This window comes from Triticum urartu, chromosome 2A (assembly GCF_056163025.1).
Source record: "Triticum urartu cultivar PI428250 chromosome 2A, HENAU_Tu73, whole genome shotgun sequence".
Taxonomy (NCBI): domain Eukaryota; kingdom Viridiplantae; phylum Streptophyta; class Magnoliopsida; order Poales; family Poaceae; genus Triticum; species Triticum urartu.
In genome coordinates this window covers 301,394,758-301,466,846 of record NC_141874.1, presented here as the reverse complement: position 1 = coordinate 301,466,846, position 72,089 = coordinate 301,394,758, and the positions used below count along the sequence as shown (strand labels likewise).

Genomic DNA, 72,089 nt, shown 5'->3' with positions numbered 1-72,089 from the left:
TGCTAGTGGGAAGACAAGAAGACTAGGTAGGTGCCAGACGCGGCCATTTGCTTTCATCCACTTTTCTGTAACTTGATTCGCCGCTCTTTTTGATTGAACTTGAGGTCCTTTTTATTGACGAATGTGGGGGGGGGGGGCTTCTCTTGTTCGTGTTGATTTCTTACGTTTTGGTTGCATGCTTTATTTTGAGGCTCACGCCTGCTTCCCCTCCCCTTGCGAGCGCCTCGTGATCGAGGGGTGGGTGTGGTATGCGTGCGACAACCGCGCTCAGGCAAGCCTGGGTGCCGACAACCCCACAGGGTCGAGAGTACCATCGCCGCAGGATCATGGCGCGCACACCCTGCCGCTGCTGGCATCCGTTCCTTGCGAGGCTCTCTCGGCCGGATCAGCAGGCTCCTAGGAAGATGTGAAACCTCGCGAGCCCCTCAGGGGGTCCCCTCAGGAGAAGGACGCATCAGCAACCTCAAAGCCCGCTCAAGGTCTACAGTGATCGAGGAAAGTCACAACGATGACCCTGCTGAGGGACTCGCAAGCTTGCAAAAGCGTGTTTCAGGTTCGTCCTAAAACATATAACATCAATTTACATACACGAGGGGCTCCCCCCCAAATTCTCTCATGCCCTACGGGCCGTGTCCAAGTCTCTGCGTGCAGGTTTGAGTGAAAGAACGCGGCTTAATCGGAAATGCCGCTCGCAACATCGTCCTAGTCGCTCTCGTACACACTGCTGGCACTGCCACTAGCGTCATCTTCGCCGTCGTCGACTGCACCGTCTTCATCTGCCACGACCACCACCTCGTCGTCCTTGGTGGCAAATGCCCTGACCAGGGCGTCCACGTGATTGTTCACCCAGTGTGATAGGTTGTCTTGGATGGTTCGGGCACTGGAGCAATGGAGCCGTCAAAGTCGAAGTGGGGGTCGAGGTTCCGGAGATGGCTGAAGACGTGTGAGAACGTGTGCCCAAGGAGACACCGACTCCTTTCCTCAACTAGCTCGCGAGCCCTCATAGCCCGGTCCTCCAAGCGCGTCACAACGTCAGTGAAGAAGCGAAGGTGGCTGGCGTAGTCTTCCACGGGGATGAGGGACGCTCTCCTCGTAGAAGATGCCTAGTGCTCGATTTGGCCCTCACTCTGAGGGCCCGGAGCATGGGGGCGTGCTCACGCTGCAGCATCTGTCGACGACATGCCTCCTCCCTGTTCTGCTGCACGAGGGGCGCAACATCATCAATTTGCTGCTAAAGCGAAAGTAGATCAGCGCGAGCCTCAGCCAATTCTGCCTGGGCAGAAGTCTGAGCCGCTGTAGCAGTCCTCTCGCGCTGCTCAACCTCCTCCATTCTAGACCTAAGGGCGGTGGTCCTGCCCTCAGCTTCGGCCTCCGAGAAGATCAGCTTCAGGTCATACTCGTTGGCGAGATCCACACGAGCCTTCGGCACCCTTCGGGCAACCTCCTCCTGTATCTTGGCTTCATGCGCGGTGACAACATCTTTGGCCATGGTGACATGGCTCTCCCTCATCTCCAACCGCTCAAGCTCGAGGCTGAGCTGTGAGCCCTCCAACATCAGCGCCTCCTCACACATCTGGATCTCCTTCTCCTCGGAAGGCGCCCCCCTCATTGACGACAAGACAACCCGACGTGCCTCAACCTGCTACTCGAGGGTAGCAATCAAGGCCTGGAGCTCCCGTCTGTGCTCCTCAGCGGCTAGGGGGCACCTTCCTCTTGCGGAGTGCCTCGAAGTTCAGGCGAAGCAGGCCAAAGACCTAGGCGCGACCACCGTTGCCTGGGGCAGTTGGCGGGGCTCCTGAGGGGATGACCTCGGGGGCGTCAAGCTGCGTCGACCCCTCAGCCTCTGCCCCAGCATGGCTCGCCTAGGCCTCGGGGGCTTCCACATCGGGAGCCTCAGACCGCGCCGGCCCTCCGACCGCTACCTCGAAGCAGCTCGCCCGAGCTCCAGGAACCGCCGCCTTAGGAGCCACGACCATCGTCGCTTCCTTGGCGGCCACTTCATTGGCATTCCTCGGCGCTCACCCCCCTATACACACTTCTGGGTGAGCGCCAAGGTGACAGCAAACAAGGGAACCACAAGATCTGGGCTCTTGCGGTGCCCTGCAAGACCGACTGGGCGCAGTCCCCATTCGTCGAAGGGGGGCATCTGCCTCATGAACTCCACCATGTTCGAGTAGTGGTACAAGAGGCAGCCCTCCTCCAGCAGTTCAGCTGGCGTCAGGTCGCCTGTCAAGAGCTCAAGTACCATTCACAACGCCTCAGGAGGAAGCGCGAACACATGAACCCTTATGGAGTCCCTGCTGCTGGAGAAGATCCACATCGGCCGGGAGTGATGCTGGAGCGGAGCAATGCGACACTGGGTGAACTACTTCACCACATTAGGTGCCTTCACCCCAAGGTCCTTCAGCCTTGCTAGTCGACACCAGACGTGGGTGAGCTGCTGGTCAACGAGCTTCGCATGCCCCCAGCCGGAGCTAGGGACAACTGGTGCTCGTGGGAGTAGGAGCAGGGAGATGAGCACGCTAGCATCCATGAATACCCACCGCTTCGGACATCCGCCCACAACTGGTGAGAGCTCGAAGTCAATCCCCGAGCCGACCATCGCCGCAACGGCTTGGAGGGTCACGCACCCCAAGCGCTAGCAGGCATCGGTTAGATGCAGTCAGAAGAAATGGCGAAGCAAAGCCATGGAAGGGGCAATGCACACCCTGGCCTCGCAAACGAAGGCGAATACGGGAAGGGGGATGATGGACTAGGGATCCAGGTGTAGAGCATTGACTTGGTAATGCAAGAGCACATCGTTGAAGAAATCGGAGAAGGGGGGAATCAAGCCAGCCCAGTGCGCGTGAAGATGAATGGGGATCTCGGTAGCCTTCCTATCAATAGCGGCGTGGGAAGCAGGTCAGGCCACCATCTCCTTCCATTCTTTGGAATCTACGGTGAGCGCGAGGCAAACCTTGTCATCGCTTCCTGGTTGAGCACCATCGACCACTCGATGGCGGGCTTGAGGACCGGCGGCGCTTGGACTAAGGTATGGGTCTTCTTTCCCCTCTTCTTCAGACTCGGTGACATGGTAGCAGAGAGGATTGGTGCCGCGTTAGGCTAGGGGAGGAAACTGTTGTTTCTGGGAGATGGAGGAGATGTGGGAGCGTGCTGCCAGCACTGGAGGCGGAGCTGTGTTGCCAACAACGACCGCCTAGCCTGGCGAATATCAAGGCTGAATGGGGGAGTGGAGGCGCCCACGTACCACCAATAGCCACAATTCAATCGAGGCTGTAGGCGGTTGGGGCCCACGGCGCCCCGCACATGCCCTTTGGCTTCGCCTCGAAGCCAAGCTCGAGCATGCCTTGGGCCTGGGGGCTACTGTCGGCGTTCTGGGACCGGGGGTGCCCATACATGCCTGCCTGCAGCCCAAAGTGTGTCTCCACCAACGGCCTGGTCCGGCCCAGCTTCAGCAGCGACCACCCAATACCCTCGCGACGGGCCAAGCCTAACGAGGCGGACGACACCAAGACCTCCCTGGGGGTGGCCTCACTAGGACGGCTCCCGAGGAGCGGAGATATCTATGCAAGGGGCATCTCGTGAGGTTCATGTGACGTGAGCCATGACGACCAAGGCCGGGCGAGCGCTAGCGAGCGCAGTGTACCAGTTTCCTCTTTAGTGCTAAGGAGGCAATCGCAGGCGCGGGGTCCCAATGCATGGGGCAAAGGTTTCCATATCAGTGCAACAAGACCAAGACCGCCAGGACAGCAGGATGGAGGTCATCGCGAAACCCACATCAGCATCACCACCAGAGCCTTTGGCATGCGAAGACAACCTTTTGTCAGGATAGCTCGTACTAGTTGTCCCCCTTCAAACTTGGCCGTTGTGGGATCCCTTCCCGCCTAACATTTGGGAAGAGGACCAAGGCCACTATAAATAGGACCTAGCCATCACCGTAGCAGGAGAGATCATTCAGATCATCCTCACACACATCAGCTCATCGAGCCCAAGTACACCTCACCTCTTGAGGTTGTTCATCCACTATACTAGTTCATCCTCAGCCCCTCAAGGCAATTCACAACACACTCGAGTAGGGTATTACACCGTAAGGTGGCCCGAACCATTATAAACCCCCTTGTCTATTGTTCTTTGGGTCCGTCAAACTAGGCCGTGGGATCATTGAGCGAGCGAGCTAGGAAGAGAGTGTTCTTTGTGCATACCCCAGAGTTCGAACCTCACAAGGGTTTGATGGAACCTGTAATCCGATAGCGCGAGCGCGCCTGGAGCGGAGCCAGGCGCTGGGTCAGGAACTCATTGACAATCATGGCCCCCGTCAGCTTCTCCGACTTCGGGTCATCCCGCTTCAGTACGGCCATGATCTTCTCCATCAACTGCCCCACCCGGGGAACGGTGAGCTTCTCGTGATTCCGTCCCTCATGAGGCGCTGGCAGACCGATCGGCAGCTCCTGCTGAGGGTAGGACCGGTTGGCGTCGATGACGACCCACTTGTTCGAGAAGTCCTTCACCTTCTTCCCGTCTCGCGAGATTATGTTCCTGTCGTTGGCCTCGATGGAGTTAGCACACCCCGAACACTGGCCCTCCTTGACCCAGAGGTGGAAGAAATGGCGGAGGAGTGCCACGGACGACATCACCCCTGCGAACGCCTCGCAGTAGAAGGTAAAGATCAATAGGAGGAGGATAGTGTTGGGATGAAGATCGAGGGCGTGGAGATTATAATGGCGGAGGATGGTGTAGAAGAAGTCAGAGAAAGGGGGGACCAGCCCGACGAAGACGCTGTGCGAGAAGAACGGATAGGAGGAACCGCCCAATGCTTCCGGCTTAACGGAGCCGGCCCTGAGCGCTATCTCTCCTGCTTCATTGCTTTTGCCCGCCGTCACTAGGAGCGAGGAGACGAGGTTCTTCTCCGTGAATGTAGACGCGCTCAGGGCAGGCTTGAACCAGGAGGGCGAGCGCGTGGCCCCTGCTTTGCTGGTGGCCATCGGATGCTGGCTTGGGGGAGAGTTTCGGTGGATCTGAACGCTCTTTGGGTGAGAAGGAGTAAGGGGTTCTGGTGCAAGACGAAGGGAAGGCAATGAAAGCCCTGCAGTGGGCGCCAGCCTTTTTGTCAGCCAGGAGCAGTCACCAAGACAGTGGGGGAGCATAGGCGCCCAAGTCTCATTAATCACTAGGCGTCAACCAATGCCACAGGAGGTTGGGCTCGCAGCGCTCCACCCTGGCCCTTTGGCTTCACCTCGAAGCCAAGTTCAAGCGCACCTGGTCCCGGGGGCTACTATCGGCGTTCTGGGAATGGGGATACCCAGACTTGCCTGACTGGGGCCCATGACGTGGCTCCGACAACGGCCTGGTATAGCCCACCTTCAGGAACAACAACCCAAGACCCTCGCGAGGGGCCGAGCCTCGCTAGGATGCAACAACAAGACCTCCCTGGGGGCGGCCTCACCAGGCTGGGTCCCAAGGAGCGGAGATATCAAGCAAAGGTTACCATATCGGTGCAACAAGACCAAGACCGCCAGGATGGCAGGACGGAGGTCATCACGGAGCCCACCGCAGCGTCACCACTAGAGCCTTTTGCAGTCAAAGACTACTTTTGTTCGGATAGCTTGTACTAGGTGTCCCCCTTCAAATTTGGCCGTTGTGGGATCCCTTCCCGCCTTACATTTGGGACTTAGCCGCCACCATGCATAGAGGGGGATGGATCATTCAAATCACCCTCTCACCCACCAGCTCATCGAGCTTAAGAACACCTCACCTCCTGAGGTTGTTCAACCGATGTACTAGTTCATCCTCAGCCCCTCGAGGCAATCCACCACAATGCTGGAGTATGGTATTACACTGCAAGGTGACCCAAACCAAGATAAACTACTGTGTCTCTTGTCTCTTGGGTTCGTCGAGGTAGGCCATGGAATCATTGAGCAGGCGGGCTGGGAAGGGGAAGTTCTTCGCACGCACCCCAGTGTTCGAACCTCTCAAGGGTCTGCGGAACCCCGAATCTGACAAAGCCCATTCCACTATTCTGCCTGTAGCCTCAGGGTTTCGGAGTATCGTTTGCAGTGGGAAACGAATGACAATTGTGGTCTCATGGGCTTGGAAGTAGTGGCGCGGTTTCCTTGAGGCCATGATGAGACCAAAGATCAACTTTTGCATGCCAGAGTACCTCGATCTTGCCCCTAGTAATAGGGAGCTAACGACGTACACTAGGCGCTGCACCACTTTCTTCATTGCCGCGTCCTTATGGTTGCTCTCTTTGCCATGCTCATTGTTGTCTTGATCCTTCCCTGAGTCTGCCGGTCCCTGTTCACTCTATGCCTCATCCACTTCTCCCAACGCTACCAAGGCTACACTAACCACCTAGTTGGTTGCCGCTAAGTACAGCACCAATGACTCCTAGGGTTTGGGAGCAACCAAGGTAGGCATAGAGGACAAGTAAGCCTTCAACTCTTGCAAAGTTGCATCTACTTCCGGGGTCCACTTCATAGGCCATGCCTTCTTCAAAATTTTGAAGAACGGCAAGGCGCGCTTGGCAGACTTGGAGATGAATCTTCTTAGCGCGGCAACGCATCCTATCAGACGCCTCACATCCTTAACTGTCCTTGGCGCTTGGATATGCTCGATGGATCTTGTCGGGGTTGGCTTCGATCCCGCGATGGGACACAAAACCCAAGCAACTTGCCTGAGGGAACACAAAATACACACTTCTCTGGGTTGAGCTTCAAATTGATCTTGTGCATATTAGCAAACATCTCCTCCAAATCCTGAATAAGGGTGGCTCTATCCTTGTTCTTGACCGCAATGTCGTCCATATAAGCTTCCATGTTTCTGTGCAGCTGTGGCTGACTGCCCTTGCAAAAGTGGACCTGGCACTCTTTAGTCTGAATGGCATGCGGACAAAACAGTACATACGACATGGGGTAATGAACGACGTCTTCTCATCATCTTCCTTGGACATGAAGATTTGGTGATACCTAGAATATGCATCCAAAAAAGAGAGCAAATCACAACCTGAAGTGGAATCCACAATATGATCGATGCGGTACAAGGGATGCTTTGTTGAGATTTGTGAAATCTACGCAAAGCCTCCACTTCCCATTAGCCTTCCGGAGTACCACTGGATTTATCAACCACACGGGATGCAGCAATCCTCTCAGCAAACCAGCTGCCTCAAGTTTCCTGCTCTCTTCTGTAATGAACTATTGGTTCTCCAAGGCCTGCTTTTGGACTTTCTGCTTGACAGGTCGGGCATGTGCGCAGACAGCAAGGTGGTGCTCGATTACTTCCTTGGGAACACCGGGGATATCAGATGGTTGCCAAGCAAACACATCGATATTCGCCCGTACGAAGGCAACAAGTGCGCTTTCCTATTTGTCATCGAGCGTGGCGCTGATAGTGAAAGTACAGTCAATGCCAGCCAGCCCTGCTGGGACATTCTTCACTTGGGGCGCAGCGACCTTGGATCTCTTGCTGTTGGAACACTCTGGTGCCGTGCACTCGGAGGGGGCACGCTTCCCGGATTCTTTGACGGAGCTCCTACAATCTCCCTTTTTCCTTTGTTTTCCTTAGCGGGAACCACTATTGACGATGCCTCTGCCGTGACCGCGTACCGGTACATCTTGTCCACACAAATGATTGCATCCTTCACATCTGATGGGATGGTGATGACTCCCAGTGGCCCAGGCATCTTCAAGCTGTTGTAGGCATAGAGGGATGCCTCCATGAACTTAGCGAGGGCTGGGCTACCAAGAATCCCATGTCAAACACAATCTTCTCAGTACGGTAATTTAGTACTCCCCTGAACATTACCAGCAACGTGATCTTTCCCTTGAAATGGCTCCTACCGGGATTAACTCCTTGAAACATGCTGGTAACCTCTAGCTCTTCGTCTACCATCTAAAGCTTGCTGATGACTGCTAGGGAGATAAGATTTGACCCAGCCCCGTCGTCCACCAACATCTTTGTGACCTTGAGGCTGTGAATTGTTGGGGAGACCAACAATGGCAAACACCCTACCGCGGTGGTACGGCTAGGGTGATCCTCTTTATCAAAGATGATGGGCGTATGAGACCACCTGAGCGGCTTTCGGGCCTCTAGCGCTGGTTCAACTTCATAAACATCTTGTGCCCACCGCTTAAGTTGGTGGTGAGAGGTGTGCAGAGCTGCTCCCCCGTCAATGACCAAGGTGTCAGTGGCCTTCTAAAATTCTTGCTCATTGGTTTCCTCTTCATCCCCTCCATCGCTCTCATCATCACAGGCTTCCTTCTCTCGGCTTCTGGCGGGTTTTCCTTGGTTCTGAAATGGTTTCCCGGGGCGATTTACTTCACCACCTCGACCCTTGCCGCCAGCAACATTTCGACCTTTCTCATTGTTACACTTCTCATACTCTGCTCTCTATCTCTTGACAAGTTGCTCAACCTGATAACACTCTTGAAGGTCGTGGCCCTTGGTCCAATGAATCTTGCAATACGGCCCATCACCTTTCCCGGCTTTCTCGGTAGCATCGGCTTCCCGTCAGTCAGTGCACACGGCATCTTCCTTGCTGGGGGCCTTAGCTTTGGACTTCTTGCCAGTACTAGGTGTACCCGATTCTTCAACAATCATTACTGCCTTATCCCTCCCTAGTTACTGCGCTTCTTGCTCTTCTTCTGGCTGGTTGATTCATCATCATATTCTGAATCAACTTTGGTGCAATTTTCCTCTCCTGGCAACTTCCTTCCCTCCTCCATCTGAGCACACTTATCCACTAGGGTGTAGAGCTCCTTCACAGTCTTGGGCAACCACACATTCATCTTGGAACGAATCCGGCGGTTGCACACATTGGACTAGAAGGCAGCTACCACAACTGACAAATGGATATTTGGGATGTTTCTTTGAACTTTGCTGAATCTCTGTAAATACTTGCAAAGGATTTCTCCTTCCTTCTACTTGAGAAGCTGCAAGTCGCTGGGTGGGCCTGGCTCTTGATGGCCGCCAGTGAAGGCGTGTAACACCCTCGATGCGACTATAGCTCCCACGTGTCGAGGCACAACTTAGGGACATAATCGCATTGAAGGCATATGTCGCAAGTTAGGCAATCTTCACAACATCCCATGTAATATGATAATAAAAGGGGAGACAACATAGTTGGCTTACACTCGCCACGTCAATCAAGTACATAAATAACATTACATCATCCAAACACTCATGGCCCGACTACGGCGCCAAAATAAAAGAGAACCCAACAAGCGACACGGTCCCGTTCACCCCCAACTGGACACCACTACTGATCATCGAGAAAGGAAACATAGTAACGTTGAGAGTCTTCGTCGAACTCCCACTTGAGCTCATACGCGTCTCCTGAAGCGGAATCATCAGGCCCTGCATCTGGTGTAATAGTAATCTGTAAGCAACAAGGACTCAGCAATCTCTCACCCTCGCGATCAAGACTATTTTAGCTTATAGGTATGGCAAGGTAAATATAAGTGGAGCTGCAGCAAGCGACTAGCAAGTATGGTGGCCAACTTATTCGCAAAGGAGAGCGAGAAGAGGAGGCAAAGCGCGAGCGAGAAACTAGAGAGAAACCTGCGCAAACATTACTCCAACACGTGTCCACTTCCCGGACTCCGCCGAGAAGTGGCCATCACGGTAACACACTCAGTTGATTCATTTTAATTAATTAAGGTTCAAGTTATCTACAACCGGACATTAACAAATTCCCATCTGCCCATAACCGCGGGCACGGCTTTCGAAAGTTCAAATCCCTGCAGGGGAGTCCCAACTTAGCCCATGACAAGCTCTCACGGTCAACGAAGGAATAGACCTCCTCCCAAGACGTTCCGATTAGACTCGGTATCTTGGTTACTCAAGACATTTCGACAGGTTAAAAAAAGACCAGCAACACCGCCCGAATGTGCCGACAAATCCTGATAGGAGCTGCACATATCTCTTTCTCAGGGCACACTCAGATTGTCTAAACTTCCGGTAGGCCATCCCAGAGTTGCCCCTGGTAGCCACCGGCGGCTGACAGTTTGGACCAACACTCAGAGGAGCACTGGCCCGGGGGGCTTAAAATAATGATGACCCTTGAGTCTGCAGAACCCAAGGGAAAGAAAAGGCTAGGTGGCAAATGGTAAAACCAAGGTTGGGCATTGCTGGAAAAGCTTTAATCAAGGCGAAATATCAAGGGGTTCCCATTATAACCCAACCGCGTAAGGAACGCAAAATCCGGGAACATAACACCGATATGACGGAAACTAGGGCGGCAAGAGTGGAACAAAACACTAGGCGAGAGGCCGAGCCTTCTACCCTTTACCAAGTATATAGATGCATTAAGATAACATGGCAATATAATGATATCCCAAGAAGTAAATAAATGTTCCAACAAGGAACGGCCTCCAATCTTCACCTGCAACTAGCAACGCTATAAGAGGGGCTGAGCAAAGCGGTAACATAGCCAATCAACGGTTTGCTAGGACATGGTGGGTTAGAGGTTTGACATGGAAATTTGGGAGGCTTGCAAGCAAGTGGTAGGCATCGTAGCAATGGCATAGCAAAAGAGCGAGCAAACTAGCATAGCAAAGATAGTAGTGATTTCGAGGGTATGATCATCTTGCCCGCACAGTTGTCAGATTTGACTGGATCCTACAAAGCAAACTCAATGGGCTCCTTGTTATCGAACTCGTCTCCCGGATCTACCCAAACAAGACAAACAAGCAACAAGGATACAATCAACCACGTGCAAGGATCAAGCGACATGATGCAATGATGATATGCTATGCGGGATGCAATGCGGGATACAAAATGCAAGATATGACAGGAAATGCATGAACCTGTCCTCTACTTGGAAATCCAAGTGTGCCACTGGAAAGATGAGACGAAATTTCTTGAAAACGATATAAAGAACGCCGGAATCGGAGTTACGGTTTGGAAATGGCAAGCGATTCAAAAATGACACCGGTCTGCGATTTACAGCAAGTAGGCATCTAAATGCAATGAGATGAACATGCTACAACACCCAAATATGACAATAAAATACATGTCTGGGATGCACACAAGATGCTTAACAAAAGTCTAGCACTGAGCTACGGCCAAATCATCCATTAACAGGTTCAAACAAGCATGGAAAAAATGCATATGACAAACAGATCTCAGACTTGGTGAAATTAACCCTTGTCTGGAATTTCAGATCAGGTAGCCCTCTTCGGAGCAACAAAACTACATGCTACAGGACCTGATCATGACAAAGTAAAGCATGGCATGGAGCTACTCAAAGAGCTTAACAAAAGTCCCTTAGTGACCTTGAGCCAAAAAGGACCAGAAAGTACAATTGCAAGCATGTGAACATAGCAAAAACATAATCAGTTTTCAGACTGAAAAACTGACACATGCTGAAACATAACTCAAGTAGGCATATTTACGAGCTCGATGCACTCACTACGGTGCAAGTCATGGAAATAAAATCATACACCCATCAAGAAGGCACAAAATACGAGCTAGAGATGGCAAGAACAATAACATAGCATGCACGGATCAACTACAACATCATCGGCAAAATTGCAAACAAGTTGACAATTTGCCCAGATTCACAAAGTAGCAAAAGTAGAGCTCGATTGACTCAAGCTAGGTTGCTCCATAATTGCAAACAAAGACATGGATGGATAGGGCACTGCAATATTAACAAAATATCCTTACTGATCATCCTCAAAAGAGGCACGGATCACTAGGAAACAACATGAACATATGGCATCATGAAATAAACAGATCAAGGACTTAGTGGAATTACTAAGTCCCTGAAAACAGAATTAGCAAGTGCACCACTTTGCAAGCTTGCCCAAGTCACCACACACATCACAAAAATACATGGGTTGCACCTATGGAAAGATGACAAAACCCTTAACAAAACACATGTAGAACTCACGGGCATATCATGCACACAATAATCATGGAAGAAATGACAAAAGTGCTAAACGGAGTAGCAGATCTGACAATTAACTCAAGTAGCCCTCTTCTAACAGCATTTCAGGCATCAAGATGAACCCAAATGAAAATGATGCAATGGAATGAAATGGTTTACTCTCTGAGATAAGCATTTTGATATGTTATATGCATGAATCGGAGCTATGGATGCAAAGTTACGGGGCTACGAACATGTACATATGGACTGAGAATTTCGGGACTTAGGCAAAAAAATCAACCTCTAGGGTTTACTGTTCATCGCGAACCGGATCTAGATCGGGCACGCAATCCGAGGTCCACCGGAGCTCTCGCTGGAGCTCCTGTTCGCCTGCGCCGGAGGGAGAGGCCGAGGCGAGGGGCGAGGCCGGAGGAGGCGGCGGGGCCGGCGGGGCGACGCGGGGCGGGCGGAGGCGGCGGGGCCGGCGACGCGGTCTGGCGACGGCGGCTCGTGGCGGAGGCGACGACCCGCGGCAAGGCGAGGTAGCAGGCGTCCTCGGGCGGCGGCGGCTGCCGACGGACGGAGCGGGGGAGGCGGCGGAGCGGCGCAGCGTGCGGGCGGAGAGGCGGTGGCGGCGCGGATGGGCCGAGCGGGCCCGCTGCGGGCTCGCCGGGCCGCGGCGGCGGAGGGGGCGGCGGAACACGTGGCGCCTTCCGGTTAGCGCGGGCGGCGGGGCGGACAAAGTCCGGCGGCGGGATTTTTGTCCGGTGCAGCGCGGTGGGTTGGATCTAGGGTTTCAGGGGGGAAGAAGAAGAAGAAAACGGAGGGGTCTTTAAATAGGCATAGGAGGAGCTAGGGGAGTCCAAATGAGGTGCGGTTTTCGGCCACGCGGTCGTGATCGAACGCTCTAGATGATGGAGCAGAGTTAGGTGGGTTTTGGGCCAAATTGGAGGGGTGTTGGGCTGCAACACACACGAAGCCTTTTCGGTCCCTCGGTTAACCGTTGGAGTATCAAACGAAGTCCAAATGATACGAAACTTGACAGGCGGTCTACCCGTAGTAAACCAAGGCCGCTTGGCAAGTCTCGGTCCAATCTGGAAATGTTTAATCCACACACACGAAAGAAAGCTAGAAATGGCCACCAGAGGAGAACGAAGCGCTGGAATGCAAAACGGACAACGGGGAAAATGCTCGAATGCATGAGACGAACACGTATGCAGATGCAATGCACATGATGACATGATATGAGATGCATGACGATGACAACAACACATGGAGACAAAACCCGAACCCGAGGAAATAAATATAACTTAACGCCGGAAACGACAAGAGTTGGAGTACAAATTGGGAAAGTTACATCCGGGGTGTTACAACACTCCACCACTACGAAAGGATCTCGTCCTGAGATCTAGGACTGAAAGAACGCCGGATACTCAGAACGGAGGTGATCCTCGCGTTCCCAGGTAGCTTCACGGTCGGAATGGTGTGACCACTTGACTTTGAGAAATTTGATTGACTTGTTGCGAGTCTTGCGTTCAGTCTCTTCAAGAATAGCAACTGGGTGCTCATGATAGGAGAGATCTTCTTGGAGCTCAATTCCTCAAAGTTGACGGTGCGGTCGGGAGTCTTGAAGCACTTTCGAAGCTGAGAGACATGGAACACGTCATGAACATTTGCAAAGTTTGAAGGAAGCTCGAGTTGATAGGCGAGGTCGCCTCTCTTGCTGACAATCTTGAAAGGTCCCACGTATCTAGGGGCAAGCTTCCCTTTGATACCGAAGCGACGAGTACCTTTCATAGGAGAGACACAGAGGTAAACATGATCTCCGATCTCGAAGGCCAAATCACAGTGCTTACAATCACAGTAGCTCTTCTGGCGGGATTGGGCTGCTTTGAGTTTATCACGAATGACTTTGCACATTTCTTCTGCCTCTGTGATTAAGTCATTACCCAAAAGCTGACGTTCACCGGTTTCAGACCAGTTGAGAGGGGTACGGCACTTCCTGCCATACATAATTTCAAATGGGGCCTTGCCCAAACTTGCTTGAAAACTGTTGTTGTAGGAGAATTCAGCATAAGGAAGACAATCCTCCGTCCTCCGACTTCATGCCGAAGGAGATCACACAAGCCCTGAGCATATCTTCAAGAATCTGGTTGACACGCTCGACTTGACCGCTTGTTTGAGGATGGAAAGCTATGCTGAAGCGGATGTTCGTTCCCATGGCCTTCTGAAAAGAATCCCAAAACTTCAAGGTAAAGATGCTGCCACGATATGAAGAGATCACTTGTGGAATACCGTGCAGAGAGACAATATGAGAGGTATAGAGTTTCGCCAATTGAGTTGCAGTGATCGACTCTTTGATAGGCAGAAAATGAGCCACTTTGGTGAGTTTGTCGATGACAACGAATATAGCATCATTGACACGCTTGGACTTTGGAAACCCAGTCACGAAGTCCATTTCAATGTGGTTAAACTTCCATTCTGGAATGGCAAGAGGTTGGAGGAGACCTGCTGGCCTTTGGTGTTCTGCCTTCATTCTTCTGCAGACATCACATTCATTCACGAATTGAGCGATCTCGCGCTTCATTCGAGTCCACCAATAAGCTTGCTTAAGGTCCTGGTACATCTTCGTGCTCCCAGGGTGGATGGAGAGGAGAGAATTGTGAGCCTCGTTCATGATGACTTTACGAAGTTCACCTTTGGGTACAACAATACGATTCTCGAAGAAGAGAGTGTCCTTGTCATCAAGGCGGTAGCACTTGTACTTGGACTGACTCTTGGCAATCCCAATCTTCACCTTTTTCACCATAGCATCAAGAAGCTGGGCTTGGCAAATCTGGTCTTCTAAGGTAGGAGAGACTTGAAGGTTGGCGAGGAAACATTGAGGAACAATTTGCAGATTAAGTTTGCGGAAAGCGTCACAAAGCTCGGGTTGATAAGGCTTAAGAATCAGACTGTTGCACTAAGCTTTCCTGCTCAATGCGTCAGCAATCACATTAGCCTTGCCTCGAGTATACTCGATACTCGGATTATACTCTTGAATCATTTTGACCCATCGAGTTTGCCTGAGGTTGAGATTAGGCTGAGTGAAGATGTACTTGAGACTCTTGTGATCAGTGAAAATGTCCACTTTTCTACCCAATAGAAGATGTCTCCAAGTCAAAAGAGCATGCACAACTGCCGCCAACTCGAGATCATGAGTGGGGTAGTTCTTCTCATTAGGCTTCAACTGGCGAGAGGTATAAGCAACAACTTTCTTCTCTTGCATCAATACTACGCCAAGACCTTGGAGAGAGGCATCACAAAAGACCTCGTACGGCTTGGATTCATCAGGCGGAGTCAGAACTGGAGTAGTGATCAATTTCTCTTTCAAAGTGTTGAAAGCAATATGACACTCCGGAGACCAAACGAACTTGACGTGCTTCTGAAGAAGATTAGAGAGAGGCTTCGCGATCTTAGAAAAGTTTTCAACGAATCTTCGGCAATAGCTTGCGAGATCGAGAAAACTGCGGAGTTGCTTCACGTTCTGAGGAGGTTCCCATTTCACAATTGCAGACACCTTCTCAGGATTCACGGCAATGCCCTTGGCAGAGATGATATGACCAAGATAAAGAACCTCATCAAGCCAAAATTCACACTTGGAGAACTTAGCGTAGAACTGATGTTCCCTGAGCTTATCAAGAACCAAACGCAAGTGCTTGGCATGATCTTCCCTGTTCTTCGAGAAAACCAGAATGTCAGCGAGATAGACCAAAATGAAGTCATTGGTGTAGGCGTTGAAGATGAAGTTCATCATGCGAGAGAACGTCGGAGGAGCGTTGATGAGACCAAAAGACATGACAGTGTATTCATATGAACCAAAGCTTGTCCTGAAAGCCGTCTTGGGAATATCTTGCTCACGGATTTGAATCTGATGATAACCCATACGGAGATCAAGCTTGGAGAATACTCGAGCACCTTTGAGTTGTTCGAACAGCTCATTGATGTTGGGAAGTGGGTATTTGTTCTTGATGGTTTTCTTGTTCACTGGACGGTAATCAACACAAAGTCGGTCCGTTCCATCCTTCTTCTTCACAAAAAGAACACCACAACCCCACGGAGAAGAACTAGGCCGGATGAGACCCATTTTCTCTTGAATATCGAGTTGCTTCTTCAGCTCCTTCAACTCTTCAGGTCCGAGCTTGTAAGGACGTTTGCACACCGGTTCCGTGCCAGGCTCAAGATCAATAACGAATTCAACTGGCCAGTGCGGAGGCATTCCTGGAAGCTCTTCTGGAAAGACATCTTGATATTCGCAAACGACTGGAATCTGCGAGATAGCATCTAGTTCACCCTTCTCATTGAGAGAAAATAGACAGATGGTATTATCCCGAGCGGCAAAGACAATTACATCCTCAGATGAATGAGTCAATTGAATCTGCCTGGCTGCACAATCAAGCTGAGCCTTGTGCTTAGAAAGCCAATCCATTCCGAGAATAAGATCAATATATGAGTTACCAAGGATCATTGGGGAAGCCAGAAACTTGAAATCACCCATCGAGATGGAAATATCCGGAACTTCGTAGTTAGCAAGCAAGCATCTACCCGGAGAGACGACTGCTAATGGCTTATGCATAACTAGAGAAAACCACCCATGCTTAGATGCAAAAGGTCTCGAGATAAAGCAATGCGATGCACCTATGTCAAAAAGAACTTTTGCAGGAACATCATTAACAGGAAGGTTACCCATGATCACATCTGACGAGTCCTCTGCCTGAGCTGCATTCACCATATTGACCTTGGCGTACTTGGGGTTATGCTTGACCACAGCTGTACTTGCCGATCTGACAGGAGGAGGAGGAGGAAGACGCCTCTAGTTGAAACACTTGTTGGCATAGTGACCCTTCTGTTGGCACTTGTTGCACGTGACCTCTGATAGCGAACGGTGATACGGAGCACTCGATCTTGGAGCTTGAGACGAAGTCTTGTTCTGAAAGCCAGGGTTGGGTGGGTGGGAAGAACCACTGCCACCTTTGCTCTTCTGCTGATACGGCTGACGGAACGGAGGAGGAGGAAGCCAATACTTCTGTTGCTTGGCCACTTGAGTAGAGGAAGAAGGAGTAACATCTCTGACTCGCTTCTTGGAAGCATCACACCTCAACTGAGCAGCCTCTTGCTTCAGTGCCATGTTGTAGAACTCATCGTATCTCAAGGGCTCAAAGAGGACAAGAGCGAGCTGAATATCTTCTCTGAGACCGCCCCTGAACTGATATATCATGCTCTTCTCATCAGGCACGTCCTGCTTGGCAAAGCGGGCGAGCTTCCGGAACAACTTGTTGTAGTCATAGACAGACAAAGAGCCTTGCTTCAGATTGCGGAATTCCTCACGCTTGCTTTCAACCACGCTCTGGGGAATATGATGAGCTCGGAAATCTCGACGGAAATCATCCCAAGTGATAACACGTCCACCTCTGGAGTCCTTGTACTGCTGGAACCACTCTGCAGCCTGATCTTTGAGTTGGAAGGAAGCGAACTTGACAAAGTCCTCAGGCCCGACGTTACTGCACTCGAAATGCTTACACAGAGCCACAAGCCAATCGTCAGCATCGGTTGCCTCAACACAATTGTTGAAAGTCTTTGGACTGTTAGCAAGGAACTGGTTGAGTGTAGCAAAGTGATTCTGATTGCTGCCTTGATTCCCTTGGTTGCCTTGATTGCGCTCTTGAAGAATTTGCATGATCAACTGTGTGTTTGCATTGGTTGCGGCCATCACAGCTTGCCATGCCTCCGGAGGAGGTGGAGGTGGTGGATCAGGATTCGGAGTCGTGCGCGTTGGAGGAGCCATCCTGAAGAGGTTGACGTCCATTAGCACATTGATAGATAAATATTGAAGCTGAATCCAACAGAATGAAAATTGCAACATACAGATCAGAGGGACCAGGATCAAGCCAGCCCAAGTCAGAGTTCAGGGGACTAAGAGATTCGAAGGACCAACATATAGATCAGAGGGACCAGGATCAAGCCAGAGAAGCAAGACACCATCAGGGGAAAGGTCGCCTGACCAGCAAAGGGCGAGGACACACCTAGAAGGAGACAACCAAGGCGTCCAAGCAGGGCTTGCCGGGACACACAAAGAAGAGACCACCTCACCAACCACTCCACCATGACTCACGCCGTCGATCAATGCGGTGTCAAGTCACAAAGTGGCTAAGTGGAAGCCATTCGCCACATGGCAGCCTCTCCCTACAGGAAAAACCCACAGATGACACTCGTCCTGCAAAGTGTTGAACAAGCATGCAAGGAGCTGGCAAGATAACCCGGCAAGCCTTGCCGGGCAACCAACGATGTGACGTTGAGCGGTGCATTTAATGCGAGCTGTCAGCCCGCAGAGTTAGGTATGATACCACTGTTTGCTATCTTATCAGTGCATAATGACTACTTTGCCATTGTGGTAAACCCTTGATCTATAAAAGGAGGCCTATGGCAACTGTAGATAGGGTTAGAAGGTTGGATAACTCACACCCTCATACACGCGTAGCTACTGCCGCCCTGAGGCAATCCCTGCTGGGCAAGTGTACTATGCTCCACCACCACCTTTCCACCATCAATACACCAAAGTAGGAGTAGGGTTTTATGCCTCGCAGCAGCCCGAACCTAGGTAAAATTGCCTGTGTGATCTCTAAAATGCTGCCCCACACTCGTCTACTCTTTGTGCAACGGGACGTCCCCCTGCCGAACCAGCAAGGGGCCTTCTGGTCCCATAGGTGGTCGTGGTTTCCCACGACATCTTTGGCACGCCAGGTAGGGGTCTCGCTTGCGCGAACCTGAAGGCGTGTGCAACGCGTCATCTCCATCACCAACTCCGTCTTTCACGGTGACATCGACCATGGCACCCAAGAAGAAATCCAATCCTTCAGCTCACCCATCCACCTCAAAGGCTCTGCCGCCCGCCGCCTCTAACGCTGTGGGAGGTGCAGAGACACGCGATGACGCGGGCGCTGCTGGAGATGTGGTCAGAGCAGGCGGCCCCTTCACCACTTCTCCCGCGTCCGACGCAGGAGCCAGAGGCATCAGACGAGAGCAGCATCAACAACACCCCGACGGCTATGCTCCCTAGGGTGCGGGCGATGGGTTTACTCCATCTACGCCCCTCTCTCCCACCAACGGGCATAGCCGCAGCAAGGGCGCGTGAACCGGGGCGAATCGCCACCCTCCGGCCGCTCCCACCATGGATGCGGCCGCAACGTGTGCACCTCCCTCGGGACGGGTTGACCAAACCGTTGTGCCCAACGGAGCCGCTGGTCCCCGATTCGCAAACGCTGCCCAGAGGTCTTACATATTTCTCATATACTTTATCCCAAGGCGGGTTATTTCCGACAACCTCTTAACCCGTCTGATTCAAACTATCAGGGGACTTCTCATTCCTCCTCTAGCGAGTCAACGGGAACTCAAATCCTAGCTTTCAAGACTGTACCTGGGTAAGAGTATATTCAATCACTGAAACCTTATGCCTGATTATTATACTGACCTCTTTATACTTCTTATTTGCAGGGGCCAGGCCAAACCCAGCAAAAAGGCGAAGCTGAATAAGCAAGTCGACGATGTCAATCCATCTGAGCCAGAGCAACAACAGCCAGAACTCTCTCACCCAATTGTTGAAGATATTATTGATGATCCGCCACCTCAAGATCATGAAGTCTCCACAGACCGCATGGATGCTGAGCCGGCCATCTCTAAGCCGCCAATCCAGGTTAAGCCTTCTAAGGAAAAAACTAACTATGTAGTCGCCATAGGGTTTGGTTTCACAGCACTGGGGCACCACACTGTCTTATATAAGCATAGCGCCAAAGAAGAAATTTCTGCTGAAGATAAAGGCAAGTGGAAGGTACACTTAGATAGCTATGCCCAATTCAGCACCCAAGACATCCACTCTGGTTATGTGAACTGTCTTTACACCAGCCATGACTTTGAAGCCGGCTTGGTTAATTTGATGAAGGAATGCTATGAGGTAATTCCATCACTATTCTCTTTCATAATTACCTGTCCATCAACCTCCAAGTCTATAGGATATGACATAATTTTTAATATGTTGTAGACTTTCCAGTTGCCATAAAGAATCGCACATCATCACTAGTAGCCCCCAAGGGCCGACCTAATATCATCATGTTAAGCTGGGACTTTAAATAGTAGAAATGAACTTTGCATCCATAGCCCCCGAGGGTCGGTTTAACTAGCATGTTGAGCTAAGACTTTAAGTAACAAAAATCAAATTTCCCTCAGTAGCCCCCAAGGGCCGGTTTAATCAATGATGAATAAATCAGGACTAACCATCCTAGTTGAAGTCATCAATCCAATTTGTAGTCTTTATAAACCGGATTGCATCATTCGTCCGGGTCAGTCGATGATTCTGTTTTTAACAAAGAGCGACATGCATTAGCCCCCAAGTGCTAAGTATAATACTTGCATTGTGCTTGGGACTTCAAAAAATTCTTAAGAGGAATATACATTAGCCCCCAAGTGCCAAGGAAAATACATGTATTGTGCTTGGGACTTAATCAATAATCATACGCATGATATATGTCCATGCTTATATCACAGGCTGAACTTTCTGAGACAGACTCACAACTCAATGATCTGAAGGCCAACATAAAGACTCAACAATCTGGAACATCCAAGGCCCAATCAGAATTGAGGACTTCTTTGGAAAACATTGAGCAGGTCAAGCAGAACTTCAATGCTGACAAAGATAGTGGGGAAACTGAAAAGGTAGCTCTACTGAAAAGAGTAGAAGAAGCTGAAGCCGCTCTTAAGCCGGTGATTGATGTACTGTCGGCTTAAGGCAGCAAATCAATAACATGTCACTAGCTATCTTCGATAAGTATTAATCCCGATTCCATTCATCCCAATGAATCTGCTATAAATTGTGTCGTCTTTTTAATAAATGAACTGACACAGGTTCTCGAAGCGTCAATTTGGGCTCAGACATACGCGTCCGGTTGTAGGCCGTCTACACAATGGTAGAAAAATTATATATTGGCGCTCAATGGACCATTGCTGCTGCTCTGCTCAAAAAACGGTCGCCTACTCTTATCAAGGAGACATTGGAAAGGTTGTTAGTAATGCCCGAGAGGATTGAAGAGCTGAAACGAGCCTCTGCCAGAGGCGGCGCTTTAAGTGCCCTAAGCTGGGCTAAAGCATCGCGAGAAAATCTTGAACCAGAGGATCTGGCCAACGATTCCCCAAGTGTAAAAGAAGATGGGACGCCCTTCAGTGTATATGATTTTGCAGATATAGTAAGGTGAATGCGTCCGTTGGCAACCTGGCTGGCTGAAGAGACCAAGCTATCACAATATCAGGCGGTTTATGATGCTGATAATAAGTAGGTGAAGGCACCGATTAATCACAAGACAGATCTCATCCTGCCAATTCGTAAGCACACCTTCACTCTCGACATTGATCCATCAAACCTTATTGATAACGAAGTTGTGTTTAGAGTGTTGACCAGTATCAACTAGACTACGCCTGATTTCTAGCTGATGGATAACCAAGGAGCCGAAAAGGAAGCAGAAACACAAGATGACCCGGAGGCTTCAACCCGTCAGGAATCATGAACTGGCTTATGCACCATAAGGCTTTGATACTTGTATCATGAAAACACTTATCCTTATTGGGCCATTGTATGCCTTGTAATAGGCTTGTTAAACGTTTGATCGGTTGTGCCATCGTACACATTTTGTTTTCCATGACATTGTTGATCTGCAAATTGAAGATCCGCCACTTGTGCGCATGATTTTATCAACTATGCGGTCCAGATTTATTATTTTACCTACACACAAATAGATCACAAGTACCCTGGTGGTTTATCCCAAGGCGGGTCATAATGCCATATAAAAACCACTCGTGACTAAAAGCAGTCCATAACCGGGGCTGGTTCAATCATAACCTTATATAGACATAACAAAATATCATACCTGTGATATTTACTCACACTGCCGGTTTATCATACCTCTGCAGGAAGGATTATAACCCAAAGGATGGAGCGCACAATGCCCTTTTCCATTGACATATACCGCCATCTTACAACGCCGTACGTAGCAGGGGTAACATCCCAAAACTTAGAGCATAGTGCTTCCAAGCATATAAGATCATCATACACTGGCAACTTATAGTCCAAAGCTAGACCGGGTTAATAAACTCCGGATAGGTTCATATATGAAGCATAAGGCATCATAGCCCTCATTGGTGCCCAAACATGATGAACTTCAAAAAAATATTTGAGTCAAATATAAATCAAAAGTCAAAATACAAGGCTTTCACAGGCTACCAAACCTTTTAAATCAAGTGCTTTCAAGGGGCTGCACAACCGCTGAGTTAAACCTTCACTCAACCTTATAAGTCGGGCCTCACATGACCTAACGTCATTTTAACTTTGACAAGTTCAGGGTCTGTACAAGATTGACTTGTCAAAAGTACGGCGGGTCATTCTAGTCAATCTGGGAGGTGTGGAAGACTTAAAAGGCAGGATAACTCAGGTTTTTAGGTGAATACACCTGGCTTCCAAGCCTATTACAAGGGTCATAAAAACTCTTGTCTGTTGAACAAAGAGCCCCAAAGTCATATGTTATTCTAGGCGTATAAGCCGGAATAATAGGGTAATAACAGCTATGATCAAGGAGAAGGAAGCCCCCAAGTATTTATTAATCATGGCGTACAAGCCGGATCGAAAGGGTACACATAGCTATGCTCAATGAGCAGGAAGCCCCCAAGTGACCATATGAAGTGACAATAAAGACACATTATTCTCAAAATGAAACGATAGAGGCCCTGAATTATCAGGGATGCTGGCTTTATTATATTCATCATAATATGTACATCACAAGAGCCAGTAGCTCAGGTGTAATAAGGCCAAAGATGAGCAATATTCCATGGCCAGCGGGTCTCCTCCTCCGACGTGCGTGAGTCCTTGTGGTCTCAAACATCGATAAGGTAGTATGACCCATTGTTCAGATTTTTGCCGACCACAAAGGGCCCTTCCCAAGGTGGGGATAGTTTATGCATATCAGTCTGATCCTATATAAGCCGGAGCACCAAGTCGCCTTCTTGAAAGGTTCTGGTTTTAACCCAGCGGCTGTGATAACGGTGAAATCTTGCTGGTAAATCGCCGAACGAGCCGCCGCAAGGTCACGCTCCTCATCCCAAAGGTCAAGTGCATCCTGACGTGCTTTTTCATTATCAGCTTCAACATAAGCTGCCACACGGGGCGAATCGTGACGGATGTCACTAGGGAGAACCGCCTCTGCTCTGTAAACCATGAAGAAAGGCATGTAACCCGTAGATCTGTTGGGGGTAGTATTGATACTCCATAACACCGAGGGTAACTCCTCCACCCAACAACCTAGCGTCCTTTGCAAAGGAACCATAAACCGGGGCTTGATGCCTCACAAAATATCTTGATTGGCTCTCTCAGCCTGACCATTGGACTCGGGGTGACCACTTATGATACATCAAGTCGAATATGCTCTCGTTGACTAAACTCTTCCATAGCGCCTTTGGACAGATTAGTGACATTATTAGTTATAACGCTATGGGGGAAGCCAAAACGGAAAATCACCTTTTTGATGAGTTGAACCGCCGTCGCCGCGTCACACTTACTAACTGGCTCCGCTTCAACCCACTTTGTAAACTTGTCGACCGCCACCAAAAGGTGGGTCTTTTTATCCTTGGACCTTGTGAAAGGCCCAACCATATCGAGCCCCCAGATTGCAAACGACCAAGCAATTGGAATGATTCTCAATTCCTGAGCCGGCACATGAGCTCGCCGTGAAAATTTCTAACAACTATCACATTTACTGACCAAATCCTCTGTATCAGCATGAGCCGTCAGCCAATAAAACCCATGACCAAAAGCCTTGGCTACGAGAGACTTAGAGCCGGCATGATGACCACACTCCCCTTCATGAATTTCTCATAGAATCTCATAGCCTTCCTCAGCAGAAACACAACATTGAAACGCCCCTGTGAAACTGCGAAGATGCAACTCTCCATTGATAATAGTCATTGACTTAGACCGGTGGGTTATTTGTCTAGCCAAAGTTTCATCCTCGGGTAACTCGCCCCGAGTCATGTAAGCCAAATACGGGACTTTCCAATTAGGGATAACATGAAGAGTTGCCACCAATTGCGCTTCTGGGTCAGGAATAGCTAGATCTTCCTCCGTAGGCAGTTTGACTGAAGGGTTATGCAGAATATCCAGGAAAGTGTTAGGTGGCACCGGCTTACGCTGGGACCCTAACCGGCTCAAAGCATCAGTCTCCTTATTTTTTCTGCGATCAACATGTTCAACTTGATAATCTTGAAAGTGACCAGCAATAGCGTCAACCTCTCGGCGATAAGACGCCATGAGTGGATCATTAGAATCCCAAGTGCCAGAAACTTGCTGAGCTACTAGATCTGAGACGCTGAAATACCTCACCCAGCTTAAGTTCATATACTTAGCCATCCGAAGACCATGGATTAAGGTGTCATACTCAACTGCATTGTTAGTACAGGGAAATATCAACCGGAGGACGTAAGAATATTTATCACCTCATGGGGAAGTCAAGACAACTCCAGCCCCCGAGCCCTCCAACTGCCTGGATCCATCAAAGTGAATAGTCCGATATGTGTTATCTAGTTTCTCCTCAGGTATCTGCAGCTCTGTCCAATCATTTATGAAATCCACAAGTGCTTGAGACTTGATGGATGTTCGAGGCATATACTTCAATCCATGAGGTCCAAGCTCAATGGCCCACTTGGCCACCCGACCTGTGGCTTCTCTATTTTGAATAATATCCCCTAAAGGAGCAGAACTAACCACAGTGATGGGACGACCCAGAAAATATTGCTGGAGTTTTCGACTAGCCATGAACACCCCATATACACGCTTCTGCCAATGTGGATATCTCTGCTTGGACTTAGTAAGCACCTCAATGATGTAGTAAACCAGCCGCTAAACCGGATGCTCCTTGCTTGATTCCTTCCTTTCTACCACAATGGCTACACTAACAGCTCGGATATTGGCAGCCACATATAGCAACAAAGGCTCTTTATCAATGGGAGCAGCAAGAACCGACAGCTCAGCAAATTGTTTCTTCAAGGCCTCAAATTCTTGGTCAGCAGCATCACTTCAGACAAAGTGATATGTATTCTTCATCATATAGTGCAGAGGGATAGCCTTCTCACCCAACCGGCTTATGAAACAGCTTAAGGCCGCAATACGACCCGCCAAATGTTGAACATCATTGATGCACGCCGGTTTAGCCAGAGAGGTGATAGCCTTTGTTTTCTCCTGGTTAGCATCAATGCCTCGTTCCGAAACCAGAAAACCCAGGAGCTTGCCTGCTAGCACAACAAAAACACACTTGGTCGGGTTAAGCATCATCTTGTAAACCCGAATATTGTCAAAGGTCTCCTTCAAATCATCTATCAGGGTCTCCTTCTTCCTGGACTTCACCACAATATCATCCACATAAGCATGAACATTGCGCCCAATCTGATCATGAAGGCAATTTTGCACACACCGCTGGTAAGTTGCCTGGGCACTCTTGAGCCTTAAAGGCATAGACACATAACAGAAGGCTCCAAAGGGAGTAATAAAGGTTGTCTTCTCCTGGTCCTTAACTGCCACCTTGATCTGATGATAACCAGAATAAGCATCCAAAAAGCTCAAATGCTCACAACCTGCTGTAGCATCAATAATCTGATCAATACGGCGGAGAGCAAAGGGATCAGCCGGAAAAGCCTTGCTTAAGTCCGTATAATCCACACACATGCGCCAGGTGCCGTTTTTCTTAAGTACCCGCACTGGGTTAGCTAACCACTCAGGATGAAAAACTTCAACGATAAACAAAGCCGCCAAGAGCCAGGCCACTTCTTCTCCAATAGCATTTCGCCTCTCTTCATTGAAACGGCGAAGGAATTGCTTGGATGGTTTAAACTTTGGATCAATATTGAGAGTGTGCTCAGCGAGTTCCGTCGGTACACTAGGCATGTCTGAGGGCTTCCATGCAAAGATGTCCCAGTTCTCACGGATGAACCCGATGAGCGCGCTTTCCTATTTTGGATCCAGATTAGCACTGATGTTGAACTGATTGGGTGAATCACCAGGAACAAAATCAACTAGCTTGGTGTCATCTGCCGACTTAAACTTCAATAGGGGTCGTGCTTTGTGGTTGGCTTCTTCAAAGACGTCATATCCGCCGAGTCAACATTATCCTTGTAAAATTTCAATTGCTCTGTTACACAAACAGACTCAGCCTAAGCAACGTCGCCTTCATCACACCCCAAGGCTACTTTGTGACATCCATGCACTGTGATGGTGCCCTTGTGACTCGGCATCTTAAGCTATAAGTAAACATAACAAGGCCTTGCCATGAATTTAGCGTAAGCCGCCCAAACAGAGCATGATAAGGGCTCTTGATTTTAACCACTTTGAAGGTCAATGTCCCTGATTTGGAATCATATTCATCTCCAAAGTCAACCTCCAAAGATATTTTGCCCACTGGATATGCCGACTTACTAGGCACCACACCGTGAAATACAGTATTCGACAGCTTATTAAGATTTTTATCAGTTAATCCCATGCGACGAAAAGTGTCATTATAAAGAATATTGATTCTACTTCCTCCATACATGAGCACCTTAGTTAATTTGTATCCTCCAACCTGAGGCGCCACCACGAAAGCCAAGTGACCCGGGTTGTCAACCCGAGGCGGGTGATCTTGACGGCTCCAAAGAATAGGGTGTTCAGACCATCGCAAGTAACGGTGGATTGCCGGCTCAACTGCGTTTACTGCCATTTTATGGAGTTTTGATTCCGCTTACACGGACTCATGGTGAAACGTGGTACTGTCCACTGTTCAACTGCTTCGGATTAATGTGATAAGTAGACTGTTCCTAATTCCCTTGACCAGACTATTGATTAAAACCACCCTGATTGCCTTGGCCCTGAAAACCGGAACTAGAACCGCCACCACCGTAACCTGGGCCTTGAGAGCCGGGTCCTGAGCCGCCTCCTGGCTCATGATTATTCTGAAGGAATCTTGAATTTCTGTATTCTCTCATAATGAAGCAATCCTTCTAGAGGTGAGCGGCCGGCTTTTTCCCTTGTACCATGCTTCGGGCAGGGCTGATTCATCATCTCTTCAAGAGTGAAATTTTGTCCTCCAAACAGAGGGTTTGGTTTTCCCTTACGATGCTGACCATTATTCTGCGTATTGGTGTTAGCCACAAAATCCACACTACTATCAGCTTTGCACTTACCATTGCCCCCCTGATTTGCCAGGTTATGTTGCTGCCCTTTGGTGTTGCTACTCTTCTTTCCCTTACCCAGCCTTTCCTCATCAGACTCGGGGTCCTTGGTACTATCAAAGTCGGCATACTTGAGTAGAGCCACCATTAGTTCCCCCATGTCACTGCAGTGGCATTTGAGCCACCCCAGCTTCTACTTAAGACGCATCAAACGACAGTTTTTCTCCAACGTTAGAACGGGCCGTCATTGATACGATCCGATGAGTGAAGGATGGCTGAGACCCGGCGCACCCAATGGCTAGTTGACTCGCCCTCTTCTTGGACACAAGAGTCCAATTCCACAATTAACATAGGCTGCTTGCACATGTCTCTAAAATTATGGATAAACCGAGCTTTTAACTCGGCCCATGATCCAATGTAGTTGGTAGGCAGCCCTTTCAACCAAGTATGGGTCGTCCCATCCACTTAGCACATGTAGCATCTCCAACATCCAACAACTCCATTGCCATCTCATAACTTTCAACCCAAGCTTCCGAGGGTTGATCCGCCGTGTAATTAGGCACCTTACGAGGACCCTTGAAATCCTTTGGTAGACGCTCGTTACGCAGAGCCGGCACGAAACATGGCATGCCCAAGGTTCTAGAGGTCACACTTGCCTCCACCAAATCGGTCGGATAAGCCGGAGAATACTAGTGACCCATTTGCTAAGCCGCCAGCTCGGCCTCCCGACACGTTATGCTCCGATCCACCAGAGCTTGAGCATTGGCACCATCGCGCGCCGGATCATGCCCACGAGGCTGGTTACGACGCTGCTCACTGCTTGAAACCGCTGGTGATTCAATGTGTCTGCTGTAACTCGAGCTTGGACGAGGAGTTGAGTGAATCCGTTCATGGCGATTGGAATAAGCCACCTGTTGAGCCACAACCGTCTGAAAGAGTTCCCTGGCACATCATGTCTCTATCACTGTTGGAGACTCACCTTCAACTGGTAGAGCCGCCAATCGCGATGCTGCAGCGATCATATTGTCCAAAGGATTAGAGGAATGACCTAGTGGCGTTGAAACATGATGAGGCGGGGTATTATTCACATGTGGAGAGCCCATCATGTGCGGCTGAATCGGTGCTCTTGCCCCAGGCGCTTCAACCATCTGGTTTACTACCGGCGGGTCACTGGTTCCTGCTCCAGGCGTGTTGAAGAGGTTCCTTGGTTCGTAAGCCGGGGGTAGATGACTCCGGTGCCTCCTCCTCATGACCTCATTTGAAGCGTTCTGATCCAACGTGAGCCGAAAGTAATCCGCCTGGATCTGCTCTGCCTGAGCATCCAAAACAGCCCGTTTTGTAGCCATCCTAGCGTTCTCAGCTGCCAACTCTTCCTTGGCTTGAGCTATCTCATCTCACAGCTTAGCTACATCCACCTTGTGCTATTCCTGATTGTCCGGGGTTACCTCCTCCCCCATCAGAGTCGCCAGAGTCTCCAGCAATTCGGTGAGAACTTGAGTAGGCGGGCGCGCAGAGCCGCTAGCACCAGCCGCCGCCGCCATTGAACTGGAGGTCATAACCGCGGCGGTTGTTGAACCAAGCGCTGGTTGTGTACCGGCCATGAAGATTGCAACCCTTTTTGGCGGCTCGTAGGGATCCGGAACACTGTCACCGTCGGAATAGCCCCCAAGCCAGCTGTCTTGTAGTTGCTACAATCAATTGGTCTCGCCCGTGGATGACTCACCATCAGAATAGATGGCCATCTCACCGCTAGACACAGATGCATCCTCAAATACGGCCCCATGGATGAACCCAACGAAGGCGTGTTTCACGGTGGGCTGAACCCGGGCGGGCCATGCACGCTGAGCCGTCTCAACAATGTCGGTGCAGACGTCCGGATCAAGGCCCGGTTCGCCGATCTTGCCGATGAAAACGTGGATTCCGCCAAAGGGGACACGGTACTTGCACTCGATGAACCGGCCTCGGGGCCCCATCCTGCATCACTGATGTACAGCTTGCCGTGACGACTATTGGTCATCCGGCCAATAGCATATCCCTTGATCCCTTCAAAGTTTCCCTGTAAGAACTCGAAACCACCATGCGTAGGCCCCACGGTGGGCGCCAACTGTCATGGATTTTTCATGGCAGATGCCCTAGCAGAAGGACTTAGTTGTGGAGCCATCGCAACTAGGTTAGCTTAAAGGGGTTAAACGGGACAAAGGACATAGGGAGTTTATACTGGTTCGGCCCCTTGCGATGAAGGTAAAAGCCTGCTCTAGTTTGAGGTAGTATTGCATGGGTTTCGATTACCAGGGAGCGAATACGCTTGATCTAGTTCTTGATCTCTTGTTTCTTACCCTAAGACGTCGTCGGGTCGTCCCTTTATATATAGAGGTTGACGCCCAACGGCTCACGGTGTCCCAGCCGGCTCATACACAACGTGTCTGGCCCGGTGACTAACTACGTATGCCTTACAACACAAGTCATACATATATGGCAGTTTACACATGTGGGCTTTAAATCGCCTTCAGGTTTCGGGCCTTCAGTAAGCCTGCTTCATGAACCTCCATCTTCAGCATCTTCATGGGCCTTGCTTTTTATGAACCGCCAGCGGTATGACCCGGCCCCTCCTGGGTGGGTCATATCCAATAGTTATATCTCCAACATGCATTGAAGGTTGACAAAATCTTCCTTTTGCACTACTATGAGGAAGATAATAAGAGCTCTATGGCATCCCATGAGTTCCAAGACTACGTCCTCATATGGTGGGTACAAGTCATCGAACCCCATGAGGCAAGAGGTGAACCACCCATCACTAATTGGGTACAAATGAAGGATGACATGAGACCACGTTTTGTGCCAACCTACAACAACTGTGACCTATTCAAGAAACTCCAACTCCTCAAGCAAGGAAAAAAGAGTGTTGAAGAGTACTACAAGGAAATGGAGATTGCCATGATACAAGCTAATGTCACGAAAGATGATGAGCAAACTATGGCACGTTTCTTGAATTGACTGAATCATCCTATCAAGAAGATTGCCGACTTCCAACCTTACTCCAACCACATCGAGCTAGTGCACCAAGTCACCAAGGCGGAGCGGCAAGTGCAAGATGACTTTAAGTATGCCAAGTTCTCTTCCAAGTCCTATGGCTTCTCCAACAACACAGCTTCAACGACTCCAACACCCTCTACAACAAACGGCGACAAGTCAAGTTACAGGAAAACTTTGACAACTTCAAGTCATCCTCATACTACAAGCACCTTCAAGCCGAGAGCTTCATCATCATCTACTCCAACCGATGAGACCGTCAAGAAAAGTTCAATCAATTTCTTCACATGCAGCGGCCAAGGCCACAAGTCCTTTGAGTGTACCAACATGTGCGCAATGATCCTCAATGACGACGGAACATATGACTCCATGAGGGAAGAGCAGATGGAAGCCCTTGAGCAAGTGGCCATGCACTGACGCGTGAACGAAGATGAAGATTCTCAATTCTTTTGTGAAAAAGATTCGAGCCCCGCTCTTCTTATCTCCAAGGTCTAGACACTTTGACATCAACAAGACAAAGACCAAAGATGCCATATCTTCCACACCAAAGCCGACATCAGTGGAATGTCCGTGCAGGTCATCTTCGATGGAGGGAGCTGCCATAACTTGGCAAGTGAAGAACTATGCTCCAAGCTCCAATTAGTCAATATGAAGCACCCGCATCCCTGCAGGGTTCAATGGCTAAGTGACTCCGGCACTATCTAAGTCGAGCATATGGCGCAAGTTTCCTTCAAGATCAGAGCATACGAAGACACTTTGGAGTGTGATTTCATTCCAATGTCCGTTTGCCACCTCCTTCTAGGTAAACAATGGCAATTTGACCAAGGTGTCATCCACAATGGGAGGACGAATCACTATATCTTCAAGATGAAGGGAAAGGAGTATGTGCTACGACCTATGTCTCCTAGCCAAGTGGTCACCGACAAGAAAGCCACCCATCCTGGAGAGAATAGTGAGAGAGCATACCACCCAAAAGAGAGTGAGCGCCACAAGCCCAAATTGAGTGCCTCCACGATGAGCGACAAGAAGAACTTACTCCTATTTTCCACAAAAAGTGAGATGAGAGAAGTGTGTGAGAACCCATCAAGTGTCATGCACTATGTCCTTTTGTGCAAGGACGAAGCACCCACATCTAACAAGTCTCACAATCTACCTTTAGTGTTATCCTCTCTATTGTAGGAATTCCAAGATGTATTCCCCGACGAGCTACCTCCGGGTCTACCTCCACTACGAGGCATTGAACACCGCATCAACCTCATCCCCGGAGCACCCCTTCCTACAAGGCTCCCTACCACGTCAATCCCGAGGAAATCAAGGAGATCCAATGGCATGTACAACAACTCATCGACAATAGACCTGTACGTGAAAGCTTGATCCCTTGTGCCGTCCCGGTAATCCTTGTTCCCAAGAAAGATGGCGCATACCGCATGTGTTCCGATTGTCGTCCTATCAATGCTATTACTATGCATTATCGTTACCCCATTCCATGCCTAGATGATATGCTCGATGAGCTTACTAGAGCCGCAATTTTCTCTAAGATTGATCTTAAAGGTGGCTACTATCAAATATGCATCCAAGAAGGTGATGAATGGAAAACCGCATTTAATACCAAATTTGGCTTATATGAATGGCTTGTTATGCCTATGGGTTTTTCCGAAGCACCCGGTACTTTCATGCGACTCATGCTTTTTTGTTCTTTGACCATATATTGGCGTATTAGTTGTGGTCTATTTTGACGATATCCTTGTTTTTAGCAAATGTTTTAAAGATCATGTCACCCATCTTAGAACCGTGTTGCAAACCCTTACGAAAGAGCGTCTTTATACTAATATGGACAAATGCCTTTTTGGTGTTGATAAGATTGTTTTCTTAGTTTTCGTTGTGTGTTCTAAGGGTGTTCATGTAGATGAATCTAATATCAATGCTACTAAAACTTGGCCCCAACCAAAAAATTTGCAACAAGTGCAAAGTTTCCTTGGTTTAGCCGGTTTCTATCGTAGATTTGTGAAGGATTTTAGCACCATTGCTTTACCTTTACATGCTTTGAGTAACAAGAATGCACCCTTAGTTTGGGGACCATCTCAAGATACCGCATTCAATGAGCTTAAGAATTTTCTTACACATGCTCCTTTGCTTGCTTTGCCCAACTTTGATAAACCTTTTGAGATCCATTGTGATGCTAGCGATTATGGCATAGGAGGTGTGTTAATGCAAGAGAGGCGCCCCATAGCTTACTTTAGTGAAAAAATTCTAGAGCGCAACTCAATTATCCCATCTATGACAAAGAGCTATAGGCTTTACTGAGAGTCTTGCATCATCTCCGTCCTCATGAGTTCATTCTTCACACCGATCATGAAACACTTAAGTACCTTAAGGGTCAAACTAAGTTGAACAAACGTCGGGCTAAGTGGAGTGAATTCATTAAGTGATTTACTTATGTCATCAAGTATATCGAAGGTAAGGAAAATGTTGTGGCAGATGCTCTTTCCCACATTTGCATGCTTGTTAACCAACTTGAATTGAATGTCATTGGCTTTGAGCACATAAAAGACTTGTATGTGCATGATCCTACTTTTGCTATTCCATATGCCAAATGTTTGACGCATACATCTTGGGAACGATATTACATCAAAGATGATTATCTTATGAGGGATAACAAACTATGTATCCCCGAGTCTTCTCTTTGTTTGTTACTTTTGCAAGAATCTCATGGAGGACTAATGGGACACTTTGGATGCTATAAGACATTCGCTACGCTCTCCAAGAACTATTTTTGGCCCAAGATGTTTCGTGACGTCTCACGCTTCACCAACCGATGCTCTACTTGCCGCAAAGCTAAGTCTAAAGCTCAATCCCGTGGTCTATATATGCCTCTTCCAATTCCGTATCACCAATGGGAAGATATTAGCATGGATTTTGTGCTTGGTTTGCCTAGAACTAGAAACGGCAAAGATTTCGTGGTTGTTGTTGTGGACCGGTTCTCTAAAATGGATCATTTCATTACTTGCAAGAAGATAAATGTTGCTTCACATGTTGCCAATCTTTTTTGTAGAGAAATATTTCGTCTCCATGAAGTTCCAAAGACTATTGTCTCCGACCGCGACGTCAAGTTCTTGAGCTACTTTTGGAAGACACTATGCGCCAAGCTCGGCATCAAGCTTTTGTTCTCCTCGGCATACCACCCTCAAACCGATGGCCAAACGGAGGTGACGAACAGATCACTCTCCACTCTACTTCGCGTGTTGATCAATAAGAACATCAAGGAGTGCGAGGAGTGTATACCCATTGCTGAGTACGCCTATAACCGTGCAAGACATTTGACTACCGGCAAGTCCCCCTTCGATGTCGTCTATGGTTTCAACCAATTGTCACCATTGGAGATTCTTCCTCTACCACTACAAGAGCGCGTCAACATGGATGTGAGTGCCCGAGTAAGCTACCTCAAGATGATGCATTAAGATACAAGGCACACCGTCGAGAGCCAAGTACAAGGACTCGTGACCAAGATCAACGTCAACAAGCAACCCATATTATTCAACATTGGAGATCTTGTGTGGCTACGCCTTCGCAAGGAGCGCTTCCCCAACGAACACAAGTCCAAACTACTACCATGAGCCGATAGACCCTCCAAGGTGCTTGAACTCTACAACAACAACGCTTACAAGATCGAAATCCCATGCAACAAGTACTTTGTGAGAGACATCTTCAATGTCAACAATCTCTCCCTGTACCACGGTGATGAGGATTTCGATCCGAGGTCGGATCTTTCCCAAGCGACGGGGGAGATGATGTAGAGCATCCCATGGTCATCCCCATGGACACTACCTCAACTATTTAAGCTACAAGTGGACCCATGACAAGAGCAAGAGATCGTGCTATTCAATCTGAGGTGACATCACGCCTACTTGAGTTTCCCTCTCCTTCGAATGAGACATGGCTACTGCCTATGTCCGAAGCGCTATGTGTGATCAGGTATAACGCACAAGCCACGGAGCCGAGAGCTGAAGAAGAGGAACATGCATCAACTCCCTGTACAGCCTAGAGCTTCCGGCTAGAGCCTAAAAATTCTGGCCCCTGGAACCTCCGGCCGACCCGGAGCTTCCAACCTCCGATGACCCAGACCAGCCCGGACGTGCCAACTATCTAGTTAGCCCGGAACCTCCGGCCCAGGACACCAGGCAAGGTTCCACCGTGCCAACTCTCTGGTCAGGCCGGACCTTCCCCGGAACCTCCAGCGCCCGGAACTTCTGGCCTCACTGGGAACTTCCGTCCCTACCTGCGCACAGTGACTTGGGTCGAGGCCCGCGTACCCTTTTGCTTCCAAGAATATATATACTCTTCTCCTACTTATGTTTTCAGGGTGAGCAAAGTAGTAGCTCATTGAGAAGCTTTGCTCTCCACTTGATCCCCTTCTCCTTAGGAGTTCACGACCTCTACAGAGAAGATCCCCCAAGTGGATTCAAGACTTCTCATGGGAAGACCCCCTCAATACATCCTCATGGAGAAGAACGTGCTAGTTGTATCGTCCCTTGTTGTTTGTGGATCTTGTATCTCGTTATGTTTCGAGGATCTAGCACATGTGTAACCGAATCTTGTTGGTTTGAGTGATTTCCTCTCATGTTTCCCCTCATGTTTCCCCTTGTTTTCCCCTCGTGTTCTTCATGTTCTTCGTGGGATCCGCTCCTTTCGTGAAATATCGAGCATCTAGGGTTCTACCCTACATCATTTGTGATGCTCAATGGATTTTCATGAAGACCCTCCAAACCTAACCTTCTTTCTAGCATCTCCGAATCTCGAGGACAAGATTCATTTTAAGGGTGGTAGTTTGTAACATCCCAAAATTCTAAATTTTGGAATGTTATATTAAATAAATATTTTATGAGTGTTTGTTTGATTGTTGTGTGATTGATTGTGTGAAATTGAGTGGAATTGAAATTTATTTTTGAAAGTTGCATCAGAGGAATAAAAGGGCTTTCCCAAACTTTCACCTTCGCATTTGATCTCGATGAATTCAAATCCATTTCATCACCAAAACCCTAGAGTGAAGATAATATGACTTCTTCCATTTAAAGAAAAGAAAAGGGATTTGAAAAATGATTTTAATTCCATTTGAAATATTTCAAATTGATAAACTTTAAGCAACTCAATGAGTTCATGAGAGAAGATAAAATGACTTCTTCAAATTTGAATAAAGAGAGTTGGAAGTTTAAAGAAATAGCTTGAAAATCACTTTGAAGTTATTTGAATTTCCAAATCTCAAATCCTCTTGGGAGTTATTTGGTTTTTATTTCAAATAATTTTCTCCTAAAAATAAATAAATGTAAATAAGGGTAAAATGATTCCCTTTAATGGATAATTAGGAGAAAATAAATTTGAAATGATTTTGGTATTTTAGAAATGATTTGTATTGATTTTAAATGCAAAACTAGCTTTATTTGACTTTTATGAATTTTTATAGAATTTATTTGAACTTGAAAAATAGTTCATCTTATTCTTGGTATTTTACTAAGTATTTTGGTATATATTGTGCCTATGTATATTTCGGTTACTACTTATTTTATGACTCTTTGTGCAGTTTTTCTTTCTGTTTAAAAAAACTCGCACCGGCCCAGGAACGACCCACCCAAGCTACGCCTCTGGCCGGCCGGCCCAGGCCGCCTGAGTGCTTCGCCTCACACACCCGTGCCCATCTCTCTCTCACTCGCTCTTTCCCCTGCCACTAACAGACGGGGCCCGTAGCCCTATCGTCCCAACCTCCGGCAGACCCCGCTGGATGAGCACGCACACACCTGAACCTGCCAGCCAAAGCTCTAGGGATAGAGCTTATCCCTCGCCCCCAAGCCCTCTCTTCGCCCCTATAAGAAGCCCTCGACTTCCTCTCTATGTTCTGCCAATCCTTTCGTCCCCACGCCCCTCGCATCGCTCGCCATAGCCACTAGGATGACGCCGGAGCTACGCTTTTTCGTCGGAGGAGTTCGTCGCCCGTGAGCCACCCCGACCGCCACCATATACGTCATTTTGATCCCGAGATGAGGCGCATCTCTCTAGCATTGTTGTTTCACCCTAGGATCACCGAGCCGCCCCGACGCGTCGCTCTCTCGCCTGAGCTCGGGGCAGCCAACTTTGCCTCGCCCGTTCCGACCACCCCGACCATCGCCGACCCCACCACCGGATCACCCACGCCGCGCTGAACTCCGCCGCCTCCTTCCCCATCATTGAGGAGCGCCAGAGTCGTCGCCCTGTCCACCTCATCATCGCTCGTTGCAGACCACCAACCCCCTCGCTATAAGCCGCCCGCCCCGCCCTTCGTTCGTTAAAAAAACCTACAACGTGGTTAATCGTAGTTTTAGTTCAACCGATCGGTTTAGTTAAACCGATCTCGGTTATATTATTAGACATGGTAACTATTTTTTTATTTAGCGGACGTCCACCGTGTAGCCACCGCAGCGAACGCTGATCGGCCAGCCATAGCCCGCCACATGGCCAAGGGTCTGTTCGTGGTAAATTTGTAGTTTTTATTTTAGATTAGTCCCTGAACTTAGATTAGCCACAACCTTTTAACCGTAACTCCAAATTCAATGAAACCAATGCAAAAATGTTCATATCGAATAGCTTTATCTAGAGAACCTGTGTTTATAAATTGTTGATATGTTCAAATTTGAATTTATTCAGATTTGAATTCAATCTCCATTCGGTCATAACTTTTAAACCATAGCTCTGATTAAGTTGTTTCTTTTTGCACTTTTCACCGTAGCCAAACACTATGACTTGGACAGATCTCACAATATTTTCACACAATTAGGATCTGTCCATGATAGTTTTACTTTTATGCCTCATATGCACTTTAGTTCACATCACATTTGTGAACCCTATGTCACATGTAGTTTTGCACTAAGAAATTTTTGTGATGGTTGAGTGTGCTGGATTTTCATTTGGTTTTCTGAGTCTTTTTGTTGTTGTACATGTTATTTGGTTCTCTACAATGATTTCTTATGTCAATGCAATGTTTGACTTCATAGATTTTCATCAGAGAGTGATGAATAGTTCTATTAAGTAAATTTATAAGAACGATATAATCTTCAACAACTATTACCACACAAGTTCACATTTAACCATTCTTTCAATTACCTATGTTTTTTATATGCACTTAGTCCTTTGCGGTAGGATTGCATGATAGGAACTTATGTCGGATGGATATGCTTTTACCTAGTAGTTGATTTGAGGTAGGTTGAACTATACACTCTTTGTCACCATCGTGTAAGTTTATTTTTGCCTTGCTAATGTAGACGTGGATTGGAAGTGTTAATGGTGAGACATGAGTGACAAAGTAGTAATCAGGACCAAGACTTTTAAATGAACTACCTGGGCAGAAATTGGTTTGAATGGTGGCGAAGTATAGTTGGAGCATGCATGGGAAATCCATGGTGGTGCACCACTAGTGGTCCGTCCGCCCAGGCTCAAGGCGATCAAACGTGTTTTCATGTCTAGAAGCTTACATGTGCAACCACAAGCCAATATGAGCTCTGTCTTAGTTGAGATAGTGTGACCTATTCTGGGATGGGCCAGCAGATGTACAATGAGTAGGTGTACTGGCCTATCCATGTCGTGGGTTAAGGGGAAATACTTTTGAAAGACTACGTCTCAGTCATCCTGTTCTCAAACACCAGGCAGTGCAAGAACATCAAAGGAGGCGATCGAGTCTTGTGGGGAAAAGTGTGCAAACCTCTAGAAACTGTCAACCTAATTGATTAGCTGTTTCCCTGATTACATACATCTTGAGCATCTAGTAGTTGAAATACCGAGAGATATCATCACCCTTAATTTAATCAGTGGGTTTAAACAAACTTTGGGAATGGACTGAGTTGGGGTTGCCATCTCAATCTTACGCAATTTTTGTAGCAGTAGCAAAGTTAACCTTAGAGCCTCCACAACCATATTGCATATAGAGATAGGGTTATTTTCATCTGCCAATATCTGTGATGGGACTCCACACCCAATTGTATGTTTTTGCTGAGACATATGAGGTATATATCAGTTTTATGTTACTTATACATTTGATCGCACTTTGATATATACATTGATGTACTGTGTGTGCCAGCATACTGATCCAGGGATGGCACAGATACACAGAGGCTTGACCGTTTGAGGTCGCTACACATGTTAATTTCCTTTGTATTTGATGGAATGTTGTAACGATACAACTTTGGAGGCAAGAGGACACATGAAACCAGAGTTGAATGCTTCATAGCATTACAACACAATTTCTTTATGTTGGAAAATTGTATGTGCATATAAACATATCCCGGAAGCTTGATAGCAATGCCACAAATTAGTCAACCTTCCTTTCGCCCACATGTGCGATATCCATAATCCTGGCCCACATGCCGTGTACCATTGGTGCAGCCAGCTCGTTGTGCCGCAGTAATAATGACTAACGAGCAGTCAAATCATAGAGCCCCACCTTTCCCATACTACTAGTAAAAGTTGCTCGGGCGAAGCAAACCATCATTTCACTCTTTGTTGAATGCCCTCGTACTCCAATATTCCAAGAGTAATGTTGCTTGGACGATGCGACCATAAGTACACGGAAATATTGGACAGTAGCCGCACAACATCAAGTGTATGGGTTTACCGGGCTCAATTCAAAAATTGAAACCAACCAATGAATTACTAGATGGTGATCGTTTAGAGCAAGTACTATAGGAGTGATGTAAGCGGGCTGTAAGACTATAATTATTGTACTAGTACCAAAATTTCAGATTTTCCATTTTATACGTCACATTTTTATTAATTCCCATCACATGTTCAGATTTCTAGGTGCATTAAATCTCTGCTTGCAAGAATAAGATAAAACTCACCAATACATGTGATGCTTCTCGGTCCACTCACGTGGGTGTGCAGCCGTGGGCGGCGATGAGTTTAGTGCGGCGGGACACGATGGCTTCCTTAGAGCATGGTTAATAGAAGAACCTGCTACCGGCTTCATAATCATGCCACGTCGATGCTAGCATTTTTTGCTTAGAGGCTGATACATGCCGTGTATAGCGCCAGCCTCTAAGGACTGAGAGGCAGCCTTAGAGGCAGCAAATCAACACACTATGGATGCTCTAAGTCACCTTTAGTAAGGATGGGGTGTACTCCTGTCCCCTTTTAAATTTGGCCGTTGTGATATCCCTTCCTGTCTAATCCATGAGGGAAGAGGACCGGGGCCAGTATAAATATAGGCTAGTCTCCACCATAGAGAAGGAGATCAGTTACGATCCCAGCTGCCATCGCTTGAGCCTTTCAGAGGAAGCTCACCCTTGTACTAGTTCATCTTCATCCTCCTCGCAAGGCAATCCAACACAAAGTAGGAGTAGAGTTTTACACCGCGAGGTGGCGCGAACCTGGGTAAACCACTGTGTCCGATTCCTCTCCCTTCTCGCACGAGCATGACGGAGAATCCCCGTGAGATAGTGAGCGGCAAGCAGTAGCTTAGCAAAGTTGTTCATGCACACCCAGAGTTCGAACCTTTCTTGGGTCCATGACGACCCGATTCCGACAGAAGACAAATAGGTTGAGCAAGTAATGTGTTTGTGAGTGTACACATGTAATATAGTCCCTGAAGATTTAGTTTAACACATGAAAGACAACCCGTAAAAATGGATTTCTTCATGTGAAGAATTTGATGATGAAATTGGCACGACCTTTGAAGAAATTGATGTAAAGACATTGAAGCTTGATGACTTTTGTTTTCGTAGGTTCTTTTATTTTAATTTGAGTTATAGGAAAAACCGTACTATTAAAGGGGTCTAGGTGAAACATATTTCACATTTCCAAAGTATTGGTCAAACTTACTCAAACCTACACACACAAGTCGCTTTGAGTGAAGCCTTTGGAAATCTCCAGTTCAGCTGAGGCATTTGCGAGCGAGACTGACAAAGTTCATCTGGTCGCTGACGAATTTAGTCAGGCTGAGGAGTTGGGAGTTTGCCAGTGTGATATGCCTAAAAGTGAGGAAATTGAGTGCCTTGAGAAATTTGAGAATTAAAATTTCACCCGCTGCTGTGCCGCATGTCAGTTGCCGAGTGGATCCTTATCCTGAAAATGGTCGAATCAAAGAATGGCATTTATGACAATTCATCTCGGGTTACCCCTGGCTATAATAGCCGCCCCCACAACAACTAATTGGTTGGCTTCTCCGAGAGAACTTGACACTTGTCATAAGAGAGCAACCCATCCTTCGATGACTTTGAGAGAATCCTAAGTGAGGAAAAACCCAGAGCCAAAGTGATTGATTTGTGTGATTCGATGCCTATTACCTTTGAAGACTGTCATTCTTCCAGACGGTTAGGCATCAAGTTCTGAGTACACTAAGAGTCATTGTGGTGTGTTGGTGATGTGGAGCATCCTATGGCCATCCGCATGGAGCTACCATCGTCTCATCAAGTGCCAAGAGGACCAATGACACAAGCATGAGTTAGAGCCCTCGAGACCAATGTGACATCTTTCCATAGTGATATTACATATGATACACTCGAGACATGGTTACTCCCTAAGTCCGAAATGTTGAGCATGATCAGGTACCAAGAAGACCCTCTCAAAGATGCATGTGAAGACGGACAAGTCCCCAAGTTCACGGATGAAGAGGAACGACGAAAGGAAGCGGAGAAGTCCCCAAGCCTCGGACATGTGGCCCCTAGAGCATCATCCATAGCCGTCGCCGTCCAACCAAGGCTACACAGCCCGGACATCCGGCCCAATCCCGGACATCCGGCCCAGCCCGGACATCCAGCCCAACGCCTGGAAATCCGGCTCCTCCTATCCAGAGAGTAACCAGAATCGACCAAGTCTACCCGGACATCCGGCCACAAGCCCGGACATCTGGCCCTTCGTGTGCCGCCAGACATCCACCCCAGCCCCAGAAATCCGGTACGCCAACACAGAACTTCAGTGAAGCCCGCATCCCAGGACCCGGACATCCAACCCCCTTAGACCGGACATCCGGCACCCCCTCGAAGGCCCGGTCATCCGCCCCCCCTGTCTGCACATAGTAAAGGGCCGAGGCCCATGTATGCCTTCAACCCCTTTGACTATATATACCCCTTCTCCTCCCTCTTTGTTTGGTTAGCAAAGGATTAGCTCATTTGAGAGATAGAGCTTTGCTCATCCACTTGATACCTTCTCCATCGGAGTTCACGACATCTATGGAAAAGATCCCCCAAGTGGATTCAGGACCCCTCACGAGAAGACCACTCAAGACCTCCTCACGGAGAAGAACTACCTCCTCTTGTATCATCCTCGGTTGCGTTTGGATCTTGTATCACTATTTATATTCATGGGTCTAGCACATGTGTGATTGTTCTCGTTGATTTGAGTGTATTTCTCTCCCGTTTCCCCCTCATGTTCTTCAAGTTCTTCGTAGGATCCTCTCCATTTCGTGAAAGATCAGCTCGAGGGTTTCCACCCTACATCATCTTGGTATCATGAGCCTTGGTTGATCATGAATTTGGAGCCCCTACCCCTGTTTTCTAGCCTTGTTTTGTTTATTTTGTCCCAATTTTGAAAATCCCCCACCAAAAATTGCCCCATTTTTTTGTGATTAGTTGGTGTGATGAAGTTTGTTGGATTTGATCCGTGGATTTCTTGTGTAGTAGATAGATCTAGCTTTCCCCCATCTTTTCCACAATTTACATCCATGAAACCTCGCAAATTTTGCCCCGCAATCCCACCTTTTCCCCATGAGTTCATCGAGTTCATCTCGGATTTGGAGGCCTGGACATCCGGCCCTTGTGAGCGGACATCCGGCCTCCTGCAGCACCACTTCCTCCACCATTTCACTCCTTCCTAAGTTTTGCCAATTTTTTCCCATGTTCCCACTTAAACTTCCACATACCAGCTCCGCTTTCTGCCACCACCATAGCTTACCCGCTACCAACTCCGAAAATTTTAACACATTTCATTCTTTGAGAATTTGAGTTGCGTTTTCCGTTTCCTAACACATTTTCGCAATTTATGGATGGTGCGACATCGACATCACCACCACTCATCTTCGCCACAAACTCGTCATCAAGAACAGCCACTCCACCATTTTGACACCTTCAATCGACGCAAGGACGGTAACTTCGACAACACATGTGTGTACTCCCTTACCATTGCATTGATAACCCCATAACCCATTTTTGCGTATCTTTCCTATCGAGACTAGTCATTGAGTATTGTCGGCAATGTTACTTGTGCACATTAGTGATCATAGCTCCCATTGCATACATACCATGTCATCTTGGTAAATATCTTAGTATCATCTTTTGTGTCACAAGGTTGTCATAGCATATACACAATTGCTATCTTGGTTCATGAAGTTTTGCATAATAGGCCAAAGAAAGAGATCAAAAGAGAAAGAGCTAAAAAAGGTTTTAAGCAAAATAAAAATATAAGCAAAGAGCTTTTAAGCATGAAACATAGCATCATACTACATTAAGATTGTAATACACGATCATCTTGGATCATATGACCGGAACACCATATGTATAGCATACTTAGGATAGAAGTCGTTGCATTTTGCTTAGTAGGTTGTGCACAAGACTCGTATACGCCTATTATGTAATCGAGCTAGTGTCTCTCTAGAGTTGTGCAACAAGAGCATTTTCGTGGATTCCACATTTTAGCTCATTCCTTGGTTGCATGACCCCACCTATCTATCCGTGTGTGTGTTTCCGTGTGCCATATCTTGCTATTGGTCTATTTGTTGCATTTGCAAATTTGTGAATCTTTTCTGACATTATTGATTCTTGCTAACATTCGCAGCAAATTTTATGCCACCATCCCAACCAAGCTACACCAAAGGATTTATTTGTGTAGGTGTGAGAGATTGATGAGATACGGCACCAATTGTGCTATTCCCTTGGTAAATCATTGACTGATCTTTGATCCATTCTCAACATCGGTCAAGGTACATTTTATATTGTTTGTCATTTCTTCCACTCACACACTTACTTGAAATGATTGATAGCCCAACTACTTCTACCAACCCACTCTTCGTCGAGCAAGACGAGGACCCGAACACCTATGTCACCAAGAACCACCACTTCGGAGCACTAAGAGCATTACATCAAGAAGAACAAGCATTGAGCGACTGCAATGACAATCTCGCCACTGACTTGCGACATTCCGAGAAATGTACAAGAGACTACTTCGACAATAAGCTCGACGAACAAAAGCAAGAGAATCATGCAAGAATGGACTAGATTCGTGCCTTGTTGCTCAACCGCTCTTCTACCACTTCGTCATATTCAAGACGGAGCCCCTTGAGTCAACATTCCGAAAACACCATCTCTGGATCAAGCACACCAACATCTACGTCGAGCCGCACGCCAAGACCATCAACCAAACTGCAATTGTCTACATGGCAATGGTACACAAGAGCAACTTGAAGAGCAAGAACATCGACATCGCCAAAATCAAGCTACCTTTGGCAAGCACAAGAACGGCAATGCCTATGCCAACAAGAGGAAGAGCGAGCATGCCAACACCAAGACAGGCAAGACACCGATGCTCTCCGTCAACAACAATAGCGACGTGAAACTGAAGCACTTGAGGCGCAACGTGCCCTCCGAGACACAAGTCGTGCCGTCGACGCACGGAACCGACATACTTGTGAGCAAGAAGAAGCACTTTGCGATGAAGTTCAAGAGAGGAATTATCAAGCACGATTGCACTGACAAGTTCCACAAGCTCCTCTGCAAGCTAGACAAGAACCACAAGTTCGCCAAGAGCAACACGACAATGGGAATCCCCCACGTCAAGAGCAAGTTGAGGGCGACAATCCTCCACGTCAAGGATGTCACCACCCTCGACCCCAACACAATGAAGAGCAACACTACGGCATGCTCAAGTTCACCATGCCCAAGTTTTCTGGAAGCAGTCCCTCATGGGCATTGAAGATTGACAAGATCTTTCGTTTGCACAACTATGAGGAAGAGAAGAAGATCGCCATGGCATCTCTCAAGTTCCAATACTATGTCCTCATTTGGTGGAGCTAGTCATTGAGCGTCAAGAAGCAAGAGGTGAACCACCAATAACAACTTGGGACCAAATGAAGGTTGTCATGAGAGCGTGATTTGTGCCAACATACTATAACCACGACCTCTTCAAGCGACTACAACTCCTCAAGCAAGGAACAAAGACCGTTGTAGAGTACTACAAGGAAATGGAGATTTCCATGATACGAGCTAATGTCATGGAAGATGATGAGCAAACTATGGCACATTTCTTGAATGAACTCAATCACCCTATCAAGAAAATCGCTGACTTCCAACCATACTCAAACCTCATCGAGCTAGTGCATCAAGCTACTAAAGAGGAGCGACAAGTGCAAGATGACTTCAAGTATGCCAAGTACTTTTCCAAGGTAAACGTATCCTGGGAAACGAGAGAACTGATGCACCGAATGCACTAGCACGGTATGGGCCATTGGACTCGAAAAAGAGTGACATGATTCGGTACGGTGATGGGCGTGGCATTACATTTGCAAAACCATCCTTGCAGTAGACCTAAATCCAGCGATCAGACCTCTCTATACACACATCGTCTTCCTCCCCTCGCCTTATTTTGTACGAGGCCGTCCAGCGGCGCGCCAGGGTTCGAGAAGTCTTCTCTGTCGCCTCTTCCCCTCTCATGGACCAACATCCCTTCTGTCTTGTACCTAGTTTCGGCCCCATTGAAGCACGAGCGCCCCTCCTCTTCTCTGGGTTGCGCCCAACAAAGACGCCATTGCCGCCCTCGAGCGTGTAAATATAGCGCCACTATGCTATCGCTCCAGGGGACGACAAGAAACTACTGCCCAAAGGAGCCGGCTATCTTCTATGCCTTGAGGATCTTAGGGTATGTTCTCTTATCCCATTATCCATTTATCATGGTCATATTGGGTTCTTCTGCTTTGTGATTTTTCCCTAACTGATTCCAAACTAGTGTCATTGCGAACTTGATTAAGTAGTATGAGCACCAGATTTACGTATGAGATACACGGCTGCAAATATTGTAGTGCAAAATATCCCTTGCAAACATGAATAAGCAGTGTTCTGAACCTTAATATGTATTGTATTTTGTAGTATAGAAAAACCATATGTATGCAAAATCTAAAGGAAGATTTGTGTAGCTGTGCAGTTGAATAGGACCTGGCCATTGTCCTTTACAGCTCAGGATCTGAGGTATAAGCACCGAATTGGTTGTTCCGTTATCCATGTATAGTCATATTTGGTTCTTCCAAGCCATTAGTTTCCTACGTGTTTGAAGGAAGGCTAGTGCCATTTGGTAATATCAATAGTATGGGCACGAAATTCATGCATTAGATGTAGATATAATGGTGAAATTGTAGCAGTAATCATAACAAAATGTGCAAACAGTCGAGGGGATGTGCATTGTCTGTTATGTTCCTTTGTATGCAATTTTCATATACCTTTGCTAACTTAATAGTAAGGTTTGTACATGAACGACCCAGCATGTATGTGAAAAAATTATTTACTAGGAACCAACTACATGTCAAGAGTGGGTTAGTTACTAGTTGTTCATGTGGGGTTCTTATATATGAACTTCTTCCACATTGCTGATATGAAATGGAAACGACATTTGCAATGTTGAATCAAACTTTCTATGGTAATTCTAGTTCTTCAGGTTCCTCATTTTTGTAGAACCCTTGGTCATGTTCAGTTGAACTTTCTAGTTAATTACTAGTTGTTGATGTTCCTCATTTTGTCTTGCTGCAACCGCAATCCACATTGTCCGTATGCTAAGTAAAAATCTTGATGTTTTGTGGTTATATTTCACAAAAATAAGCAACCATTTTGTCCATGGGAAGTGCCGCTCTAAGCATTGGGTCAACTATGGCAATGGGAGTTGAAGATGATGCCAACAGTTTTGCCCTGGTAATTTATTTGTTGTATTGGTCATCAATGTACATCACACGGTTTTTGTCACCTGATATTTTTTTTGATATTTCTAGGGCATGATCCATCAGGTCGAAAACGATGGAAATAGCTACCACATGCCAACATGAACTAGCCGTCTTCCGTTTTGTGTAAGTAGTTTTCTTTTTCTCACATCCAATGCATGAGTTGTATCTTATGAACTCAACATCTTTTTATTTTGCATATCCAGGGGTCAAGATATGATCCCGAGTATGATCCTAACTTAGAACCCGTGATTGGTATGCAATTTGATACCTGGGAAGAAGGTATGGCATTCTACAAAATATATGCTCATGAAGTCGGGTTGTCGGTTCACACATGGACAACACACAAAGATGAACATGGCATAGTGTGGAAGAGGTTTGTTTGTGCTAGGGACGGTTGGAGGAAGGTGACCCAGGAAGTGGAAAGGATAAAGCCTAAATGAAAATTCAAGTTAACCAGGTGTGGTTGTGAGGCTATGATTGGATTGAAGAGGCAGGATGATGGCAAATATAAGGTCGCCCGGTTTGTTCAATCACACACTGACCAACTTATTTTGCCTAGTAAGAGACATCTCATCAAGTCAAATAGAGAAGTAGTGAGTTAAGGAGCAAACTACTTAATGTCATATGGGAATGGTTGGCACATCTGCAGCCTATCGCTTGCTTACTGAAGAGAAGGGGGTCCAAAAAATGTGGGCTGCACAAAGCGTGACTTCCAAAACTCTCATCGTGATTTTAAAAGAGCAATTAAGGGAGCAGATGGATAGATCATAGTAGATATATTGAAAAGTAAGCAAGCTGCCAATACAACGTTCTTCTTTGATTACCAAGTCGATGAGAATGACAAACTTATAAATATTTTTTGGGGGATAGCATATGCAAAAAGAATTACTCAAGCTGTGTCTTTTGAATTAAGATATCGTTTTAATAGGTATAACTTGGTATTTGCCCCTTTCACAGCAGTAAACAACCATAGATCTTGTGTCACGTTTGGTGTTGCTTTTTTATGGAATGAGAAGAAAGAATCTTACATATGGTTCTTTAAGACTTTCTCGAAAGCAACGTCTGGGGTTGCACCTAAGCTCATCATGACCGATGAAGACCAAAACATGAGAATAGGGATAGAACAAGTTTTTCCAAAAACTATAGATAGGCTTTGTATGTGGCACATCCTCATGAAGCTTACTGAAAAAGTTGGTGCACCATGAAAAATAATCCAGATTTTCATGAACGGTTTATGTCATGTGTTTGGGGATCAGAGACACCAACTGAGTTTGAGTCACAATGGTGTTCAATAATCTCTGACTTTGGGCTACCAGATAATATATAGTTGTAGGAGAAGTATGAGTTGCGCAAGTCATGGATTCCAGCATATTTTACGGAAATTGCGCTTGGTGGAATCTTGCGTATGATCTGAGAGTGAGAATACATTCTTCAGACACTTTGCCAACCGAAATCTTGCATTGATTGAGTTTTGGGTCAAGTTTGAAACAGCTTTAGAGGAACAACAACAAAAAGAATTGCAAAAAGACAATGCCAGCCTTCATACACTTCCTGTGATTGAGACTTGTTGGAGTATCGAGAGTCATGGTAGAGATGTGTATACTCATGAGGTTTTTGCTGAATTTCAATGCCAAATGGTGGCTGCAAGGGATTATTGTCATGTTAAATCAATCATGCAGTTTGGTGAGGTCCGGACCATTGGTGTTAGCAACAAGAGTGGCAAGGTTAGAGTAGTTAGTTTCAACACTAGTAGTAAGGCAGATGTCGGTGTTCTGGGAACGGGGGTCCCCAGACTTGCCTGCCTACAGCCCACGGTGTGGCACTGCGAGCGGGACCGTACGGCCCATCTTCACCAAGAAGCATTCATGACCCTCGCGAGGGTCCAAGCCTCGCGATGCGGACGACACAAGACCTCCTCAGGAGCGGCCTTACCAGGTTGGCTCGCGAGGGGCAGAGAGATCAAGGCCAGGCAAACCTCGCGAGGTTCCAATGACGCAAGCCATGGCGACCGAGACTAGGCGGGCGCCATCGCTCACAGTGTCCTTGTTTCCTCTTTGGTGCTAAGGAGGCATGCGCAGACAAAGAGTACCGAGGTATCAAGCAAAGGTTTCCGTATTGGTGCAAAGAGACTATCGGATTTCGGGTTCCGGCAGACCCTTGAGGTTCGAACACTGGGGTGTGCGCGGAGATTTTGCCTCCTACCTTCCTGCACCCCTCCGCCACGCTAGGATCAAAGCTATGAAAAATAACAACACAAGGGACACAGGGTTTATACTGGTTCGGGCCACCGTTGTGGTGTAATACCCTACTCCAGTGCGTGGTGTGGTGGATTGTCTCTTGGGCTGATGATGATGAACAGTACAAGGAAGAACAGCCTCGCGAGGGTTTGTTCTTGGCTAGGGCGATGAACTGCTGGGAGGAGTTCAGCCACCTTTCTCTATCTCACTCTCTCTCTCTGCTTACCACCCCTCTACTTGTCGAGCCCTTGGAGGAGACTAAGCCGAACCGTTTGCTACGTGAGTGGCCGGTCCTATTTATAGTGGCCCTGGTCCTGTCCCCAAATATTGAGCGGGAAGGGAGCCAACAATGGCGGGCTAATTTGAAGGGGGACAGCAAGTATCAACTATCCTGACAAAAGTAGTCTTCGCCTGTGCAAAGCTCTGGTGATGACGCCGTCTTGGGCTCCACGGTGACCTCCGTCTCGTAGTCCTCCTGGTCTTGGGCTCGTTGCACCGAAATGGCAACCTTTGCCTGACGCCTCGGTACTCTGCCGCTGCGCTTGCCCCCTTTGCACCAAAGAGGAAAGGAGGACGCTCCACGGGCTGGCACCCGCCTGGCGCCCTGAGTCGTCATGGCTTGCGTCACGGGCACCTCGCGAGGTACCCCGCCTTGATCTCTCCGCCTCCTCGTGAGCCAGCCTGACGAGGCCGTGCCTGAGGAAGCTCTGTGTCGTCCGCCCCGCGAGGCTTGGCCCCTCGCGAGGGTCTTGAGTTTGTGTTGGTGAAGATGGGCCGTGCTGGGCCCCCCTTTGAGCCACGCTGCAGGCCGCAGGCAGGCAAGTCTGGGACCCCCGTTCCCAGAACGCCGACAGTAGCCCCCGGGCCCAAGGCGCTCCCGGACTTGGCTGTACAGTGAGGCGGAAGGGCAAGAGCGAAGCGCCACGGGCCCTAACAGCCTGCGGCCTTGGGCGCCGCGTGGCGGTTGATTGGACATGGGCGGCACTGTTCCCCCACGCCCTCCTTATCTTGCGCCTTGCCAGGCGGACCCGTAGTCGTACACAGCCATTCCCCTTTTATCGCTCGAGCGATTCATGTCCTTCCTCTGCTTGAACCCTGGTTTTTATTTTCAATTCAATCTCGAATCCTCCCCCCCTTCCTATCACCATGGCCCCGACGAAGAAGGGAAGAGGGAAGAATCCCGTGTCTCCGCCTCGCCCGCTGCCGTTGGCGGACCCCGCCAAGGGCTTGGGTAAGGTCAGCTTGGCTCTGGCCACCATCTTCAATGAATGCGGGATAACGACGGCCTGGCCCGTGTCCCACTTCTCCATTGGAAGGATAGTTACCAAGGTCCCATATTTCGCCGACGCCCTGTGGGCAGGTCTGGTTCCCCCCTTTTCTAATTTCTTCAATGGCGTGCTCTCCCACTATCAGATCCACATGCTGCATCTGAGTCCTGAATCCATCACCCTCCTTTCGGTCTTCGCCTTCGTCTGCAAAGCCATGGTGGGCATCCCTCCTTCGGTTGCCTTGCTGCACCACTTCTTCTCGCTGCATCTTGTCAACCCTACCCAATGCTGGGCGTGCGTAAGCTTCGTTGCCGCACCAGAGACTGCCGCCTCTGGGATTGACTTCAAGCTCCCCCTGCCCGCGGTTGGGTTCCGCGAGCGGTAGCTGTATGTGGACGCAGGGGTGCCCAGCCCCCTACTAACGGATCCGACCTCGCCTGCACTCCCCAATTCGGGCTGGGGCCAGGTGGCGCTTGGGAGCCCCCGGCTCGTCTTCGTCTGGCGCCGCTTCGCGCTCTTAAGGTCGCTTGGCGTGACAGCGCCGAAGGTGGTGAAGGAGTTCCTGCTATGCCACGTTGCTCCTCTTCAACGCCACTCTCGCCAGATGTGGGCCTTCCGTGGGCGCGAGGATAGTATGAGGCTCTAGGAAGAGGACCTGGCTCCTGAGGTGCTGAAGACGATGCTTTTGACCCTGGCTGGGGACCCCAACCCTGGTAGCGTCCAGCAGGGAGGGGCCTTGCTGTACCTATGCCAGAGCAGGGTTGACTTTGTGAAGCAGATGCCTGCCTTTGATGAGTGGGGGCTGCGCCCCGCCGGCCTTCAAGGGTCTCGCGAGAATCCGGTGGTGGTGACTGCCCTTCCAGTCGGCCAAGGCGACTCGTCCTCGAGTGGCGGAGCAGGGAGGTACGAGGCGCCAGAGGCCGAGGGGGCTCCCGGCGTGGTGACGGCACCGGGCGAGGCTCATGAGGAAGCAGTTATCGGGGCCCGTACCGCTGAGGCTGAGGGTGACAAACAGCTGCCCCCTGCGCCTGCGACTGGGGCCCCTGAGGCTCCAGCTGCTTCTCTTGGGGAGGCGATTGGCGGCGCGCATCAAGCAGGCGCCCCTGACGCTGATCGTCTTGACGCTCCATCTTCGTCGCAGGTCGATCCCTGCGCCCGACCCTTAGGCCGCTTCCGCGTGGACTTTGGGGCTCTCCGGAAGAGAAGGGAGGCCCCGGGAGACGGTTACCCTTGTCGCCTGCTAAAGCGCAGAAAGTACTTCGCCACTGATGAGTAAGCCTTCTCCTTTCCCTGCTCCTGATCCTTCCGTTGCTCTTACTGACCCTTGCTCCGCAGGACCCTTCCAGCCGAGCTTGCTGAGACGGCTGAGGAGCCGTCCCCTTTGGCTTTGCCCCCTCCACCGTCCTCGAGCGCCCCAAGCAGCGGAGCCCTTGTGGCGAGGGCGATCGAAGAGGCGAACCATCCCGAGGCATATCGTGGCCCCGCGATCCTCCTTCGCGAGCCTTCTCGTGGCATAGCCAACCTGCCATGGGCTTCTCGCCTAGTCGTGGACTGCGATTGGCTGAGGCGCTTCCTGCGCTCTTCTCCTGAGGTCGGGCTGGCCCCAGGCTGGGCTTCTGACGCGGCGTGCCCGGCCATCGCGAGGGTGCCAGCCCCCAGCCCCCAGCCCGGGGGGGGGGGAGCGCTGACCTGCAGCCCCCGGTGCTTGCTTGGGGCAGATGATGGTGTGGAAGACGTGCTTGAGCGCGCTCGGTAGCGTCGCACTCTCCGCCAAGGATTCCTTCGAAGGGCGACTGACGCAGTGAACCTGCTTGGCGAGGAGCTTGCTGATGAAGACGCGTGCCTTGAGGCCGAGGGCCTACGCCTGGCTGCAGAGAGGCGCGAGCTGGAGGGCGCCATCGCCCTTGTGCATCGTCAGCGCGACCTTGATGAAGTGGAGGCCAAGGCGTCGTTGGTGGCCTCTCGGGAGGCCCGGTCTCGGGCTGCTGAGGAAGCTCGGGAGGCTGACCGGCGGCGAACAGCTACAGAGGAACGGGCTCGGGAGCTCCTGGCCGGGTGCCACTCGCTGGAGGAGCAGGTGGAGCTGCGCGAGGCAGCCCTCGCGTCGATGAGGGTGGCCTCCGGCGACTCGACGGAGCTCTAGAAGCATGAGGAGGCGCTGACGCTAGAAGCCGCTGAACGTACCCGCGAGTACGAGCATCTGGAGACGAGGGAGCGCTTGGTGACGCAGGCAGAGGACGATGTCGCTGCACAAGAAGCCCGTGTCCTGGAGGAGGTTGGACGTCGGGTGGCGATGGCGCATTTGAACCTCAAGCACGAGTTCGAGGAGAAGGTGGGGTTGATCCGGGCCGAAGCCGAAGGCAGGACTGCTGCCCTGAGGGCCAAGCTGGAGGAGGTGACGCGGCGGGCTGATGCTTCCTGGGCCGTCCTTGAGGTGGCACAAGGTGGGCTAACCATCTCCCAGGCTTAGGTGCTCCTCCTTCGCCAGCGGGTGGAGGAGGCCGAGGCCGTCGCGCACGAGAAGGTGGACGAGATATGTCAGCGGCGGCTCCTGTAGCATGAGCACAACCCCATGCTGACCACGCTCCGGGAGAGGGCCAACGCGGCCTTGGGCAACATCTGCGAGGAGACCGTCGGCGAGCCGCACGCGGTTAACTACGCGGGAAATCTTCAACTCTTTACTGACGTGGTGATGCAGCTGGAGGCGCGGTCGATCAGGGCTGACAGGTTGGTGGAGGAGAGTAGCCGTGCCCTGCTCAGGCGCGCCTTTTCTCGTGTCTTCAGCCATCTCCGGAGCATGGATCCCCACTTCGATTTCGACGCCGCCATCGCCCCAGTCCCCCAGGCCGTCCGAGGTGAGCTAGCGCACTGGGTGGAAGACCATGTGGAGGCTCTTATCAGGGCCTTCGCCTCGGACAACGACGACGCGATCGTGGCGGCCGACGAGGGCGGCGTGACGGGCGGCCCTGACGCCGCCAGTGGCAACGCGGGCAGCGGTGGCGAGTTCAGCGACGCCAGCGACGGCCCCGATGGCGCTCCTGAGGACGCATTGGGAGATTCATCCGACTGATTGTGCATCGTTCCTGCTTACCCTGTATGAATAGAACTCAGGTTTTGGCCTGATAGCTGTGAGAGCATTTTGGAGGGGAGCCCCTCATGTAAAACTTGTGTTTATCGTATCAGTAGGACCTACATTGCCCATGCGCCCGCGCCAACTGGTTGGCTTAAGCGACGCGCTGGTCGGCTAATTTACCTTTGTCCCATGCTGGCCCTGGGGCAGCCCGCAGGAGGCTGTGGAGCCCGGAGTGTTTCCTGATTGAATCCGTTGGACCTGCAGTAAGATGCCCTCCTGAGAGGACGCGGCGGCGGCAGTCTGGGCTGCGCGCAAGCTAGGCCTGACCCGGCTCGCGAGGGGCTCACGAGGGGAGGCAGCTGAGGCGAAGTGGTAACCGAAACGCGAGAAATTTCTCGAACGAGACTAAGCACCCCTTCCCCGAACACACGCAAATCTCAAATTCGAATCCAACTTGAATCCAGCGGGGGAAAGTGGCAACCAAAGGGAAGAGCAACAAAAGCAAACAAAAGGCCGCGCCCGGCACCTAGTCTAGTCTTGGACGTCTTCTCACCAGCGCGGAGCTAAGTGCTGCCACTGGGCGTGGGAGGGAGCCCCAGGGCCTGAGGCCGGCACCCCTGAGATTCCGGGGCGCGTACAGCCCCACTCATTATTACGTGAGAGTGTCACGGGGCAGCGACCTTCGCAGGCACTGGGCCTTCTTCACAGGTACTGGCCTTGCTTCATATCGCCAGATGAGGGCGCCGCCTTGCGCCACACTCTAGTGCCATCAGCAATGACCGGAAACCAGGACGCTGCCCGATGGGGTAGAGCGGTCGCCAGCGGTTTCCCGACGACCATGGGTCCTCCGCCGGGGGCAGGCCCTGGGGCACCTCCCCAGCAGAGGGCCTACCTCCTGAGAACGCCTTGCTCCGAATGCCGCGGTGGCAATGTCGGATCCCTGCCTCTCTCCTGCAGCCCCCTGCGCCCTCCTCCCGAGGGGTAGGAGACTGTGGGAGCGGGGCAGCTGCTCGCTGCGGCGACCTGCACCTCCTGCGATCCATGGTTAGCGTATACCTGCTCCTGAAGCATTAGTGGTACCCGATAATCGTTGCCTCCAGCGTGGCCAGTGGGACCGTCCCGGGGCTCCTAGAAAGGCTCAGCTTCTAGTGCCTTGTCCCCCCAGCTTGGGCTGAGGAGCGAGCCTTGTCCGTTCTCGTGAGGGTGTCATTGGTCCATCATGAGGGGCACGTATTCCTCCGGCGCCGTCATCCCGAATGCCACGCCGTAATGCCTCGCATGCCACGCGGTCCTGCCTGACGCACCCACCGTGGGGTGGCAGCGCGGCCGCCCACTGGGGCCACGGGTTGCGTTGAGTCCTTCTTCTTCGCGGACCGGGGGCGGGGGCAGCGCCGCCGCCGGTCCGGCGCTGACAGCTTCGCTGGCGTCGTAGTAGCCTTGGAGCCCGTGGGCGCGCGTGGGGCCCCCGCGTGGGTCGCCCTGGGCTTGAGATGGGAGCTGGGTGGAGAAGGGTTGAACCCCTGAGGCGGCGAAGCCCAGGAGCTCTGCCACTCGCTCCAGCAGCACGTCGTGGCCGCCCTCTAGCAGTCTGCACTGCAGCAGCTCTCGGGCCACCATGAGTGCGGCTCTCGAGTTCGCCCGCTCCCGACGGGTGTACGGTGTCGTGGTCGTGGAGTGATTGGAGGCCCTTGCTGCCGACCGCGCCTGCCACGGTGTAAGAGTTGTCGAAGCCTGTCCGCGTCGCCCGCGGCCCGTAGTTCCCTGCGGACCGCGAGCTGCCTGGGGCACGGGGTCGCCCGAGGCGAGCGGTTCTGCGCGGGCATGCCACGCAGCCCAAGGGTCTGGGTTGCCCTCCTGGTCGCCGGGCATGGTGATGACGACGCGACGGGGCACGGAGCGGTGGAAGAAGAATTCCGGCGCACCCCTACCTCGCGCGCCAAATGTCGGATTTCGGGTTCCGGCAGACCCTTGAGGTTCGAACACAAGGGTGCGCGCGGAGATTTCGCCTCCTACCTTCCTGCACCCCTCCTCCGCGCTGGGATCAAAGCTATGAAAAGAACAACACAAGGGACACAGGGTTTATACTGGTTCGGGCCACCGTTGTGGTGTAATACCCTACTCCAGTGTGTGGTGTGGTGGATTGCCTCTTGGGCTGATGATGATGAACAGTACAAGGAAGAACAGCCTCGCGAGGGTCTATTCTTGGCTGGGGCGATGAACTGCTGGGAGGAGTTCAGCCACCTTTCTCTATCTCACTCTCTCTCTCTGCTTACCACCCCTCTACTTGTCGAGCCCTTGGAGGAGACTGAGCCGAACCCTTTGCTACGTGAGTGGCCGGTCCAATTTATAGTGGCCCTGGTCCTCTCCCCAAATATTGAGCGGGAAGGGAGCCAACAATGGCGGGCTAATTTGAAGGGGGACAGCAAGTATCAACTATCCTGACAAAAGTAGTCTTCGCCTGCGCAAAGCTCTGGTGATGACGCCGTCTTGGGCTCCACGGTGACCTCCGTCTCGTAGTCCTCCTGGTCTTGGTCTCGTTGCACTGAAATGGCAACCTTTGTCTAACGCCTCGGTACTCCGCGGCTGCACTTGCCCCCTTTGCACCAAAGAGGAAAGGAGGACGCTGCGCGGGCTGGCACCCGCCTGGGGCCCTGAGTCATCATGGCTTGCGTCACGGGCACCTCGCGAGGTACCCCGCCTTGATCTCTCCGCCTCCTCGTGAGCTAGCCTGACGAGGCCGTGCCTGAGGAAGCTCCGTGTCGTCCGCCTCGCGAGGCTTGGCCCCTCGCGAGGGTCTTGAGTTTGTGTTGGTGAAGATGGGCCATGCTGGGCCCCCCTTTGAGCCACACTGCAGGCCGCAGGCAGGCAAGTCTGGGGACCCCTGTTCCCAGAACGCCGGCAGAGACCAAGACCTTTAGGACGGCAGGACGGAGGTCACCGTGAAGCCCAAGACGGCGTGACCACCAGAGCCTTTGGCAGGTGAAGACTGCTTTTGTCAAGATAAGTTGTACTAGCTATCCCCTTTCAAATTGGTTGTTGTTGGCTCCCTTCCTACTCAATATTTAGGGAGAGGACCAGGGCCTCTATAAATAGGATTAGCCACCACCATAGGGAGGCTGCTGATAGAGACCTAGATCCACACACAAACCAAGCACAAGAACACCTCACCTCAGGAGGCTGTTCTTCCCTTTGTACTGTTCATCATCAGCCCAAGAGGCAATCCACCACACCACACTAGAGTAGGGTATTACACCGCAATGGTCGCCCGAACCAGTATAAATCTTGTGTCTCTTGTGTTGCGAGTTCGTCAAGCTAGCCTTTGAGATCGCAAAGTGCTTGAGGGCATGATTGGTGAGGGAGAGATCTTCGCGCGCACCCTAGTGTTCGAACCTTAAGGGTTTTGTCGGAACCCAAAATCGGACATTTGGTGCACCAGGTTGGGGTGCGCCAGAGGTTTTCTTCCGTCGATTCGTGCTCCACCATCTTTACGACCATTCTCCATGGCTAGCGCCGCCCTTTTGGCTGGATCTTTGGGTTCCCATAGTGACGCACGGGGGCTCCGAGCCCTTGCTCCCGCCTTGCGGCAGGTGCAGTGGCCACCTAAGTTCAAGCTGGATATGCCGCTGCGCTACGACGGCGCGGCGGATTCGCCGGCTTTCCTACTGGCGTATGAGGAGGCCGTCCTTATTGCAGGGGGCGACGACAAGGTCATGGCACGCACGAAAACTACCGCACTGAGCTCATCGACTTCGACATCGCCCACATCAGCCTCCCGTACAACGCGATCCTCGGGTACCCGGCCCTGGCTCAGTTCATGGGGGCGACCCATCCGGCCTACAACCTCAAGAAGATGCCCGGGAGCAAGTGTGTCCTCACATTAGTTGGGGACACCAAGGAAGCCTGGATGACGCTCAAGCTCGCCCTCAAGACCGCTGTAACAGCACATCCCGCCGACGTGGATACCTCCAGGGCCAAGGGAGCTGCACCAACCAAGAAGAAGCAACTTTTCACTCAGGAGAAGGGAGAAACCAAGCAAGTTCCAGTCGAGGAGGATCGGTCCTCGGGGGTAACCTTTACCATAGGTGCCAACCTCGAGCCTGGTCAGGAGGAGGCGCTGGTGAAGTTCTTGCGCACGAACGAGGAAGTGTTCATTTGGTAGCTCGATCCGCTGGTAGGGGTCCCAAAAGGGGTGATAGAGCACCACCTGAAGGTGTGCCCCAACGTACACCCCATAAAGCAGAAGGCGAGGCGACAGTCCATGGAGAAGCAAGCTTTCATCGTCCAAGAGACCCGCAAGTTGGAGGCTGCGGGTGCCATTCGCGAGGTTTGGTACCCCGAGTGGCTGGCAAACCCCGTTGTCATTCCCAAGAAAGGCCGGATAGAGCGGATGTGCGTCGACTTCACCAACCTCAACAAGGCCTGCCCCCAAGATCTGTTCCCCCTTCCACGTATCGACCAGATCGTCGACTCCACTTCAGAATGCGACTTGCCGTGCTTCCTGGACGCGTTCTCAGGATATCACCAGATCAAGATGGCGATAGAATATGCGGAGAAGAAAACCTTCTTGGCCCAGTGTGGGGTGTACTACTACAATTGCATGCCTTTCGGACTGCGCAACGCAGGTGCAACCTTCTAGCGGCTCATGCACATCGCCTTGGGTCGGCAGCTCGGGAGGAACACTGAAGCTTACATCGACGACATCGTGGTGAAGTCTTGAGAAGGGAGGACCTTGATCCAACACCAAGAGGAAACTTTTGAAAGCCTCCGCCAGGTGGACTTGCGGCTCAACTTGGAGAAGTGCATGCTTGGCGTCCCTTCCGGCAAGCTGCTGGGCTTCCTTGTGTCCCACAGGGGGATCGAGGTCAACCCAGAGAAGGTCAAGGCCATTGAAGACATCAGTCCACCGCAAACCCTCAAGGAAATGCAGAAGCTTGTTGGACGGGTGACTGCTTTGGGACGCTTAATTTCCAAGCTGGGAGAGCGTGCCCTACCCTTCTTCAAGCTGATGAAGAAGGGCCCATTTGAATGGACCTCAGAGGCCGACCGAGCATTTCAAGACCTCAAGAGATACCTGACCATCCCCCAGTGATGGTGGCGTCGCGACCTCTCGAGCCCCTAGTGCTTTACCTTGCTGCCACTCCCTACTCCGCCAGTGCGGCTCTAGTGGCGGTTCAGGAAGAACACCAAGCCAAGGGTGCATCACGCCGAGCTACACCCCCAGCAGAGATGATGCAAGACCAGGAGGGCGCCACAAGGACCGCAGCAGCAACAGTAGTGGGTCAAGCTCAGCAGGACGACGCTCCCGAACCAGCTAAAGCCCTGACAGGTGATCAAGCGTTGGGGGCTCCACCGCCTTAGGAGGCACCCCAACTCCTGGAAGACGCAAACCTCATCACTGCGCCTACCCTCGTCGAGCAGCCGGTATACTTTGTCAACACCGTGCTGCGAGATGCAAGAGCACGGTACCCCATGCCGCAGAAGCTCTTACTCGCGCTCCTAGGGGCCTCACGAAAGCTGCGGCACTACTTTCAAGGCCACCCCATCAAGGTCATCTCGGCCTACCCACTGGAGAGGGTGCTCAGGGGCCCCAACTCCCCTGGGAGGGTAGCTGAGTGGAACATCGGGCTGCAGGCGTTCCAGTTGGAGTTCAGCACTACCAGGGTCATCATGGGGGGCGCGCTCGCCAATTTTGTGGCAGAATGGATGGACGCCCCGGCGCTCGAAATAGGCGAGGACCGGTCTCTCTCGCCGGGAAGTGAGTCACCCGACGGCTGGGTCATGTATTTCGATGGTGCCTTCGCACGCCAGGGCGCGGGGGCTGGAGCAGTGCTCATCTCGCCCACTCAGGACAAGCTCTACTATGGCGTGCAGCTCTGCTTTCAGCAGGGCAAGAAGGTCTCCAACAACATTGCAGAGTATGAAGGCCTCATAGCCGACCTGAAGGTTGCGGCATCACTAGGGGTGAAGTGTCTCACCATGAGAGGCGACTCTCAGCTCCTCGTCAACTTCTCCGACAAGGTATACGAGCCGAAGGATGAAGACATGGAGGCATATCTCGCGGAGGTACGCAAGATGGAGAAGCAGTTCCTGGGCTTGGAGTTGCAGCACGTGCCCTGAGGAACCAACAAGGATGCCGATGACATCGCCAGAAGGGCATCCAAGCGACAGCCCCAAGAGCATGGCGTCTTCGAGGAGCGGCTCTTCAAGACGTCGGTGACACCACCGCTTTCAAGGACATCGCAGCCTCGGGAGGCGCTCCAGCAGCAACCCGCCGCGGGAGCCCCAGCCTGTGGCCCGACTTTGGGAGCGCGTCTACTCATGGCGCTTGAGCCCCAGGAGGGGAGCTGGACGAAGGAACTCAAGGAATACCTGATGCAAGGGACGTTGCCAGAGAAGGAGGAGGACTTGGAGCGTGTGGCCTGGCAAGCCACGGCATACTGCATCCAGGACGGTGAGTTATATAGGAAGCAGCCAAATGACGTCTCACTGCGTTGCATCTCCAGGGAACAAGGGAAGGAGCTTCTAGCCGACATACATGGCGGGGACTGTGGGCACCACTCGTCGTCATGAACCCTCGTCGGCAAGACATTCCGCAACAGATTCTACTGGCCTACGGCGCTCAATGACACAGCTGAGCTGGTGAAGTCCTGCGAGGCCTGCCAATTCCACGCCAAGCAAATCCACCGGCCAGCTCAGTGCCTCCAGACCATTCCACTCTCGCGGCCTTTCGTAGTCTGGGGGCTGGATATCTTGGGTCCGTTCCCTCGGGCGCCTGGGGGCTATCAATACCTCTACATCGCCATTGACAAGTTCACTAAGTGGGCGGAGGTGGAAGCCATCCGCACCATCCCAGCTGTCTCCATGTTCAAGTTCATTAAGGGTCTCGTGAGCCGTTTTGGGGTCCCCAAACGCATCATCACCAATAATGGTTTGCAGTTCACCCATAATCTCTTCAAAATGTACTGTGCTAACCTTGGAACGCAGATCTGCTACACTTTAGTGGCGCACCCCCGGAGCAATGGTCAAGCCGAACGCGCCAACGCAGAGGTCCTGAGAGGCCTCTAGACCAAGACCTTCAAGAAAAAGCTCGAAGCATGTGGCAGGGGCTGGCACGCAGAGCTCCAATCTATGCTATGGTCCATCCGCACCACCGCCACCAAGCCAACGTGAGAAACCCCATTCTTCCTCATCTACAGAGCAGAAGCGGTTCTCCCTCATGAGGTCATGCATCCCTCTGCACGATGATGACCCACAAGTGTAGGGTATCTATCGTAGTCCTTTCAATAAGTAAGAGTGTCGAACCCAACGAGGAGCAGAAGAAAATGATAAGCGTCCACATACTCAACTATCATATAGTCTTTCACAATTGCTAACACTCACGCAATATTTATGGGTATGGAGTTTTAATCGTACACAGAGAAAGATACAAGCTTATAGTTTTGCCTCCCAACGTTTTACCACAAGGGTAATGTCAACAATAATAGTTCATGAAAACTCACATCCAATTGTCCATATATACCAGGATCTTTCCAACATGTTGTGCTTGCCAAAAGATAAAATGTAAAAAGGAAGGGTGAATATCACCATGACTCTTATGCAAGGTAGGAGATAAAAGTAAAAGATATGCCCTTCGCAGAGGGAAGCAAAGGTTGTCATGCGCTTTTATGGTTCGATGCACAAAATCTTAATGCGAAATAATGTCAATTTATATTGCCACTTGTGATATGGACCTTTATTATGCAGTCCTTCGCTTTTATTTCTTCCACATCACAAGATCATATAAAGCTTATTTCCTCCACACCAATCAATCATACATATTTAGAGAGCAATTTTTATTGCTTTCACCGATGACATCTTACTTGAAGGATCTTACTCAATCCATAGGTAGATATGGTGGACTCTCATGGCAAAACTGGGTTTAAGGGTATTTGGAAGCACAAGTAGTATCTCTACTTGGTGCAAAGAATTTGCCTAGCATGAGGGGAAAGGCAAGCTCAATCATGTTCGATGATCCATGACAATATAATTTATCTCAGATGTAAGAAAACATAACCCATTACATTGTCTTCCTTGTCCAATGTCAACTCTTTAGCATGTCATATTTTAATGAGTGCTCACAATCATAAAAGATGTCCAAGATAGTGTATTTATATGTGAAGACCTCTCTTTCTTTATTACTTCATGCTAATTGCAACAATGACCAAAACTATGTTTGTCAACTCTCAACAACTTTTATTCATCATACTCTTTATATATGAGCTCATTATTCTCCATAAGATCCATATGATCTCTTTTATTTCTTTTTATTCTTTCTCTTTTATTTTATTCACTCAAGATTATGGCAAAATAATCAAGACCTTGACTCAACACTAATCTTTATTATATATATCTCACGAACTCGATTACATAGAAGGATCATAAAGCAAAACTCACAACTAGATCATACTAAAATTTTATGCTACTAGATCAAGATATTACCAAAAGGATCGAACTAAGAAAAACGGTAAAGATTGAAGTGATGGTGATACGATACCGGGGCACTCCCCCAAGCTTAGCAGTTGCCAAGGGGAGTGCCCATACCCATGTGATTATATCTCTTTTGTTTGTGAAGAAGATGGTGGTGATGATGGATAGTCGCACATCGAGCGTAGGAGGTCTTCTAACTTGCGGATAATGCCTTTGAGTGCGATGATATGCTCCTTCAACAACATATTTTCACGTGTGAGATACTTATTTTGTATACGAGCTAACTCAATCATCTTGAAAGCTTCTATCTCAGTTGGGGTAAGAAGATTGTGATCAATTTGAAGGATGTCTTCTGTTGCCGAAACTTGGTCCTCCGTAGTCTTCTTGATCCCTTTATCCTTGTTGATCTCATGGGTTCTTCTCTCTTCAGCTCTATCTTCATTAGCCAAGCATCGTTGCCCTCATTATTGGAGGAGGAGGGGGACGACATGATGCTTGGCTTTGACAACCCTGGCAGAAAACAGCTTGAAACAAGAACATGAGATTTTTGCGTGATACGGGAGTCAAAACCTTCGGGAGATTATATAATGAAGTTTTACCGACCAAAAGAAGTATCTTGCAAGAAAACGGAGTCCGGAGAGCGCACGAGGTGCCTACGAGGCAGGGGGCGCACCCAGGGGGTAGGGCGCGCCCTCCACCCTCGTGGAGCCCTCGTGTCCTTCCCGGACCGCTTCTTATTTTTCTATTTTTCTAAATATTACAAAATAGAGAAAAATTGACATTAGAACTGTTTTGGAGTCGGTTTACTTACCGTATCACATAGCTATTCCTTTTCGGAGTGTGAAACGTTCCAGAAAGTGTCCCTTATGTATTCCTCCGGGGTTACGGTTTCAATAATATTGGTTTCAACATTTATAGGATTACCTGAGATATAATGTTTGATTCTTTAACCGGTCATCACCTTCGGATTCGTGCCTTCAAAGTTGTTGATTTTTATGGCACTGGAACGATAGACCTCCTCGATAATGTAAGGACCTTCCCATTTAGAGAGAAGCTTTCCTGCAAAAAATCTTAAACGAGAGTAGTATAGGAATACATAATCACCTACATTAAACTCATGCTTTTGTATCCTTTTGTCATGCCATCTTTTAACCTTTTCTTTAAACAATTTGGCATTCTTATAGGCTTGGGTTCTCCATTCATCAAGTGAGCTAATGTCATATAACCTTTTCTCGCCGGCAAGTTTGAAATCATAATTGAGATCTTTAATAGGCCAATAAGCCTTATGTTCTAGTTCGAGAGGCAAGTGACATGCTTTTCCATAAACCATTTTATACGGAGACATACCCATAGGAATCATCAAGTTTCTTGGACCAATTCTTTCTAGATCTATTAACAGTATTTTGCAAAATTAATTTGAGTTCTCTATTACGCATTTCTACTTGACCACTAGACAGTGGGTGATAAGGAGATGCAATTCTATGATTAACGTCATACTTAGCAAGCATTTTACGGAAAGCACCATGAATAAAATGTGAACCACCATCAGTCATTAAATACCTAGGGACTCCAAACCTCGGAAAAATAACTTCTTTAAGCATCTTAATAGAGGTGTTATGATCAAGAATACTAGTTGGAATAGCTTCTACCCACTTAGTAACGTAATCAACATCAACTAAAGTATGTGTATATCCATTAGAGGAAGGAAACGACCCCATATAATCAAAGCCCCAAACATCAAATGGTTTAATAACAAGTGAATAATTCATAGGCATTTCTTGACGTCTACTAATATTACCAATTCTTTGACATTCATCACAAGATAAGACAAACTTACGGGCATCCTTGAAGTGAGTAGGCCAATAAAAACAGGATTGCAATTCCTTATGTGCAGTTCTATCTCCAGCATGGTGTCCTCCATAAGCCTCGGAGTGACACTTGCATAGGATCTATTCCTGTTCATGCTCAGGTACACAACGTCTAATAATACCATCTACTCCTTCTTTATCAAGATGTGGGTCATCCCAAAAGTAATGTCTCAAATCATAGAAAAACTTTTTCTTTTGCTGGAATGTGAAACTAGGTGGTATAAATTTAGCAACAATGTAATTAGCATAATCAGCATACCATGGAGTAGAAGCATACCATGGAGCAGTATGTGAAGTGTTTATGACATTTAATTGTTCATCAGGAAAGCTATCATCAATAGGTAGTGGGTCATCAAGAACATTTTCTGACCTAGAAAAGTTATCTGCAACGGGGTTTTCAGCTCCCTTTCTATCAATAATATGCAAATCAAATTCTTTTAGCAAGAGAACCCATCTAATAGGTCTAGGTTTAGCATCATTCTTTTCCATAAGATATTTAATAGCAGCATGATCCATGTGAATAGTTACTTTAGAATCAACAATATAAGGCTTGAACTTATCACAAGCAAATACAAGTGCTAAGAATTCTTTTTCAGTAGTAGCATAATTTCTCTGGGCATTGTCTAGAGTTTTACTAGCATATTGAATAATGATTAATTTCTTATCAACTCTTTGCCCTAGAATAGCACCTATAGCATAATCACTAGCATCACACATAATTTTGAAAGGTAAATTCCAATCAGGTGGCTGAACAATAGGTTCAGAGATGAATGCTTTCTTAAGTATTTCAAATGCTTCTACACAATCATCATCAAAGACGAATGGTATATATTTTTGTAATAAATTAGTCAGAGGCCGAGAAATTTTGGTAAGTCCTTAATGAACCTCCTATAAAAGCCGACGTGACCAAGGAAACTTCTTATACCTTTGATGTCCTGGGGACACGACATCTTTTCAATAGCATCTACTTTAGCTTTATAAACTTCAATGCCCCTTTCAGAAATTTTATGCCCCAAGACAATACCTTCATTAACCATAAAGTGACATTTCTCCCAATTCAAGACAAGGTTAGTTTCTTTACATCTCTGCAAAACTCGATCAAGGTTGCTTAAGCAATCATCAAAAGAGGATCCATAAACGGAGAAATCATCCATGAATACCTCACATATCTTTTCACAAAAATCAGAAAATATAGCCATCATGCATCGTTGAAAGGTAGCAGGTGCATTACATAAACCAGAAGGCATATGTCTATAAGCAAAAGTACCGAAAGGGAAAGTAAAAGTGGTCTTAGATTGATCATCAGCTGACCCAGGTATTTGGGAGAAACCAGAATAACCATCTAGAAAGCAAAAATGTGTATGCTTGGATAATCTTTCTAGCATTTGATCAATGAAAGTTAAGGGATAATGATCTTTTTTAGTAGCCTTATTTAATTTGCAGAAATCAATTACCATCCTATAACCTGTAATAATTGTTTGTGGAATCAATTCATCTTTATCATTAGGAACGACAGTAATACCTCCCTTCTTAGGAACGCAATAGACAGGACTTAACCACTGACTATCAACAACAGGATAAATTATACCTGCCTCAAGGAGCTTTAGTATTTCTTCTTACCACTTCTTTCATCTTAGGATTCAGTCGTCGTTGGTGATCAATAATTGGTTTGGCATCTTTCTCCAAATTTATTTTGTGTTTACATAGAGTGTGACTAATGCCCTTAAGATCATCAAGAGTATATCCAATAGCAGCACGGTGCTTCTTCAGAGTTTTCAATAGTTTTTCTTCCTCCTTCTCTAAAAGGTTAGCACTAACAATAATAGGACATATCTTATTTTCATCAAGATAATCATATTTAAGAGTATGAGGCAAAGGTTTAAGATCAAACACGGGATCACCCTTGGGTGGAGGAGGATCCCCTAAGATTTCAACAGGCAAGTTGTGTTTCAGAATAGGTGCCTGTTTAAAGAACACTTCATCTACTTCCCTTCTTTCATTCATATATATATATATATATATCATTTTCATGCTCTAGCAAATATTATTCTAACAGATCACTAGGAGGTACGGCAATAGAAGCAAGACCAATAATTTCATCTTTACTAGGCAATTCTTCTTCACGGTGTTGTCTATGAAATTTAGAAAGGGTGAACTCATGAGACATATCACCTATACCAATAGTAATAACATCCTTTTTGCTGTTTGTCCTAGCATTAACAGTGTTTAAGAAGGGTCTGCCAAATATAATGGGGCAAAACCTATCTTGTGGGGAACCAAGAACAAGAAAATCAGCATGATATTTAGTTTTCCCACACAAGACTTCAACATCTCTAACAATCCCGATTGGTGAAATAGTATCTCTATTGGCAAGTTTAATTGTGACATCAATATCTTCTAACTCAGCAGGTGCAATATCATGCATAATCTCGTTGTACAAGTCAATAGGTATTGAACTAGAACTAGCACCCATATCACACAAGCCATTATAACAATGATCTTCTATTTTAACAAAAATAACAGGCATGCCTACCACAGGTCTTTGTTTATCTTTAGCAGAAGGTTTAGCAATTCTAGCAGTTTCATCACAGAAATAAATAACATGCCCATCAATATTATCAGCCAAGAGATCCTTAACAATAGAAATATTAGGTTCAACTTTAACTTGCTCAGGAGGTGTATAGGTTCTAATATTGTTTTTACGAACCACAGTTGAAGCTTTAGCATGATCTTTTATCCTAACAGGAAAATGTGGTTTCTCAACATAAGCTGTAGGAACAATAGGATCATTATAAGTGATAGTCTTTTCTTCAACTTTAATAGGTGCAGCTACTTTTACTTCTACGGGAGGATGATATTTAAACCACTTCTCTTTAGGGACATCAATATGAGTAGCAAAAGATTCACAGAAAGAAGCTACTATTTCAGAGTCAAGTCCATATGAAGTGCTAAATTTACAGAAAATGTCGGTATCCATAAAAGATTTAACACAATCAAACTTAGGTGTCATACCTGAATCCTTACCTTCGTCGAGATCCCAATCTTCAGAGTTGCATTTAATTCTTTCAAATAAGTCCCATTTGAATTCAATAGTCTTCATCATAAAAGAGCCAGCACAAGAAGTATCGAGCATGGTGCTGTTGTTATCAGAAAGCCGAGCATAAAATTTTTGAATAATCATTTCTCTTGAGAGCTCATGATTGGGGCATGAATATAACATTGATTTAAGCCTCCCCCAAGCTTGAGCGATGCTTTCTCCTTCATGAGGCAAAAAATTATATATATAATTGCGATCACGATGAACAAGATGCATAGGATAAAACTTCTGATGAAATTCCAATTTCAATCATTTGTAGTTCCATGATCCCATATCATCACATAGCCTATACCATGTCAATGCATCTCCCTTCAAAGATAAAGGGAAGACCTTCCTCTTGATAACATCATCGATCATACTTGCAAGCTTAAATAATCCACAAACTTCATCCACATATATTAGGTGCTCATCAGGATGTAATGTTCCATCTCCTGCAAAAGGATTAGCTAGCAGTGTTTCTATCATACCTGAAGGAATTTCAAAGCAGAGATTTTCATTTGCAGTAGGTTCAGTAGATTGAGGAGCAACCCTTCGCTCTACTGGTCGGGGTGAAGATACCCCGAGCAAGCCCCTCACAGGATTACTTTCCATAGTAACAAGTGACAGTAAATTTTAGCACACTATATAAATTTTTCCTTACCAAATTCCACCTACAAAAGGCGCTTCACTCCCCGGCAACGCGCCAGAAAAGAGTCATGATGACCCACAAGTATAGGCGATCTATCATAGTCCATTCGATAACTAAGAGTGTCAAACCCAACGAGGAGTAGAAGGAAATGATAAGCGGTTTTCAGCAAGGTATTCTCTGCAAGCACTGAAATTATAGGTAACGGATAGTTTTGTGATAAGATAATTTGTAATGAGCTACAAGTAACAAATGTAAATATAGTGCAGCAAGGTGGCCCAATCCTATTTGTAGCAAAGGACAAGCCTGGACAAATTCTTATATAGAGAAAAGCGCTCCCGACGACACATGGGAATTATCGTCAAGCTAGGTTTCATCACGATCATATGATTCGCGTTCGGTACTTTGATAATTTGGTATGTGGGTGGACCGGTGCTTGGGTGCTGTCCTTACTTGGACAAGCATCCCACTTATGATTAACCTCTATTGCAAGCATCCGCAACTACAACAAAAGTATTAAGGTAAACCTAACCATAGCATGAAATATGTGGATCCAAATCAGCCGCTTACAAAGCAACGCATAAACTAGGGTTTAAGCTTCTGTCACTCTAGCAACCCATCATCTACTTATTACTTCCCAATGCCTTCCTCTAGGCCCAATTAATGGTGAAGTGTCATGTAGTCGATGTTCACATAACGCCACTAGAGGAGAGACAACATACATCTCATCAAAATATCGAACGAATACCAAATTCACATGACTACTAATACCATGACTTCTCCCATGTCCTCAGGAACAAACGTAACTACTCACAAAGCATATCCATGTTCATAATCATAGGAGTATTAATATGCATATAGGATCTGAACATATGATCTTCCACCAAATAAACCAATTAGCATCTATCGGATTTCGGGTTCTGGCAAACCCTAGAGGTTTGAACACTGGGGTGCGCGCGAAGATTTCGCCTTCTACCTACCTGAACCCCACCGCCTCGCTAAGATCTAAGTTATGGAAAGAACAACACAAGAGACACAGGGTTTATACTGGTTCGGGCCACCGTTGTGATGTAATACCCTACTCCAGTGTGGTTTGGTGGATTGCCTCTTGGGCTGATGATGATGAGTAATACAAGAAAGAACAGCCTCGTGAGGGTCTGTTCTTGGCTGGGGCGATGAACTGCCAGGAGGAGTTCAGTCACCCTTCTCCCCCTCTCTCCCCCTGCTACCCTGGGGGTGGCTAGCCCTATTTATAGGCAAAGGCCCTGGGCCTCTTCCCAAATATTGAGCGGGAAGGGCGCCAACAATTGGCCATTTTGAAGGGGAACATCTGGTACACTTATCCTGACTAAAGTTGGTCCTCGCCTGCCAAAGGCTCTGGTGGTGACGCTAGCCTGGGCTCCACAATGACTTCCTCCCTGCCGTTGGGCTGGTCTTGGTCTCGTTGCACCGAAACGGGTGCCTTTGCTTGATGCTCTCGCCTGCGCTTGCTCCCTTTGCACCAAAGAGGAAAGGAGGACACTGCGCGGGCTGGCGCCCGCCTAGCACCCTTGGTCGTCATGGCTTGCGTCACGGGCACCTCGTGAGGTACCCCGCCTTGATCTCTGTGCCTCCTCACGAGCCAGCCTGATGAGGCCGCGCCCGAGGAAGCTCCGTGTCGTCCGCCCCGCGAGGCTTGGCCCCTCGCGAGGGATCTTGGGTCTGTGTTGATGAAGATGGGCCGTGCTGGGCCCCCCTTTGAGCCACGCCGCGGGCCGCAGGCAGGAAATTCTGGGGACCCCCATTCCCAGAACGCCGACAGTAGCCCCCGGGCCCGAGGCGCGCCCGGACTTGGCCGTGCAGGGAGGCGAAAGGGCAAGAGCGAAGCTCCGCGGGCCCTAACAGCCTGCGGCCTTGGGCGCCGCGTGGTGGTTGATTGGACGTGGGTGTCTCCACTTCCCCACGGCGCCTCGGCAACTGCATGGATCAGACAAGTCCCTGAATGCAAAGCGAGTCATGATTACCTGCGATCGTGGAGGTCGACGATTGGCCTTCGCCGGCTATAAGTACAGAATGGCACGCGCCGTTCCAGTTCATCCCCCCTTGCTTCTCCTTCTTCTTCATGGCTCCGTCGAGGAGGTTCTCGGCCGCAGAGAAGGGGAAGGCTCGCCAGGTTGAGCCTGCCTCTCCCCCACCCAAGCGCGGCCGAGGTCACCCTCGCAAACATCCTGTGGCCACCACGGCAGCTACCCGCGGCCGTGGATATGATTGCCAGCATGGTGACGGGCGGACTGCTGTGGTCGGGGGGCGTGCTTCGGTCGCGCGTTCCCCTAGGCCGCGCTTTCACGCTGCAGAGGTGCTGCCGGAGTTTGTTGTGTGGTCGGCGGAGCCGACTAGCACCCGGCTTCAACTTCCTCGCTTCCTCCTCGGAGAGCTCCCGGCCGGCGCCCCGGGCGGCCTCTGGCTTCAGGCAGACGGCTGCTGCAGTAGGGCCTCATGAGCCTCATTGGAGGTCTCCGCAGCCGGGAGCCTGGCCTTGACCCGCGGCTGGCAGACGTTTGCCTGCGCGCGTGGCCTGAGCCGTCGGTGCACCTTGCACTTCAAGTTTGACGGTGATGCCACCCTCTACATGAGGGTATTTGGGGAAGATGGTCGCCGCGCAGGGTGCTGCCCTGAGGATGACGACCGCAGCCGAGGACCCAGCCCCAACGATGATGGAGAGGACAGCGCTTGCGTGATTGGTGGCGCTCAGGGTTCCCCAAGCTTCACCAGTTCTTCTTCAGGCGGTGACTCTTCTAGCGGTGGCCGCGGTCAGCCTCCACGCCGTCATACCTGCCTGGAAGGTGGTAGCGCGTCTGCCCGCCGTCGCGCCTCGGTGAAGCGCGAGAGGGAGTCTGCCTGAGCCCCGGAGGCAGCCCGAGTCTTCCCTGCAGGCCAGTGTGAGGCGAGCTGCGCCTGATTTGCTCTTTCTTTTCCTTTTTCCTGGGTAAAAAGATAGTAGCGTGGAGCCCCATGGGGGCGTGTTTGGGTTATTGCTGTTAATCATCGCTTTGCTTCCGTTATCGTGCCTTCCGGCTACGTGGCGCGCGTAGATAGTTCCCGGACCCAGCCGTGGCGGGGGGCGACCGACCCAGGCCCTTTGATCGTGTCACGGTGCCCGTGGGGCACGGACTGGAGGGGTACTCCTGTAATGGACCCAGGTCGCGAAACCTTTGAACGACTAGGACGGAAACACTCACGAGGGCGCTCGGCTGCCCCCCTCGCGGGGCCTTGCATAAGAGAAATCGAGGCAGGAGAGTGAAAAGTCGAAGAACCACAAGTCAAAGACGGCAACAGCTTCAACAGAACTTTGAATGAGAATGAACAAGCCAACTGCGGAAAGCAAATGAAAAAGCCGCGTTCGGCACCTAATCTAGTCTTCGACGTCTTCTCACCAGCACGGAGCTAAGTGCTGCCACTGGGCGTGGGAGGGAGCCCCAGGGCCTGAGGCCGGCGCTCCTGAGACTCCGGGGCGTGTACAGCCCCAACTCATTATTACATGAGAGTGTCACAGGCGGCGAGCTTCATAGGCGTTGGCCTTCTTCACAGGCTCCGGGCCTTTTCCAAAACGCGACAGCTTCACAGGCATTCGCCTTCTTCACAGGCTCTGGGCCTTTTCCAAAATGCGACAGCTTCACAGGCATTCGCCTTCTTCACAGGCTCTGGTCCTTTTCCAAAACATGACAGCTTCACAGGCATTCGCCTTCTTCACAGACTCTGGGCCTTTTCCAAAACGCGACAGCTTCACAGGCATTCGCCTTCTTCACAGGCTCTGGGCCTTTTCCAAAACGTGACAGCTTCACAGGCATTCGCCTTCTTCACAGGCTCTGGGCCTTTTTAAGGGTAGAACCTCCGGAGGTGCTGGATGTTCCATGCGTTCTGGACTAGCACCCCCTCCTGAGTCTCCAAGCACGCGGAGCCAGGCCTAGAAACATGAACAACCTTGAACGGGCCCTCCCACATGGGAGAGAGCTTGTGCAGTCCCTCCCTGGAGAGAACCCGCCTGAGCACGAGGTCTCCTACCTCAAGAGTTCTGGGGAGGATGTTGCGGTAGTGGTATCGTCGCAGTGCTTGCGGGTACCTCGCCGCTCACAGCGCGGCTTCTCAGCGACATTCCTCCCCCAGCACGAGGTCCATCCCCCGCATGGCATCCTGCTGCGCCTCGTCGAACGCCAGGACCCGTGCAGAGCGACGTCTGACCTCGTGAAGGAGGACCGCTTCGGCTCCGTAGACCAGGAAGAATGGGGTCTCTCTAGTCGGCTTGGTCGCGGTTGTGCGGATGGACCACAGCACGGACTGAAGCTCATCGTACCAACCTCTGCCGCAGGCCTCCAGCTTCTTCTTGAACGTCCTAGTCTTGAGGCCACTCAGGGCCTCTATGTTGGCTCGCTCGGCCTGGCCGTTGCTTCGGGGGTGCGCCACTGAAGCGTAGCATATCTGTGTTCCAAGCTTAGCATAGTATGTTTTGAAGAGGTTACTGGTGAATTGTGTACCGTTGTCTATGATGATGCGGTTCGGCACCCCAAACCGGCTCACGATGCCCCTGATGAACTTGACCGCGGAACCCACGGGGATGGTGCAGACGGCTTCTACTTCAGCCCACTTGGTGAACTTGTCCACGGCGACGTAGAGGTAGGGGTAGCCCCCTGGCGCCCGAGGAAACGGGCCCAGGATGTCCAGCCCCCAGACTGCGAACGACCACGAAAGGGGTATAGTCTGCAGGCCTCCTGCCGGCTGATGGATCTGCTTGGCGTGGAACTGGCAGGCCTCACAAGCCTTTACCAGTTCGACGGCGTCATTGAGTGCGGTGGGCCAATAAAACCCACTACGGAACGCCTTGCCGACTAGGGTCCGTGATGATGAATGATGTCCACAGTCTCCGCCGTGTATGTCTTCCAGCAGCTCCTTTCCTTGCTCCCTGTAGATGCAGCGCAGGGATACATCGTTTGGTCACTTCTGGTAGAGCTCTCCATCCTTGAGGTAATATGCCGTGGCCAGCCATGCCACACACTCCGCCTCCTCCTCCTTCTCCGGCAGGGTCCCTTGTGTTAAGTAACTCCGGGGTTCCGAGATCCAGTCCCCCTCCTGAGGCTCCATCGTCAGGAGCAGGCGTGCTCCTGAGGCCGGGCCACAGACCGGGGCTCCTCAGGTAGGTGGCTGGGGAGCTCCTCCCGAGCCTGAGCCGTGTTTGACAATGACGGCAGGGCCGAGGGCTTGAAGAGCCGCTCCTCGAAGACGCCAGGCTCCTGAGGTAACCGCCTGGACGCTCGTTTGGCGATGTCGTCGGCCTCCTGATTGGTGCCACGGGGCACATGCTGCAACTCCAACCCCTAGAACTGCTTC

At 49.4% G+C, this 72,089-nt stretch overlaps 1 pseudogene; it reads left to right on the top strand.

The window, feature by feature from the left end:
- Positions 1-43,693: 43,693 nt before the first annotated feature.
- Positions 43,694-47,299, top strand: LOC147984897 (protein FAR1-RELATED SEQUENCE 5-like; annotated as a pseudogene).
- Positions 47,300-72,089: the final 24,790 nt, after the last annotated feature.